The sequence below is a fragment of the Trichomycterus rosablanca genome, chromosome 18 (genome assembly GCF_030014385.1).
Source record: "Trichomycterus rosablanca isolate fTriRos1 chromosome 18, fTriRos1.hap1, whole genome shotgun sequence".
NCBI lineage: Eukaryota > Metazoa > Chordata > Actinopteri > Siluriformes > Trichomycteridae > Trichomycterus > Trichomycterus rosablanca.
In genome coordinates this window covers 16,776,350-16,838,121 of record NC_086005.1, presented here as the reverse complement: position 1 = coordinate 16,838,121, position 61,772 = coordinate 16,776,350, and the positions used below count along the sequence as shown (strand labels likewise).

The window sequence follows — 61,772 nt, the reverse complement described above, 5'->3', positions numbered from 1 at the left end:
TTTATATGCATTAACTGCTTTATCCTAATGAGGGTTACGGAGAGGTCTGGCATTACCAAGAATCAGAATTTCTGCAATTTTCTTCGGGATCAATAAAGTCTTATCTTATCACTGGGGACAGGGTGAGAATTTTCTGCTAGACAAGGCAACAGTTAATCACAGAGCAATGCACATTCCCTGGGGCAATTTAGAGTTGTCAATCCTGTATGTATTTAGGAGGTAGGAGAAAAAGTTCTTGAGATGATGAGAGAACCTATAAAACTTATTACAGACAGTGACATGGAATCATGTTCATCTGTGGTACTTTACCAGCAGTGCCACCTGGTTCCTGTTGCAGCAATAGGGAGGTAATTCCCCATCTGGCTTTTCCTCTTTTGTATGCGGCCAACTGTGATGTAGAGCACCCGACCAGGAAGGTGGCACCACTGATGATGCTGTCTGACTACAGCCCTCTTAACATATACAGTAAATGTGGTACATTAACTCAAAAGGATTTACCTTTACCTCAATAACCTAGAAATACACACACACTGAAACATGACCTGTGGTTAATTACCACATAAGAACAAAATGCTGCACTACTGAAAACAGGCAGCATCACATATCGAACACCTCTGCTGTTAACTCTACAACAAACATAAAGTATTACAGTACTAACACATGATTTAATACACAGCCAGTCTCGTTCATTTGTCTTTGAGGGGGGTATGACTGAACAGATTAGCCACTGGGAAGTGCTTGTCCGAAGCCCATAAAAATAAAGATTGCATCAGGATTGGCATCCGGCGTAAAACTGCCATTTACAGTATGACCAAACTTATCCACTGTGGTGACTATGGTAATATGGAAGCAGCTGAAAGAAGTACGAATGCAAAATTCATCAGTGTCCTTTACCCCATCCATCAATGAAAAACACCACCAGAGGACCTGAAATTATATAGAAGGTTAAAACATGCACTGATAAATGCACCTCTTAATAGCTAGACTCTTTGAACCAAGACAACCAAGACTTGTGGCTTGAATGGTATGGTGTACAGAACAGGGTTTGATAAGTGCTTTAAGGTTGGTCAGGGCTGGTCTGACGCACACTCTCACTTCTAAGAAAAGTCAGTTTTTAATCTATAAGACAAGCAATTGTTCAGGCCCCAGTCAATGGATGATATAGTGAGAATGTTATCTACAAATAATGTATGTGTAGTGTTTGTTAAATACTAATTGCACTAATTATCATTGCAAGTATCACTAACATGTATCACTCTTTTTATAGCTGTTTATTTGACATATTCGAATTTCCCTGGATTAAAATTAGAACAAGCATGGTAATAGCATCATATGAATAAATAAAGCAATTTATGTTGGGCAGTGGGTCTTAAAAGCAAGCTAAAATTCAGTAGTGTCTGGGCTGGTGTATTTTTAGGCCTCAGTTAAAAAGGATTACATGTTTTTTGCCCATTCATACAGACAACAGTACACAGAGTAAATTAGCTTTGTTCGTTTACATTAGGACATCTGTCTCTCGTAGTACAGCAAAAGCTAAATGGCAATTACGAAAATCTTCGTTCCTTTTTTGCACCATTTCATAAACATGATGGGACTCGACAAAGAGAATGCGCCTGCGATGACATTGAAGAAGTGCGATGGAAAACAAAAACTCAGCCCCCCTTGCCTTTTTCTGGTTGCCATGGAGACAGTGTCTTCACATGCCTTTGAACTGCTGCATAATGGACAGGAGGTGCTCGCTGCGTTTTTGGATATTGCACTGCTCTTCCTTGAGCTTCTTCTGCTCATGAAGCACTTCCTCCTGTGCAGAAGGACATGATGTTATGGCAGCATGCCAAACTAAATTATTCAGCTATATAATACAAATAAGGCCTAAAGAATCTATCGTACAACCATCGTTCAAACTAGTACACTATATGGGCCACAGCATGTTAACACATGACCATGAGCTTGATGGACATTTCATTCCAAACCCAAAGGTATTAATATAGACTTGGCGCTCCACTTTGCGAGTTCAACAGCTTTCACTGGGAGATTTTTCACAAGGTTTTAAAGCATGTCATTGGGAATTTGTTCCAATTTGGTCCTAAAATATTTGTTCAGCTGCCACTGAAATTCCTCCAAACCAAATTTTATTTCATGTCAAGTCAATTCATGCCTTTTTGGAACTTACTTATATGTTGGAACAAACTGTTGCCACAAAGTTGTACAAGAAAATAAAATCTTGACCACATCAAGGATGGTAACCTTTAAGCCCATGGTAAGGTAAAAATTGCCTGTGGACAGACCTGTGTTTTTGTTTTCTTTGAGCATAATGTTAAAGTTTGACCAGCTTTTGGTTTATGTAGGTTTACATCGTTCTTAAGTCTTCTTGTCCCCACACTATTTCACCAACACCAACATAAATAGTTGACACAAGACAGGTTGGGTCCAAGAATTCATTCTGTGTATGACAAATTCTGATCAGCTGTAGCCTACTGGTTAAGGTACTGGACCAGTAATCAGAAGGTTGCCGGTTCAAGCCCCAAGTTGCCGGTTCACTGCCAGACTGTGGGCAAGGCCCTTAACCCTAAATTGCTTAGATTGTATATGTTCACAACTAAGTCTCTTTGGATAAATGTGTCTGCAAAATGCAGAAAATGTAAATATATCTTCATATTAAAGCAGAAATTGAGTTTTCCTAATGCTTAGCTTTCCAGTTTGGGTGCCCAATAAAACTACATGTTCTTGGTTGACAGGAGTGATGTGGTTGCTTGCCTTTGTAGCTCACCCACCTGAAGGTTGGAGTTGGAGAAGGTGATCTAAGACATTGTTAATTTAAGATTGTCTGTTTCCTGCTAGCTCATAACGGTTTGGAAAATTTTTTGACCCTTATCAACAGTGAGGCTGCTTACTGGATGTTTTTGCATTACTCATTGTAAAATTCTATGAAATTAGCAGTTTCTGACATATGCAAACCTGCCACAATCAATCAGATCATTTACATTTTCAGCATTTAGCAGACACCTTTACCCAAAGTGACTTACAACTGAGAGTATACGTTGCAAGCAATTTAGGGTTAATGACTTTGCCAGCAACCTTCTGATTACTAGTCCTGTAACTTAACCGCTGAGCTACCCCTGCCCACATTTCTCTCTTTATTCTGATGTTTAATGTGGAACTTTAATGTGAAACCTTGTATGGGATAATGCATTTTGCTGCTGAAACATGAGTAAAAATAGGTTAGTAAGTGTATATAGATATGATAATAAAAACGGACTTAAATAGGACTGATGAGGTTTTAATACAGTTTACACGACTCACTATGGTTTAAACAGTTTTCTTGCTAGTCGGATCTTAGAATTATATAAATAGTAAACCTTCTGTGAAACATGGCCAGTGTGTATGCGATGACTGTTTGTGGTCACACACCCTGAATTTGCACAGCTCTTTCCTCTCCTTGTCATTTTCTTCAGCCCGAGCTCGTAGCCAAGCTTCATTTTGAACCCTGTGCCTCTCTAGCATTTCCTGAAGTTCCTGTTCCACCAGAACCAAAAACACAACTTCCATCAACCATTGTTATTAAAACCATGACCTGACCAAATACAGTATATTTTGAATGATAACATTTACAAATGTAAACAATTCACAGTAATGCAAATCATTAACTCAAATGCTCTGTATTGGGACATCCCTTCTAATAATTTAATTAATGTGCTCTAGCCACAACAGGTGTAACAGGTGTAATAAAACAATTATTGAAAGGCAGTAATATGCTTCCAGCTTTGCAGCAGCAGTTAGAGGAAGGTCCTTTCCTGTTCTAGCATAACTGTGCCCCTGTGCACATAGCAAGAGCTATAAAGACACTAAGTAAACTCCAGTGGCCTGCATCGAACAGCTTTGGAATGAACTGAAACTACAATTAAGGCTTTTGTGTGCCCAGCCATGCAAATGCTATTTTGACTGAATGGGCACAAATTCCCACATACTTTAAAGTTTTAAGAAGGAAGAGTGGCTGTTGGTATAGCTGAAACAATAAAATAGATGTTACTCTATTTTAATACCGTTTGTTTTTAAATTGGGATATCCAAAAAGCTCATAGTCAGGTGCCTAAATACTTTTGGCCATATAGTGTAGGCCTCATTTGTCTATCTGTGCTCATACGTCAAACATGGAGCCAAAAATAAATGCTACACACCTGGCTCTGCCGTTGATGATATCCATTGTGGGCCTCTTTCTCACACTGCAGGGCCTCCACTGCTTGAGAAAGTTCAGTCTTTTCTCTGGTTCCAGAAAAAGAAGCAACAGTTTATTTATTTGCTGCAAATAACCTGCTGCAACAGAATGTGTATATTATTTAATAATTGGTGGGGCAGACAGACAAAGCCAATTTTTGAATACAATTGCCACATGCACAACACCCTCACTGGCTGAAGAAGGCTGCAGACAAGTAGATATTAGCCACCACCAAAAGCTGGCATTAGACTGTGTGATAATTGGCCAGATTTTGCAGTTGCTGACAAAATACAGTAGACAGTATAAAGGTATAATGAAATATTTGCAGAAATGTGAGGGGTGTACTCACTTTTGTGATACACTGTATATATATATATATAACCGAACCGAACAAATTTCAGATTACGAACCGAAATTCACGTCACGAACAAGTTGACTTCGACCGTCTCTCTATATATAAAGAGAGAGAGAGAGAGAGACGGTCGAAGTCAACTTGTTCGTGACGTGAATTTCGGTTCGTAATCTGAAATTTGTTCGTACGTTGAGTTGTAAAAGATCGTTCGTAAGGTAAACCGTTCGTAACTCAAGGGTCTAGTGTAGCTCTTTGTACAATATTTTGGTCATGAGCAACTATCAGTGGTATTGAAACATAAACTGTAACATGCTCACCCCACACCACAATTTAGTGCTGCTGAATCTTGGGGATTTTGAATTAAAATCTCACAGTGTGACTTGTTTAAAATTCACCAATAGAAAGACAGCAGAGAAAAATGCTAAACAAATGTCTGGATCACAACGACTTTCTTATTCCAAATATTGTAGGAGGGTTTTTCAAAAAGTTTTCGCACTTTTTTAAACTCATTACAATTTTCAAAAACAAATTACATCACTTTTCTACATAGTCACCTTCCAATGCATTTTTCCCAGCTTTGTACCAACTTTTTAATGCCATCAGCAAAAATGTTTTTGGTTGAGTGCATAGCCACTGCTGCACCACTGCTTTCACATCATCATCACATTCAAATCTTCTTCCCATTAAAGCTTCTTTGAGCGGTCCAAAAAGGTGGAAATCAGATGGCGCTGATATCGGACTATACGCTCTATAAGCTCAGTCTCTCAGACATGATCAATCACACCCTCATCATGTGCTTTTATTCATAGGAACCTGTACAAGGGCATAACAGCAACCACGGATGCTAATAAATGGGAAAATATAACATTCTGTTATTACTTCAATTTGAAAAATGTGCATTCCATGTTGTCCTTGTTTACTTCACCCCAAACAGCTTCAACTGTCCCCTTTGTTTTTTTATAGACTTTTTTTTACATAGATGTAACATTGCTACCATTGTGTTTTTGTAATCAATGATGTGACACACAGAAGAATCATTATTGTGAATTTTTGTGTAATCTGAAGTTGAGTATAGAAGTTGACATATATAATTCACAAGATATTTTTTAATTAGTTCACATAATGTGACAAATAACAATCAAATAAGAGTAATGGAATATGGAACAGTAAAAACCTGGCTTAACATGTACAGAGGAACATACTACACCCTCTCTTTTCCTCCACCACTTGTACCAGACAGGAGAAGTTGCAGTTGCAGCAGTAAGAAGGTGACTCTTCATACAGCCTTCCCTTCATTTAAAAAAGCCATTTGTGTCTGTTTAGCATCTGACTGGGCCAACGGCACCGCATAGCCTTGAACTCGAGTCTTGGTGGTGCTAGGTTAGTGCATTGATCCCCAACCACTGGGCCACAGACCTGTACTGGTCCGTGGGTCATTTATTAATGGGCCACACAAAAAGAATAAATAATTTATTGTTTTCTGTTTTATTGACAATCACACTCTGAAAGATGTTTTATTTTGAAAAAAATGAATCCTCTTTTAATAACATCCATCTGTTTCTCTTGACACTTTTGACACGTACCTATTTTAGTCATGTAATACCAAAAAATTAAGCCCACAAGCTAGCTAAAATGAGTAAAAAACAAATGTCTTTGGAGCGTCTCGTTGCAGGGAAATAAGCCCAGGGTTCCCACTGATTTTCCATCATTGGTGAGTAGTATTGTTATGCAGTTTGTATTTTTTATTAAGCTTGTCATATAATTTTATTTTAAATTCTCCCACCCCAGCCAGTCCTTGAAAATATATCTTATATGAAACCGGTCCGTGGTGCAAAAAAGGTTGGGGACCGCTGGGTTAGTGCATTGGACTGATAAAACTATTAACAAAATTAGCAATTTTGCAAACGTTACTAATACTGTCTGTTCAATAATGGTCTTTATGATGAATGGTGTGAATGGCTTTCTCTACTGTGCTCTAAAGTCACCTGTATAACCAGACAGCTGAGTGCAATAATGTTGCAGATAAGAAACAGCAGTTGGCACAGAATGGAGGTTTCAAAGTCCAACACCCAAAGTGATATGATCAGAGCAGTATAAAGAGAGTATTGGTTCCTTGTTCTTCTTCAGCTTTTCCACTGCTGTAAGAACCCACAATTGTGCAATAAATTCTCCAATCCAGTTAACTGTAATCTTTTCATTTATCATCTCACCTTATTATTCCATTACATAACTTATATTCCTAATGTTCTGTTAGTATTTATATTCTTCTTTTTTTCTGTAGTGCTTGAGTTTCACTTTAAAGGTTAGACATTTCTGTGTTCTATTGGTTAAATCTTAAAACGCTCCCTTCAACATCATGACTACTCTTAATGGATTAGGTCAGAATGTCATTATACAAAGAACTAGAATAAGAAAAAGGTAGGCGCTGTTCTTTCATACCTTTCTATGGTGTTTTAAATGAGATATCATCAGTGTGAGAGATGTGGCATGCAAGCTTACATAGCTGAACAGGTACCGCATTGCAAAATGGATCCTAAGGTCTTGTGTTTGATCTAGAGGATGTTCAGCTTCTTCCTACCACCTAAATACATGCAGAGGGTGAATTGCCTGCACTAAATGTAAGGATTTAGTCTATATCTTTTATTAATAATAAAGTATAATAAAGTATTAATTTAAAAATAGTTATTGTTTTTACGTGAATAATCAGGGTCATGGTAGGTTTGGTGCCACTTGAAAACTGTGCAAAACGTCTGATTGTTTTTTGAAGGTGAGAGAAAACTGGAGTACCCAAAGGAAACCCACACAGAGATGTAGAGATAAGTTCTAACAGACAATGAAGAAAGATAAGGCAGGTTCTCAGGACCCAACCAGCTGCACCACCTTCCTGTCCCTCATAACTGCCATGCACTTACATTCTGTGAGGTATTTTGAATAAAGGAATAAAGCATCCAGAAGTTGTGGCATTACCCTTTAATGTTTTTGTACAGTGCTGTCATTGTGTAACACTTTCAGCCAGTGTGTTTGTCATTACCTGTCTAGTTTTCGGAACTGCTCATCTAAAATTGAAAAAGCTTTATGGATCAGATTCATTGCCTCATCTCGGACTGTGATGAAATCCTGATGAGCTTTGGGCTAGAAGAAAACAACACTAGTTTTGAAAAACATAGACAAAGTCTTCTTAAATTAAGCACACTCTTTTGCAACACTTGATAACAAGTGCATCCTTGTTTCCCATGAGATTTATAAATAGGGTTTTTAAGAAGAGCTGTAATCAATCCTAAAATCATGATATGCAATGCCAGAAGTAAGTTGGAGTCGTATACAGCATACCATCGCTAAAACCTTGAGCAGATAAACATGTTTTCTGAACTGATTAATCATATTTTACCTTTTGGAGGTCTGATTAATGAATATGGGTTTGGTGGGACAAAACATCCCAATAGCATGTTACCATTCTGTGTCATTTAAAACGTTTGTGAAATAATGCTATGGGGCTTTTGAAATGGTTTGGAATGGGCCTATAATCATACATACATACATACACGGAAATTGCAGGAAAGTTGCAGGAATTATTATAACATTTACATAGTTTGTAATTTTATATATATATATTTTTTTTTTCCCAATTTGGTAATATCTAAGTCAGAGGGGACATGTGTCAAGCCACCAACTGCTTCTTTTCCACCGACTAGTGGTGGAACATGCTTTTTTAGCAACATTAGCTATGTGTATGTAATACAATGTTAGCAACATTAGCTACGTATATGTAATGCAATGTTAGCAACATTAGCTATGTATATGTAATGCAATGTTAGCAACATTAGCTATGTATATGTAATGAAATGTGAGCAACATTAGCTACAGTATATATACGTAATGCAATGTTAGCAACATTACACCCTATGTGGGGTTGCCTAAGATGTACAGTGTATCACAAAAGTGAGTACACCCCTCACATTTCTGCAGATATTTAAGTATATCTTTTCCTGGGACAACACTGACAAAATGACACTTTGACACAATGAAAAGTAGTCTGTGTGCAGCTTATATAACAGTGTAAATTTATTCTTCCCTCAAAATAACTCAATATACAGCCATTAATGTCTAAACCACCGGCAACAAAAGTGAGTACACCCCTAAGAGACTACACCCCTAAATGTCCAAATTGAGCACTGCTTCTCATTTTCCCTCCAAAATGTCATGTGATTTGTTAGTGTTACTAGGTCTCAGGTGTGCATAGGGAGCAGGTGTGTTCAATTTAGTAGTACAGCTCTCACACTCTCTCATACTGGTCACTGAAAGTTCCAACATGGTACCTCATGGCAAAGAACTCTCTGAGGATCTTAAAAGACGAATTGTTGCACTACATGAAGATGGCCAAGGCTACAAGAAGATTGCCAACACCCTGAAACTGAGCTGCAGCACAGTGGCCAAGATCATCCAGCGTTTTAAAAGAGCAGGGTCCACTCAGAAAAGACCTCGTGTTGGTCGTCCAAAGAAGCTGAGTGCACGTGCTCAGCGTCACATCCAACTGCTGTCTTTGAAAGATAGGCGCAGGAGTGCTGTCAGCATTGCTGCAGAGATTGAAAAGGTGGGGGGTCAGCCTGTCAGTGCTCAGACCATACGCCGCACACTACATCAAATTGGTCTGCATGGCTGTTACCCCAGAAGGAAGCCTCTTCTGAAGTCTCTACACAAGAAAGCCCGCAAACAGTTTGCTGAAGACATGTCAACAAAGGACATGGATTACTGAAACCATGTCCTATGGTCTGATGAGACCAAGATTAATTTGTTTGGTTCAGATGGTCTCAAGCATGTGTGGCGGCAATCAGGTGAGGAGTACAAAGATAAGTGTGTCATGCCTACAGTCAAGCATGGTGGTGGGAATGCCATGGTCTGGGGCTGCATGAGTGCAGCAGGTGTTGGGGAGTTACATTTCATTGAGGGACACATGAACTCCAATATGTACTGTGAAATACTGAAGCAGAGCATGATCCCCTCCCTCTGGAAACTGGGTCGCAGGGCAGTGTTCCAGCATGATAATGACCCCAAACACACCTCTAAGACGACCACTGCTTTATTGAAGAGGCTGAGGGTAAAGGTGATGAACTGGCCAAGCATGTCTCCAGACCTAAACCCAATAGAACATCTTTGGGGCATCCTCAAGCGGAAGGTGGAGGAGCGCAAAGTCTCGAATATCCGCCAGCTCCGTGATGTCGTCATGGAGGAGTGGAAAAGCATTCCAGTGGCAACCTGTGAAGCTCTGGTAAACTCCATGCCCAGGAGAGTTAAGGCAGTTCTGGGAAATAATGGTGGCCACACAAAATATTGACACTTTAGGAACTTTCACTAAGGGGTGTACTCACTTTTGTTGCCGGTGGTTTAGACATTAATGGCTGTATATTGAGTTATTTTGAGGGAAGAATAAATTTACACTGTTATATAAGCTGCACACAGACTACTTTTCATTGTGTCAAAGTGTCATTTTGTCAGTGTTGTCCCATGAAAAGATATACTTAAATATCTGCAGAAATGTGAGGGGTGTACTCACTTTTGTGATACACTGTAGATGAAGTTGCAAAATCACACAAGCAAAAAGGTTTAACCAGAAATATTTATGAATTCTGAACATTTTAAACATGCCATCATTTAATAGCTGGGGCTTTTTATTTAATTTGATGTTGCTCTAACTTTAGCTAAAATCACCTGTGCTGACTCAGTTGTCTTGATCTTCAAAGTTAACGGCATGTCACTCAGCTCATACCTCACGTTGGGAACCTTCGTTGGCACAAAGCTGAACGAATGTACACATGAACTTGATTTAAATAACAGGAAGGAGATTCCACATGAAACTGAGACGGAAACTAAGCATTTTGTTAAAATTTGCATAAACAAGGATTATATGTTCACTTTCAAAGAGTGACATCATGCTACTTTAAACAGATGTCTTTATAGCAATGGCACACTGACTGTGAGTAAAGTAAGAACTGAGAGGGAACTCACCTATTGCTGACCCCTTGAAGTCCAAACTCAGATAAAATCTCCTTCATTACTGTGTAATAATGGTGTAGATTGCAAAAAAAATAATATTAAAAGATTACATTTCAGTCATGGGCACTAGGACATACTTCAGAATTGTATTACCTGGCTGTCTCTCTGATGGGTTGATTAATTTCATTATCTTTAAGTCATTGAAATCCTGTTCTTCATTTTTGCCTCCAAACACATACAGCTAAAAAGAGAAATATTTACCAACAGTTAAAACATTATCAGTCTTATGACTTTAAGGTTTTCTACAATTATTTTATGTGACTGTGAGATTATAACATACATAAAAAGTCCACATACTTGAGTTCTTTTATTAGTTTACTGTGAAAGTATGACACAATCTGCAGGGTCAAAAATCTACAATCAACGAATTAAATGATTAATTGTGTGATGTAAAGGTCCCACAATGTCATTTAACTTGGCCATTAAGCTTTTGTTGAAAAAAATATTAATACAGATGGCAACTCCTTAAATACACCATATAAATAGGACTAGTTTGACTGTGCCTGCTAGCCTGAGCCTCAAGCATTACAATGTGTCTAAAGTCCAAAATGCTCTCCCCTGACCTCAGAAAGCAGATTATAGGTTTTTACAAGACAGAGGTGTTACCTGGAGCCATTAATAAGAAACTTTAGGTCCTAAGATTGTTCAAATAAACCACACTGAAGCATAGAGGTAATTTATCCAAAATATTTATAAGGATACAAAAGTCACGAGATATACTCTTAATAACAAGCAATAAGGATGCCATGCCAAAAAGTTAAATGACATTATGGAACTTTGCATACCACCAATGTAATAATCCAAATTGATGTAGGTATATATTAGGGTCTGCATATTTAAAGATTTTCAGAAAACCTCTCAATGAAGAACAGTGAAGAATGTATTCCAATCATTTAGTCACAGAAAAATAAAACATTGCACGCATGGTTTGAACTACAGATGGGGTCTGACCCTCCTAATTAATACTTGTTTAATAATTAATATTTGAACTTGGACAACAGTTGGGGGGGCTATATATAAAGTTGTCACTGTATAATTCACATTCTTGATTGCAAGACTACCATGACATAACAATTCCTATAAAAATGTAACCTTTGGACTTTAGCTGCAAATATTCCCGAATATAGCCTTTGTAGTCAGTATTGACATTATATGGTAGAGGTTTAGTGGTATACATGAAATAAAAAATACAGGTTTAAATAGTGTATATTTAAAAAGATTACACACTTACATGACTATGAATAATAAAAACTGAGTGACCATGACGTCTAGCTGGGGGAATCCCCACATAAAGAGGTACCTTCCATTTAATCTTTGCTGATGAAACAGACAGAACAAATGTTATTTGTGTGCTCGGAGGAAATTAGCAGAACACTGTTTTAATCTTTTTAAAAATCCACAATTCTAATATTAATCTTGTGGTAAATGTTTACAATGGCTGCAGTTACTGTATGAAAAACATAAAGCCAATGTATATATATATATATATACATATATATATAGGCATCTACAGTCTTGATTCTAAAAAAGTTAGAACAGTATGGTATATGCTAATAACAACAGGAGGAAGTGATTTGCTTATTCTCTTTAAACTGTATTAAAATTATAACACTTCAAATACTATATTTAGTTTTGTACCCTTTGACTTTTTTTTTTTTGGAAATATATGTTTATCTCAGAGTGCCTGGGTGGCTCAGTGGTAAATTAGGCTAGCCTGCTACCACTTGGATCCAGGGCTTGATTCCCAAGAGGTGCTGTTTGCCGGTCGGGCATTTACATACAGACATGATTGGCTGTGTCTGTGGTGGAGGTGGTCGAGACTTACCCTGTGCTGGAGCTGCTGTAACAATCGAATTTCCCCCATGGGGATCAATGAAGGAATCTTATCTTGTCTGAAACTAGACCTGCTGCGAACTTGTGTTGCAGGCGTTATACATTTAAAATTTGCAACACTGTTTAAAACAATTGGGGCTACCTTTTTTACCAGCACTTACTAATTGTTTGGGGATGAAGACACTAACTAATTCAACTTAAAAATGTCTTCAAATGAAAAAAAAGTCCCCTAATTTGATTTAAAACTTCTATTTATACACATATAACAAACATTGTTCCTACAAATCAGTGACCACACATTTAGGCAAATATTTACATATCTCACCAATGCTTAGCTTGTAAATTTCATTGGTTGATAAAATCGTTCCCTCCAGGCTTTGCACTACACCTCCAAACAAGTAAATATCCTGTGTTGAACAAAAAGCATGTATCTTATCAGGGCAGAGTAGAACAAACATCCACACTATAAATAGGCAAAAAAGCATGGCTCGCGATCAACATTCCAGTTCTTCAGAAAGGTGTTGAACTTAATGAAGATGAGGTCAGGGCTCTGTTCAGGCCACAGGAGTTATACCAGTTTAGCATGCTAGTACAGAAAAGGGCCATATCCAAGCTGTTGCCACAAAGCTAGAAACATAAAGTCAATTTCATATAACTGATTTTACACAAGGCACTCGAGTGGCACAGCGGTAATTGTTGCTAGCCCAATACCGCTGGGATCCAGGGTTCGAATCCCCAGTGGCACTACTGACTGGTTGGATGTCTGCATACTAACATGATTGGCTATGTCTAGGGGGAATTGCAGAGGCTCTGCAATACGTTGGCGTCCTGTCTAGGGTGCAGTACTAAACTGTGCCCAGTGATTTAGGGAAGCCAGACCAACCGTAACACTGACAAGAATAAAGCAGTGGTAAAACATGAAAATGAAATGATTTTATACACCTGTTAGCAAAGGATATGGCTGAAACTACTGAGTAATTAGGACTGGTGTCCACATACTTTGATCCAAATAGTGTATCTTTCCTTTAGTCATCAACCTGGAATCTGGCCCCTAGTTGTTTGAATTTGACTCAAGTGAAATGGATCTTGCTGCTGACCTTGTCATGGTGAGCTGTAAAGGTCTGACCAGCGCAGGAGAGAGGTGACTCCCCTTTCACCTCACTTTTCTCCCATGTCAGGGTCTCTAAAAATGGTGCAAAATGAGAGGGTTTATATATCACATGTAAAAAAAAATTACAGATCTGTAAATAATTTTAACAGGATAATATGTGATATACAAAATGCATTCTGAAAATGTACAACCTATACAACACCAGTTAAAATCTTGCAACATTTTTCTTTCATCTTATTACAGGTCAGATGAGCACCGACCAAATAGCCAGTTAATAAACTTAGTTTGAACTTAAATTTGTTTTCTTTTTTAATTTGATTAATTCTTCATTGAGCTTTTCCCGACTTTTATCCCAATCCAGTCTTGGCCATTTGGAGATGATCTCTCTCTCGTCAAGGACAGCTGCTCCCCCTCCAACACGCATAAAGCCACTGATTGCTTCTTTTTACCTGCCAGGGGCAGGGTCTCACAGACTGCAGTATCACGTGTGGAGAGCCAAACACAATGGAGAGCCATTTGCGATCAGGCACCTCGACTGGTCAGCAGACAAGGAACCCTATTTCAGCTGTTGTCCATTCCCTACAGACACACAGCCAATCATGTGTCTATGTAGGAACCTGGCCGGCTGATAGCAGAGCAGAGATCTGAACAGCCTGAGATTTTAACCACTATCGGTGGGCTATTGTGTTACTGCTGTGCCAACAGAGCGCCGAAATTAAATAATAATAATAATATTTATTATTATGTATAATAGTAATAGTAACTCATAGAATAATTAGTAATAATTTCTTCAAAATAATAATAATAATAAATAATATATAAGAATAATTATTCATTCAAAATAATAATTTGAAGTAACTTAACTTCCCAGTACAATCATGACATGCAGGACTTATATGTCACTTTACTGTAATTTTGCATGTTTTATTTGATAAAAATTGATAGCAATTTCTGGCTTTTGGTTCATATTGTATATAAAAAAGATAAAAGTTTACCTGTATTCAGGGTGTGAATGTCTTTGTAATAGGACCCTTCCAGTCCACAACCACCAAACAGAAAGATTTGCTCATTCACTACAGCACATGTGTGGTTATACCTATACAAGAAACGTTAATCGCACAGATGAATGAAAGAAAAACAGCAGAAAGTGCACTCTGAAATGGGGCTAAGAACCTGAGCTAAACACAGACAAAAAGGCCTGATTGAAAATAGCCAGTGCTTGGTTTCTGTTTTCACATGAGGCCACTAAGAAAATGATACTCAGTGCTGAGGCACCATGGCAACGGCCTGCACACACTGTACCAGTAAAGCATTTACAGAGTCAGGTCAACATAAGACTTAAATGGCAAGACAAACCGTCCACACTATCACTGCCTACTTTAGTCCTAATCCTATATGATCAATTTGGCCAAAAAAATGACACAATGTTCCCGTATTAGTTTTGTACTGTAGCTTATAAAGAACTAATATTGCTAACAGATAACTAACTATTTGGTAACTATTAGTAGTAACTATTAGTAGTTAGTAGTAGGGCAGAGGAATGATGAGTTTACAGGAAAGCAATATACTAACATCAATTTTTTTTTGTCATTTTAAATTACCCATTGCCATTCATCACACTGGCTGAGGCTCAGACTCAGACTAGCACACATACCCTTCTGCTTTTAGATTCGCACCATGGACCCAATCGCACATGGACCCAATCGTGCCGCATCTCAACCAGACAGTAAGGCTTGCATTTGCAGAGGCAATGAGGTAATCTCCTATCTTTTTCCTTCCAGATGTATCTATTGACCGCCTGACCACGTTGGTGGCGCCACTAACACTCAAATCTTCTAGTTGTGGGCTAGTGCATTAAACTTCTGCACTGCCCAACCCCCCTTAAATGCAATTTTGGCGAATAAAAAACGTTATTGTGAATGCAGAATAAATCATCACACGCTCTCTTAAACAAACAAGACAAACAAGGATTAAAATTACTTTTCTCGATGTAACACTATCAACTTTGATCCACACATCCTTTCTATATATTTATAATATATGTTAAGGGTTATATATTGTTATTTCAGATTATCAATTGATGCGCTGATGACAAAAGTGATTGTTGCTTCAAGATAGAAACAATCTTACTTATTCAGTTTTCACATAACCTCAAATATTTGAAATACTGTGACAATTGTAGCAGTTGTGTAAGGATTCAGCACACAGCACAATGCTAAATTGGCATAAAAAAACTATACTTAGATAAAACTATACTTAGATAAAATTGTTAGATAAAAAACTATTCTTAGATAAAACTAGTTGACTTCATTTAAACACAGAGGGATAAAGTAAAATTGTCTCTGCTAGTTGACTTCATTTAAACACAGAAGGATATTTTGAAATTTTGGCCAAACTGTTCTTTTAAAAGTTTGCGGTTGGCATAAGCGTTAGCATGACTGTTCTAACAAATTTAACAATTTAACAATATGAATTCCTGTTGTGCTAAGGAATGTGGGAAAATGTTGAATTTTACCTTGCAGATGGTGGAATCCCACTTGTTTTAATTGGTGTCCAAATCATTGATACTAAAAACAGTTTTAATATAAATTAATAAAATTATTTAGTAAATTATGTTGCATACAATTACAAAAATACTGAAAAAAAAGTAAGAGTCATATTGTGGGGGACAGGGGTAGCCTAGAGGGTAGAGCTTTGGGCTATCAGTCAGAAGATTGTCGGTTCAAATCCACGCTCTGCTATGCAGCCACTGTTGGTCCCTTGAGCAAGGCCCCTAACCTTGTCTGCTCAGGGGCACCAAACAAAGGCTGAACCTGCACTGTGCACCCAAGCTTCCAAACAAGCTGAGAAATGCGGAAAAATAATTTCATTATACTGTACACGTGTATATGGTAACTCAGCAGTGGTAGCTCAGTGGTTAAGGTACTAGACTAGTATTCAGAATGTTGTTGGTTCAAGCACCACCACCACCACCACCACCAAGTTGCCACTGTTGGGCCACTGAGCAACCCTCAATTGCTTGAATTAAATTAAGTAAGTCACTTTGTAAGTCGCTTTGGATAAAAGCATCTGCTAAATGCTGTAAATGTATATATGAAATTGTAGTTTTATAATAAATTATGGGCATATCTTTTCACTACCCAATGGCAAAGCTGTACCACACATAGAGGAACACATTAGATAGAAGTATTCTTTTTACTACTCATATTAGCGCTTTGACCAGACAGAAAGTGTTGCTGTTGCAGCAGCAATGATGCAATACCCCATCTGCCCTTCCCTTCAATTGATTTTACGCTTTCAACTTTGTAGCAACAATCTAAGAAAGAAAAGGTCCTTTCCTGTTTCAGCATGACCTTGCCTCTCTGATGTCCATGAGGACATGGTTTGATAAGTTGGGTTTGAAGGAGCCCTAACAGAAGAGTAAAGGCTGTTTTAGCTGCAAACAACCAATTCACATTAATGTCTATGATTTGGAATTAAATCACCTACATACATCTGACCATGAGTTATATTGATTCCTTCGAATTCCCTGCAGCGATCCTTAAATTTGAAAAACCACTGTCATATATTGTGGTTAACATAGAGCTAAATATTTTAAATTTTACAAATTAAAAGCTAATTGTCCATTGTAAAACAGTGCCTTACTAACCTGTATTGAACATCATGAGGTCATCTGTAGGTGTTTCATGTAGAATTCCTCCAAATACATATATATTGTCTCCTAACACTGCTGAGCTGTGTCTAAGAGTCCTCAGAGTTACACCTCCAGTGTCCAGCTTCTGCCACTTCAATGTTACTGAGAAAGACATAGCACAATGTGCTGCATTAAATATTGTATGCCAAATACAATTTTACAACTTTCATGCATTTTAAGATATATTTTGCAATGCAATGTGCTTTTCTGGGACAGTGGTAGCCTAGTGGGTAAAGCTTTGGGCTATCAATTGGAAGATTGTCAGTTCAAATGCAGCCACTGTTGGGTCCTTGAGCAACCCTGTCTGCACCACGCCTGACCCTGCGCTCTGACCACAGCTTCCGAACAAGCTGGGATATGCATAAAAATAATTTCATTGTACTGTAGATCTGTATAAAGGCATTCAAATAATATTTGTACATTACATTATTAATTTTATTAAACCTCTAATATACACTTCATAACCAAAAGGATGTGGACACCTAACCATAAACTCACTGTTCTAAAAAGGCTTACCACAAGATTTTGGGGTGTCTCTGTGACAAATTGTGTCCTTTCAATAAAAGTGCTTTTGTGTGGTAAGGCTCTGATGAGGGATGAGACTCACAAGTAACATTCTAATTAATTTCAAAGTTGTCCACTAGGGGTTAAGGTTTATTTATTTATTAGAATTTTAACATCATGTTTTACACACTTTAATTACATTCATGACAGGACAGGTAATTACACAAAGTTCATCAGTTCAAGTCTTTTTAATGTCAAACACAGTCATGGACAATTTTATATCTCATCTCAATTCACCTCACTTGCATGTCTTCGGACTGTGGGAGGAAACCAGACCTCCTGAAGGAAACCCACGCAGACACGGGGAAAACATGCACACTCCACCCATAAAGGACCCGGACTGCTCCACCTGAGAATTGAACCCAGGATCTTGCTGTGACAGTGGTGACAGTGTCACAGTGTCTCACCAAGCGACAGAGGCGACAGTGCTACCCACCAAGCCACCGTGCTGCCATACTAGGGGTAAAAGTCAGGGCTCTGTGCAGACCACAAATGTTTTTTCCACCCTTACTCCCCATTACTCTATATCTTTATTGACCTTGCTTTGTGTAGGCGAACCCAGTCATGCTGGAACAGGAAAGGACCTGACTGGACCTGCATACCACAAGGTACTTGAGGTACAAATTATAAAGGATTTTCACATACTTTTGGGCATATTGTGTACAAAACAAAGTTGAACAGCAGACACCTGTGCACAGATTGCTCCAGTGGATTGGTCTAGTGGAGTCTTCAAATATAAAGAAACGCTTACGCTACAACAGCATACACAACATAAAGTGCAAGGAAAATGGGGACACTTACTTAACAATAATTTTAAATAATTGTTTGTAAATAATTCTTGTAATCAGGTGGGGGGTAAAATATGAATAGAATACTCTGTTGGTCAGGGTAGGCAAGCAATTTTTATTCATAAGGGCTACAGTTCAAAGCTACAGGAATTTTCTCCAGAATGATGAATAATAAATAAAAAATATTTCAGCACTCTTACCAATGTCATAGCAATAGACCCCTGGAAGACATTCTTTTGCTTGAGGATCGCAGGAACCGCCAAATAAATACAGTTTTCCTTTGACTACGCTGTAAAGAAGAGGCATTGAGCTTTAGGCTAAAACTTGAAGGTAACATGCTAAAAACAGGAACAAGGAAAAACAAATAAAAAAACGAGTACACTGGTGCCCATAGACATTTGGGTGGTTATTACCCAATTTAGTCAATGCCAAATTTCATATTACAATTTCCTTTTAAGCACCTGACCAGGCCAGCAGCAACAACATCAGGTAGGCGCAGGAATTTGGATGATCACTGATTTACAAACCAATAACCAAGTCATGCTGAAAAGCCTTTGTGCCACTTCCCTTTTTGCCCTCGCTTTCCCAGAGAGTTCCCTCTCTAATCTACTTTTTCTGGCATTTTCCAATAATTTTTGTTACATAATTATTGTCAATTTTCCTTTTGGAATTCTTTTGTCACTTGTTCATCCCTGCACTTGCTGAGGAGAGCTGAGAATGCGCCTAGTTGGCGGCCACATCTTTTCATCTGTGGTGAAGACTCACAGAGTCTCACTTTGTATTGCATTGAACTCTGTGAATGCCCATCCACTAGCACAGGTGCCTCGTTTAAGACAGCAGAGGTCTATATTGTACAGTGGCAATGAAGCCATGTCAACCTTACTCCCTCAGGCACAGCCCATTGAGTCTGTTTTATGACACTGGCTGAGCTTACTCAATTTTAGCATGTTACCATGTAGCACAATTTCTTTTCTTAGGTTTTGGACACCAAACTCCTCACATTTACTGCTGGGGAACAAATGACTAAAGGGTTGGTAATCAAGGCACAGGTGCACCACATAAGCTAAATATTTCTTTATTGCTTATTTGCATTTGTGGTAAAGGGAAAACATGTATTTATATTGTTTTGTTTACCAAAATGCATGCCCCTCCCTTGCACAGGGTACAGCTCCATTCTGAGGCATCATCTCCCACGCTACACAACTGGGGGAAACTTTCAAAAAAAGAGAAAATAAATAACTAAAAGTTACAAGATAAATAACGTTTAATGCTTAATACTTTATTTAGAAATAATAGAGCTGATCATTTCATTTTCTAATTAGTCTGCAAGGAGCTTCAAATGTACACTAAATTGCCAAAAGTACATGGACACCCTTCCTAATTAATGATGTCAAGTGCTTTACATTACATTTACAAGTGCTTTAGCCAAATTCCTTGCTAATAATATTGTTTGCCTACCATATTGTTTAGTATCAGTGGTTAGGTATCCACATTGTTTTGGCCATATTATGAATTACAAACCCTTATTTTCAAAAAATTTGGAACATTGTGTAAATTCAGTGATTTGTTAATTTTCTTGAATCTTTTTTGATAAAAGTGGAAAGAAAAGATTTCCATTGTTTTCACTGATCAGCTTTATTGTATTTTGTAAATATAAACACATTTAGAATTTGATGAACATACTTCAAAACAGTTGGGACAGAGGCAAGATAAGAGTGAAAGTTTATAGAATATTCAATTTCCATAATAAGCAGGTGAATTGGTAACAGGTGAGGGAATCATGATTGGGTATAAAAGCAGGATCCACCAAAGAACCAGTCTATATAACCAATGATGGGTTGTGGCTCACAACTCTGTGCCAAACCTCAAGAGATAATTGCAAATCAGTTAAAAATAATTCTCAATACAAGATTGTAAATAATTTAGTCTTTCACCATCTACTGTTTATAATGTTGTAGAAAGATTCAGAGAATCTGAAAAGAGACCTCAGTCCTTGTAGGGCAAGGCCAGAAATAACTGTTGAACACATGCATAACCTTTGAGCTGTCAGACGGCACTGCATGAGAAACCATCATGCTACTGTTATAGCCACATGGGCTTGTGAGTATAAAGCAAAGAGAAAGCAGTTCTCTGGGTCCAAGCTCATCTGAGATGGTCTGAACGGCAGTGGAAACATGTTCTGTGGTCAGATGAGTCAGCTTGTTCTCTGTGCCAAAGATGAAAAGAACCATCCAGACTGTTTTCAGTGAAAGGTGCAAAAGCCAACATCTGTCATTGTATAGTGCTTATGGCATAAATAACTTGCATATGTGTAACGATCCTATTGACACCAATGCGTATATAAGGACTTAAAAGTGACATGATGCCATCAAGGTGACGTGTTTTCCCGGGTAATTTTTTGAGCAAAATGATGTCAAGCCTTATTCTATACCAGCTACAACAGAGTGGCCTTGTAGACACAAAATGTGTTTGCTTGACTGGCCTGCCTGCAGTCCAAATCTGTCTTCTATTGAAAATGTATGGTTCAGCCTAAAGAGGAGAATTAGACGACAGCAATCACAGACTTTTGAGCAGCTGAAGTTTCATATCAAGCAAGAAAGGACAGAACTTCCATGTGCAAAATTGCAACAATTAGTGTCCTCAGTTCCTCTTAAATTATTAAAAAGTCTCATTAATTAGAAAGATGATGGAATACTGTGGAAAACATGTCAACCATTTTTTGTAGTGTGTTATAGGCATCAAATTCTAAAATGTGTACATATTTACAAAATACAATAAAATTGATCAGCGAAGACATTGACAATCTTTTCTTTCTTCTTTTATCATTTAAATAAAGATTTAACAGAATGAATAAACCACACTACTTATTATTGTGTTTTGCAAAACTTTCTGGAAATGGGGTTTTTACTCAATACAATAATCAATTAAATGTGCTTACCTGTTATCATATAAAAATCATTCAGGTATAATGGCTGCGCATCCTACAAAGAATAAAATATACATTGTTGTTGATGTGCACAACCCATTTATTATAGCATCTACTAAACTTTTGTGCTGCTGACCTTAAAGTTAATTGCTGAGACTCCTCCATATAAGAAAGCGATATTTCCTGCCACAGCAGTTGCATGACCAGCTCTGTAAATAACCGTGTGGTTCCATTTGTGGTTGTATGTATTGCTCATAGCCTATTCAAAAGTGCCCAAGAGCAAATGTTGATGTTTAAATGAATCACTCACCTAGGGCTGGGTGGCATTCCTTCAATCGCCTTTTCAATCCAATGTCCACTTGCTAGAGCCATTTTGTGCAAAAATTTTTTAACTTTATTTCAACTTTCTTTTCTTTTAATGCTTAATATTCTTTTTAAATAGTGGAATTTGTGGAATCATGAAAGCATCCCTGTTTACAAAGTTCTGCTGACTTATAGGAACATATCCATCCTGGTGTAAGATGAGAGGACACCTGTCGCCTAGTGATGTGGGTAAACAAACTTGTCAGCCTAACTCATGGGCAGGTGTTAACTGAGCAGAGAATTTAAAACTGCAGTGGTAGGATTGAAATAAACCAGCGGGACAGTGCAGCATAATTGGAATTAAACTAATAATCTCTATGGCATGAGAAATCTGACCATGAGCCTATAGGACTTGTAGATTGGTAAAGGCTTTTGTTGTTCCTGCTAATAACCTCTCTGGTTTTACATCTTTCCTTACATTTTTTAAGATGTTGCAGATCTTGTCCCCAGTAATGACAGTAGTGCAGGTATAATTTCCATTTGCAAAGGAGCTCAAGTTTTGGGTAAAAATTTAAGATTTTCTACAATCCAGTGAAACTTTTCTAATATCTTTTCTAAATTGCTGTATGTACATTTTTGAACCAGAAGATTTTTTGCAATATACATATAAAAGAGTTTAGGAGAGTCTTTGCTGCATGAAGAATGTGTTTGAATCATTTTGTCATAAAAAGGAATAGCAAAAAATGCCCCAAAATGCCATGAGATACACTACATGGACAAAAGTATTTGGACATTTGACTATGAGCTTGTTAGACATCTCATCTCATCAAAAACAAATGGTATTAAAATAGAGTGATCTCTATGTGATCTTTTTTTAGCTATGACAACAGCTACTCTTCCAAGAAGGCTTCTCACAAGACTTTGAAGTCTTGAATTTGATGTCTATTGGGAATTAGTGTCTATTCAAAAAAGCCCATTCACCTTTCTAATAAAAAAGCCTCAATTGATATTCCAGTTCATTCCAAAGCTGTTCAGTGGGGCTGAGGTCAGGGCTCTGTGCAGGCCACTGGAGTTTTGGAATGTCATTAGAGACCTTCATAAATTTTTGCTGCAAAGTTGGAAGCATATAATTTTCTTTATATAACTGATTGAACATCTGTTAGCAACTATTGAGGCTGAAACACAGAAATGTAAAAATTCAGAAGGAGTGTCCCAATAGTCCCAATTTTGTGTATATAATGTAAATGGCACAACAAAAGTATTATAAAAAAAAAAAAAAAAAAAAAATTTATGTGACAGGTGACACAGTGTAGCAGCTGGTAGTTTGGTTCTGTCCTTGTCTCTTCAGTACATAGAAGGTGTACTGTTGATCCTTAATTGTCCCTAGGTGGGTAAATGTGTGAGTAATGCTGTGAGACGGATGAGCATCCTGTCCAGGGTGTGTTCATAGACACAACCTAGTGTTTCTGTCTGGTGCTGGACCTACTGTCGTGCTTACCAGATTTTGCTGTTTTAATGACTTGAAGTCTCCAAAAATGTTTTCTCAAAACCTATGTTTTGCCAAACCTATGTACTGTATTTACACATCGCCGAGGAACAGTTCATCCTACTGTGATCTACACTACCACCCAGTGGTAAAACTTAGACATCTGACGTTGGTTTGGACCACTCACCACTCTTTTAGGAAGCATTTTGAGACATGACAGCGGGGAGTCTCTTCCATTCAGTCACAAGAGTAAAGGTAAAGTTGAACTCTGACAATCAGGCCTGGCATGCAAACAGCATCCAATTCAGGTTTTAAATGGGGTTAAGCTGCAGTCCCATATAACCTGAGATAATAAAAAACTGAAAAAACTGATTTAAAGATTTAAAAGTACAGGTCCTTCTCAAAAAATTAGCATATTGTGATAAAGTTCATTATTTTCCATAATGTAATGATAAAAATTAAACTTTCATATATTTTAGATTCATTGCACACCAACTGAAATATTTCAGGTCTTTTATTGTTTTAATACTGATGATTTTGGCATACAGCTCATGAAAACCCAAAATTCCTATCTCAAAAAATTAGCATATTTCATCCGACCAATAAAAGAAAAGTGTTTTTAATACAAAAAAAGTCAACCTTCAAATAATTATGTTCAGTTATGCACTCAATACTTGGTCGGGAATCCTTTTGCAGAAATGACTGCTTCAATGCGGCGTGGCATGGAGGCAATCAGCCTGTGGCACTGCTGAGGTGTTATGGAGGCCCAGGATGCTTCGATAGCGGCCTTAAGCTCATCCAGAGTGTTGGGTCTTGTGTCTCTCAAATTTCTCTTCACAATATCCCACAGATTGTCTATGGGGTTCAGGTCAGGAGAGTTGGCAGGCCAATTGAGCACAGTAATACCATGGTCAGTAAACCATTCACCAGTGGTTTTGGCACTGTGAGCAGGTGCCAGGTCGTGCTGAAAAATGAAATCTTCATCTCCATAAAGCTTTTCAGCAGATGGAAGCATGAAGTGCTCCAAAATCTCCTGATAGCTAGCTGCATTGACCCTGCCCTTGATAAAACACAGTGGACCAACACCAGCAGCTGACATGGCACCCCAGACCATCACTGACTGTGGGTACTTGACACTGGACTTCAGGCATTTTGGCATTTCCTTCTCCCCAGTCTTCCTCCAGACTCTGGCACCTTGATTTCCGAAAACAGTACTTTGGACCACTGAGCAACAGTCCAGTGCTGCTTCTCTGTAGCCCAGGTCAGGCGCTTCTGCCGCTGTTTCTGGTTCAAAAGTGGCTTGACCTGGGGAATGCGGCACCTGTAGCCCATTTCCTGCACACGCCTGTGCACGGTGGCTCTGGATGTTTCTACTCCAGACTCAGTCCACTGCTTCCGCAGGTCCCCCAAGGTCTGGAATCGGCCCTTCTCCACAATCTTCCTCAGGGTCCGGTCACCTCTTCTCGTTGTGCAGCGTTTTCTGCCACACTTTTTCCTTCCCACAGACTTCCCACTGAGGTGCCTTGATACAGTACTCTGGGAACAGCCTATTCGTTCAGAAATTTCTTTCTGTGTCTTACCCTCTTGCTTGAGGGTGTCAATGATGGCCTTCTGGACAGCAGTCAGGTCGGCAGTCTTACCCATGATTGCAGTTTTGAGTAATGAACCAGGCTGGGAGTTTTTAAAAGCCTCAGGAATCTTTTGCAGGTGTTTAGAGTTAATTCGTTGATTCAGATGATTAGGTTAATAGCTCGTTTAGAGAACCTTTTCATGATATGCTAATTTTTTAAGATAGGAATTTTGGGTTTTCATGAGCTGTATGCCAAAATCATCAGTATTAAAACAATAAAAGACCTGAAATATTTCAGTTGGTGTGCAATGAATCTAAAATATATGAAAGTTTAATTTTTATCATTACATTATGGAAAATAATGAACTTTATCACAATATGCTAATTTTTTGAGAAGGACCTGTATAAGAAGTGCATTTCAGATTCTATGTAATGTTTCAGCATGAAACTCAATGTATCACGCTGCACACAAAGCATTCTGTATACTAATTAGTGATGTCGCTAATTTAAGCAGTGAGTGTTTGATATTCTAATCAAGTTATGGTATCCATAACAAAAATACATTGCATAATTGTACCTTAACAATAACTGCTGCTACATGCATAAATAAATAAATAAATAAATAAAACACTGCATAATTGCACCTTACTATGACTGCTACTACTAAACTTAAACAGTTTAGCTTTTTAGATGTGAAGCACATCATGTGGAACTTCTGTAACCCATATTGAGAACCCATAGTATAGGGGGTTTAATAACTGGGTGTAAAATCAAGGCTTTTGCCTTTTCCTAGTAAGGACCAGATTTTACGTAAAAAAGCGAAAACCAAGCAAAACCAAGCAAAAATTGGTTACTTGAGATGAAAATAGCTCACTAAAGTACAATTTATGACGGACTCAGATTAGCTAAATTAATTATTTTCATTAAACTACTCCCTACTTACTGAACTATGACTGATTTGGGAACAGCTAAAGTATTAACTGTTACCACAGGGGGGCGCGGTTTCGCAAAATATATTTTATTTAGTATTCCCACTGAAGATAATCCGGATTAAACACCACCCGCAGCTAGTTTCTATGTGAAAGGCTCCGTTTGAAGAAAATACCTACTCGGGTAAAAGTATTATAGATATTAGCCAGGAGAGGCTAAAAAGGAAGGCAATCCTGGAAGGAGCTGGAGGACAGAAGATATGTACACATCATGGTTTTTATGTAACCAGTGTGAGATGTGAGGAGATGGCTCAGGCGGGGAAAGAACCGAAACCGACGAACCGCGTCGTGCTAGTCAAAAGAATCATAATGAAAGATGACAGCAATCCGGTAAGACAAAATAACAACTATTGAAGTGTGTATGTTATTAATGTTACATAATAAACATCTAAATAAGCTGTTAAATGCTGGCTTGTCTGATAGCAGCCTAGTTCCATCGTTAGTGTACGGATAATTTCCCCACCCGTTTTCAGGTAGTGCCCTCCTACATGGCTGTGTCGTAGAGCACTGATGGATCACTCAACTGTCCAATCAGCGAAAGTTTTAAAGGTTCCGTCATTCGATCGCAGAATACGGAATTTTTGGAATATGGGTGCGAAAAACAAAGGGGGATGCATTTACACATACTATACTAGATAGTACGTAAAAGCAGTATGGTGGTGTTTTTATTTTGAGATAATATTCAATGCGTAATATGCTATTTGAGAAAAAACATTAGGATTAGCTGCTTCTTTTAGTGAACTGACAAAGCGTTTGTTAATGAATACGTTGTTAGTATTTTTCTCCTGATGATGTGGGGGTTACCTGCTAGTTCTCTCCAGTCACCATTTTGAAAGTTCGTTCAGAATGACAGCAAAACGCTATTGACGTAGTATGTATCAGAGAGGGTCATTGATAAACCATAGTTTTTCAGACATTTCAAGGATATAAATAACCAAAATATATTGTAGTCATCACTTTCGCAATAATACAACGCACAGACGTTTGATATTACATAACACATATTTGAGTCGTTTTTTTGAACCGGTTCGTTTTTATGAATCAGATTACAGGTTCAGTTGAATTGATTTTATGCAGCGCCTCAACGCATTGTTTACAAAATAATAATTCTTTTTACAATTGATCTCCCTGCGTGGGTTTCCTCCTGGAGCTCCGGTTTTCTCCCACAGTCCAAAGACATGCTAGTGAAGTGAACTGGAGAAAATTGTCCTTGACTGTGTTTGACATTTAAGACTTGATTTGATTCGTTGTATTAAATCAGTCGAACCGGTTTATAGGTCCAGTTGAATCAAACTGTTTGTAGCCAATTAATGCTCTTTGGTGTTAGTATGGTGTTCCTTAATAAATTGTCCAGGTTTGTGTATGTGTAGCCTAGTGGTTGAGGTATTTGACTAGTAATTAAAAGGTTGCTGGTTCAAGCCCCACCACGGCCAGGTTGTCACTGATTATAAACTAAGCCTACTATACAGATTAACTTCATGGGTATACAATTACTGACTGTATCCCAGCTCTAAATACTTTGCCACTGTCTGTATCACATTTAGCAATCGAATAGGACCCCTATAATACCCCAGGTGACCAGACGATGATTAAGCGATCGACCATTCTCAGCACTCCATTGATACTGACATGGTAATGACATGGTTAGGTGTGCAGCAGTTTAAACTTACTGTTCTCTTTAATAGGAACAACTTCCCTGTTAGCTGTTGTTGTATGTGTACAGTTACAGACTAAAGCTTTCAAGCTGTTATACTGTTAAGCTGTTTTCCTGCAGTCTTTATCTGTGCTTTTGGCTCCTATTTTTGGTTAGAGCACTGTTCTTCTCATTGACATTGAGGTGTTTAAAATCCCAACAACATTGCTGCACCTACTACTCTAACACAACTGATACACACATCACCATGTCGATACCATGTTCCTACCATGTTAGTGTCATTGCAGTTCTGAGAATGGTCCAGTTACCAAAGTAACTATATTAAAACTAAAATAAAATAAAATAATTGTATGTAGGGGCTTCTTTGGGAGTCCCTTTTAATTGATAAATGGAGTGCAGACAGTGACAAAGTGTACAGAGCAACAGATGGGCTATAGTTAGTAATTGTATACCCTCAAAGTTCATCTGTATGGTAGGTGTGGCTTATAAAATAATCAATGCGTGTACATGCCAGTTAGGTGTACCTAATAATGTCCTTGTGAACTGAATATATACACACTCTGCTAAACCCACTCTCTGCTGACTCCCACCTAGGGCTGTCGCGCTAACCGCAATTTTGAAATATCGCGGTATAGACCAGCCAACCGCAGGGCATGCCAAGCAACCGCAACATCGCGATATTCACGTTTTTTCTTTCTTTCTTTTTTCTCTTTTTTTTTGTTGCAGGGTCCATCTTGTTTTACGTTTACATTCGGGCGTAATAAATGTTAAATAAATTCATAATGAAAATGAGCTAAGAGCGTAATTTTCCTGCCAACTGTTCGCATCCGTTGCTGCTGTCAGGCTTTGTGTTTTAAAATGTAAACAATCGCAACATGAATTATAGGCAAGTTTATTAATGATTAAATTGAGTTCATACTCAATAAAATACTTGTAATTTAGACTATATTTAAACACCCTCTGCGTACTAAAACACTTAATGACGGTTAATATGGCATTGCAGCCTGCAAATATTCTCTTGCTGGCTTGCTGGGATGATTTAAATGAATTTTTTCGTTGAATAAAAATGTATTGAAACGAATAATAACTTAAAATGTAGTATATATTGTTATGTTAATTATAACTACTAAATAGATAGTTAATAGTGGCTCGATAACCAGGCTAGATTTGCTTTGCTCTGTAAAGTCGCATGCAGGATCAGTACACGTGTATTAGTGCAACATCGGTAACGTCGGGAACATCGCTACCCAACTCAGATCCTCTCTAAACCACATCAGATGAACATGTTGGTTCTTCTAGCGCGCATGATAACGCAGGTTTAAACTCTTACAGACTTTATTCTTTATTCTATTTTTTTTTTTTTACCATATTTTGATTAGATGAGCATTTAAAATATTTAGCCTAAACTCTTTTTTTTCGTTTCACAGTGTATATCTAGCCTAGGCTAGAAGCTTAATTTAAACCTTTTTTTAATAGAGAAAAGACGCGCATCCCTGCTCTGTTCTGTATTTAACATTAAACACGCGTTTCATTGGTCTTAAAGCTGTCTCATCTTTGTCATTATAAAGCAATAATATACCGAATCGTGGTCTAACAATAGAGCTTGTTTATATAGCTCTAAAATCCAGATAAATTAAGTAATTTTCAAAAACAAAAAACAAATGGCGATATCACCGCATACCGCGATATTAAGACAGGCTGAATATCGCAAGGGGAAATTCTCTCACCGCGACAGCCCTACTCCCACCCTAACCGAGGAGAGGCACAGACTATCACGTGCCTCCAATTACACTTGAGCAGTTGCTGACAGCTTCTTTCGCATGGGTCTTACAGAGAGCACCATCATATACGGAGAATCAGGCACTACTATCGTGCAGAAGCCTGGTCCAGCCAGCAGAGGCCGCAGTTGCAGCAGCAATGAGAAACTCATTTGATCATTCTTTCCCTCAAGACACAGCCAGTCATCTGTGTGGTTGCACGGCTGGTCGATAGTACAGTTGAGATTCAAACTCCAGAGCTTTGTGGTGGCGGGCTAGTGCATCAGCTCTTGTACAACCGTAATTTCTTTCTGTTAGTAGCTAATTTTAAATGCTTTGGGTGTCCGTATGATATTTGAGTGTCTGTATTTCAGATGCAGCAAGGAATCGGAAAGCCGAGTGTATACCATGCGGTGGTTGTCATATTCCTTGAGTTCTTTGCATGGGGGCTGCTCACAACACCAATGCTTACCGTAAGTCCTCTTACTTCAACGACTGTCTTACCATGTTTATTTATGTGTTTTCACCACACATTTCTGACAAGTTGCTATTTCGCTTTAGGTTCTACATGAAACCTTCCCACAGCACACGTTCCTCATGAACGGCCTAATTCAGGGAGTGAAGGTGAGAATCAAGGGAGAGAATTATTTTTGGCAGCCATCTCTTCAATGTCCCTGATAGCTAAAAGTGTGTGATTTATCTCATCAGGGTCTGCTGTCTTTCATGAGCGCTCCTTTAATCGGTGCTTTATCAGATGTGTGGGGCAGGAGATCTTTCCTCCTGGTGACAGTGTTTTTCACTTGTGCACCCATTCCTTTGATGAGACTCAGCCCATGGTATGTGCTTTACTGTCTCCTTCTCTTTAGTCTCTCTTAATACACAATATGGCCAATGTGGAAACCTCCTCCTTATTTTTTCAGATGTTTCAGACACGTCTTGCTAACAGGCATGTAAAATCAAAATATAAAATACACCAAGAGTTTCATAATAACACGTTTTCATGCTTTATTTAAAGAAAAACAGCATAACATAGTGAACATAGCAGTCATGAAAACTGACAGATGTGTTGGTTTGATGTAAATAGTGTAGACCAGGGTTTTTCAAACTTTTTTTAAGCGACCCATATTTTGTCCATGATTTTTACCGCAACCCAGGCAACACAAACAATGCACCAAAAAGAAATACAAAACAAAACTTCATGAATGAAAATGGTGGCAATCTGGTCCTACTGTGGTTTACAAGATATAATGTAAAGCTTCCACAAGGGGGTGTTCATGTACAAGTTCATTTAATGTTTATGTGCCTTTTAAAGTTTATTTAATCATTATTATTTTTCTCTGTGACCCATTTTTTTGGCAGGGTTTTAAAAACCCTGGTGTAGATGAATGCTGGCCATTCTTGGTTTCAAACATTTGTAGGGCCCCAGAAAATAATTGTAGTTTACCACCGCTTTATCATGGTCAGGGTTGTGGTGTGTCCGATTTCCTCAGAATCACTGGGTGCAATGTAGTAATACACTTTGGACTGGACTCTTATTTTATCATGGGGACTGGGCCAACTCCCTTTTTCAGACTTTCCCAGGCAGGTCTATATGTAGATGAATGGCCGGCTGATAGCACAGCTATGGATTCAAACACTGGATTCATAGCAGTAGTGGGCTAGCACAATTTACTGCTGCATCTCCCAAGTGCCACAGTTTTATTTATTTATTTTAATATACAGGTGCTGGTCATAAAATTAGAATATCATGAAAAAGTTGATTTATTTCAGTAATTCCATTCAAAAAGTGAAACTTGTATATTATATTCATTCATTACAAATAGACTGATATATTTCAAATGTTTATTTATTTTAATGTTGATGATTATAACTGACAACTAATGAAAACCCCAAATTCAGTATCTCAGAAAATTAGAATATTGTGACAAGGTACAATAACGAAGACACCTGGTGCCACACTCTAATCAGCTAATTAACTCAAAACACCTGCAAAGGCCTTTAAATGGTCTCTCAGTCTAGTTCTGTAGGCAACACAATCATGGGGAAGACTGCTGACTTGACAGTTGTCCAAAAGACGACCATTGACACCTTGCACAAGGAGGGCAAGACACAAAAGGTCATTGCTAAAGAGGCTGGCTGTTCACAGAGCTCTGTGTCCAAGCACATTAATAGAGAGGCGAAGGGAAGGAAAAGATGTGGTAGAAAAAAGTGTACAAGCAATAGGGATAACCACACCCTGGAGAGGATTGTGAAACAAAACCCATTCAAAAATGTGGGGTAGATTCACAAAGAGTGGACTGCAGCTGGAGTCAGTGCTTCAAGAACCACCACGCACAGACGTATGCAAGACATGGGTTTCAGCTAACGCATTCCTTGTGTCAAGCCACTCTTGAACAAGAGACAACGTCAGAAGCGTCTCGCCTGGGCTAAAGACAAAAAGGCTGCTGAGTGGTCCAAAGTTATGTTCTCTGATGAAAGTAAATTTTGCATTACCTTTGGAAATCAAGGTCCCAGAGTCTGGAGGAAGAGAGGAGAGGCACAGAATCCACGTTGCTTGAGGTCCAGTGTAAAGTTTCCACAGTCAGTGATGGTTTGGAGTGCCATGTCATCTGCTGGTGTTGGTCCACTGTGTTTTCTGAGGTCCAAGGTCAACGCAGCCGTCTACCAGGAAGTTTTAGAGCACTTCATGCTTCCTGCTGCTGACTAACTTTATGGAGATGCAGATTTCATTTTCCAACAGGACTTGGCACCTGCACACAGTGCCAAAGTTACCAGTACCTGGTTTAAGGACCATGGTATCCCTGTTCTTAATTGGCCAGCAAACTCGCCTGACCTTAACCCCATAGAAAATCTATGGGGTATTGGGAAGAGGAAGATGCGATACGCCAGACCCAACAATTCAGAAGAGCTGAAGGCCACTATCAGAGCAACCTGGGCTCTCATAACACCTGAGCAGTGCCACAGACTGATGGACTCCATGCCACGCCGCATTGCTGCAGTAATCCAGGCAAAAGGAGCCCCAACTAAGTATTGAGTGCTGTACATGCTCATACTTTTCATGCTCATACTTTTCAGTTGGCCAACATTTCTAAAAATCCTTTTTTTGTATTGGTCTTAAGTAATATTCTAATTTTCTGAGATACTGAATTTGGGGTTTTCATTAGTTGTCAGTTATAATCATCAACATTAAAAGAAATAAACATTTGAAATATATCAGTCTGTGTGTAATGAATGAATATAATATACAAGTTTCACTTTTTGAATGGAATTACTGAAATAAATCAACTTTTTCATGATATTCTAATTGTAAGACCAGCACCTGTATTTTTAGTGCTTTAAGAGTGTTTGGGTGGTGCAGCAGCAATGAACACCGATCAGCCATAACATTAAGACCACCTCATTGTTTCTACACACATTGTCCATTTTATCGGCTTCACTTACCATATAGAGGCACTTTGTAGTTCTACAATTACTGACTGTAGTCCACCTGTTTCTCTGCATGCTTTGTTAGCCCCCTTTCATACTGTTCTTCAATGGTCAGGACCCCCACAGGACCACTACAGAGTTGGTATTATTTGGGTGTTGGGTCATTCTCAGCACTGCAGTGACACTGACATGGTGGTGGTGTGTTAGTGTGTGTTGTGATGGTATGAGTGGATAAGACACAGCAGCGCTGATGGAGTTTTTAAACACCTCATTGTCACTACTGGACTAAGAATAGTCCACCAACCAAAAATATCCAGCCAACAGCACCCTGTAGGCAGCATCCTGTGACCACTGATGAAGGTCCAGAAGATGACCAACTCAAACAGCAGCAATGGATGAGTTGATCGTCTCTGACTTTACATCTACAAGGTAAACCAACTAGGTAGGTGTGTCTAATAGAGTGGACAGTGAGTGGACATGGTATTTAAATACTCCAGCAGCATTGCTGTGTCTGATCCACTCATACCAGCACAACCCACACTAACACACCACCACCATGTCAGTGTCACTGCAGTGCTGAGAATCAAGTCAAGTCAAGTCAAGTCAACTTTATTTATATAGCGCTTTTTACAATATACATTGTCTCAAAGCAACTTTACAAAATCCAGGACCAACAGATACAAAAACCCCTGTTGAGCAAGCCGAGGGCGACTGTGGCAAGGAAAAACTCCCTGAAAATTACAGGAAGAAACCTTGAGAGGAACCAGACTCAGCAGGGCCCATCCTTCTTGGGTGGCCTGGAGGATACTTTTTAATTTTTTTTATTTATTTTTTTTTATTTTTATTTTATTATATTTTTTTTATTACCCCTTTTTCTCCCCTTTTTAGCGCATCCAATTGTTCAATTAGCATCGTGCTTCCTCTCTGTCTATGCCGAACCCTGCCCTGACGGAGGTGATTGAAGCTAACCCGTATCCCCTCCGAAACACGAGCAGCAGCCAGATGCATCTTTGCCAACCACACATTGACGAGTTTTTGGCGCCACCTAGCGTTGCATGCGGAGAGACACACCCTAAGGGCACCCTCATCCCATCTCTGTGTAAGCGCCTCAAATCAGCCGGCAGAGAACGCAATCGCATTCTGACAGAGAGAGACCCACATCCGGTTCTTTGTCCCACCCCCCACATGAGCAACCGGCCAATCGTTGCTTATATAGCCACTCAGCTTCGAACCGGTAAAGCAAGGCTGGATTCGATACCACGCTTCTCAGAATCCAGCCCTGGTTGCAGCGCGTTTCTTTTTACCGCTGCGCCACCTGAGCGGCGAGGATACTTTAAATAAATACACGATTTACACAAATCATACAAACACAGAATTAAATGATCTAAAAGTCATAACTGGTAATAAATAGATAAATAAACAATTAAATAATAATAGAGTTGTTATCTGCTCTAGTCTTCAATAAAGTCTGTAGTGATTTCTTGTCGTTGCAATTACTCCAGACCCGTCACATCTGACAGGAGCAGCATCGTTGTCCCGGCAGTCTCGACTTTAATCCTTAACCTCGGTGGGTAAACAGGTTTCCATCAGAATGCCCTCGGGGTAAAACAACAGAGAATGTAGTTAATAATGTACAATGCTAGTTGACAAACAGTTTTACAGAGAGTTTTAGACTCCGGCAGCCCTAATTATTACAGCATAACTAAAAGGGAGAGCAAGCAGGTAACAAGGTCATGAAGGCTTTCACAGGACATCAGCGCCCATCTCCCCACCGTCATCAAACCTGAGTGATCGGACAAGAGAGGCAGGACGACAGCAACCCAACATCCCTGATCACCACAAGTTTCTATGACAAAGAACCCCCAAGCTCTGCGCCTTTGTCTATACTAATCAAAAGCCTGAGAAAATAAATATGTTTTCAGTCTAGACTTAAACATTGAGACTGTGTCCGAATCCTGAACAGAGGCAGGAAGATTATTCCAAAGTTGTGGAGCTTTGTAAGAAAACGCTCTTCCACCAGCCGTGATCTTTTTAATTCTAGGAACTATAAGTAACCCTGCATCTTGTGAACGAAGTGGACGTGCTGGGTTGTAGTAATTAATAAACTCACTCAGATACTGTGGAGCCAGACCATGTAGCGCTTTATAAGTTAGTAAAAGTATTTTGTAATCAATGCGAAATTTAACTGGCAGCCAGTGTAGAGACGATAGAACAGGAGTAATATGGTCAAATTTTTTAGTTCTAGTTAGCACTCGAGCTGCTGCATTTTGAACTAACTGGAGTTTGTTTAAGGATCTACCAGAGCATCCAGTTAGAAGAGCATTACAATAATCTAACCGAGAAGTTATAAACGCATGGATCAGTTTTTCGGCGTCATTAACAGATAGTATATTTCTTATTTTAGAAATGTTACGCAAATGATAGAAAGCAACTCTAGCAATATTATTAACGTGTGTATTAAATGAGAGATCTGAATCTATTGTGACACCTAAGTTTTTTACATCTGGGCTGGGAGTAACAGAGAACGTGTTTAAGTTTAGCACCAGGTTAGACAACTTGTCTCTTGCAGCTTTAGAGCCAACAAGTAAAACCTCAGTTTTATCTGATCCACCACCCAAATAATACCTGCTCTGTGGTGGTCCTGATCATTGAAGAACAGGGTGAAAGCAGGCTAAAAAATGCAGAGAAACAAATGGACTGCAGTCAGTAATTGTAGAACTACAAAGTGCTTCTATATGGTAAGTGGAGCTGATAAAATGGACAGTGAGTGTAGAAACAAGGAGGTGGTTTTAATGTTATGGCTGATCAGTGTACATTAGCCCACTACTTCTGAGATCAATGGTTCTAATCTCTGCAGGGCTACAGACATCACATACTATTTCCGAAGGTGGTGGGTGGCTCAACAGCCTAGCCATTGGCAGGTGCATTTGTCAGTGCACTCTCAGTGCTGGTCCCAAGCTTGGACAAAAATAGGAGGGTTGCGTCAGAAAGGGCATTTGGCATAAAATTGTGCCAGGTCAGGTTTCGACCAGGATGATCCACATGACCAAGATGTTGCTTTTTATTTTTTAGGTGGTACTTTGCAATGATTTCCGTGTCCGGCGCTTTCTCTGTCACCTTTTCTGTCATCTTTGCGTATGTAGCGGACGTTACTGAGGAACGAGAAAGAAGCACTGCATATGGACTTGTGAGTGAATCCCTTAAATGTTTTTATGGTGGAACAATATTTATGTATGAAGATGATTGCTGATGCTAAGTATGCTGCAGGTGTGTTATAAACACCAGTAAAGTGGAAAATAGAAGCAGTTTATTGTGGCAAAGCTATGTATGAATGCTGGTGCTTTTTGAAGTAAAGGGCATGGTTATATGTAGAGCAGATGCACAAAAAGTGGTCATGTGACCACTTGGAAATGGTTGTTTCCTAGTCATTTAATTTCACATAAATATATCTTGAAGCCTACATCTAGCTGCATTGTTTTACCCCCTTGTTCTAGGTGTCAGCCACATTTGCAGCCAGTCTAGTGACCAGCCCCGCAATTGGTGCCTACCTCTCAACAAACTACGGGGATAATTTGGTGGTCCTAGTGGCCACGCTCATCGCCCTGGCTGATATCTGCTTTATTCTGCTGGCTGTGCCTGAGTCACTGCCTGATAAGATGAGACTGAACACCTGGGGAGCGCCAATCTCCTGGGAACAAGCTGACCCATTTGCTGTAAGTTTGTGTAATGGGGTGGGTGAGGCCCGCATCTGCGAGGTTGTGATATATGAACCCAATAGTGAGATATTTAACCAATGTAGAGCAATACTGTGATGTATGTATGATTCCCCTCCAAGTGTCAATCACAGTAGTAGTAATAGACATTTCTGACTGTCTAATATTTTCAAATTATTTTGCAGTCATTGAGGAAAGTGGGGAAGGACACAACTGTGATGCTAATCTGCATAACAGTTTTCCTGTCATACTTGCCAGAAGCGGGACAGTACTCCAGCTTTTTCCTTTATTTACGTCAGGTGAGCTCATTTAGGCTTTTTTGTTGTCTACTTGCTTAGACTAGGTTGCCAACAATTGTCAAAAAACAGTCAGGACTGGTTCAATAAAAGTGGTAAAATAAATATATTATTATAAATTTTGTGTATGTAATAATAGTGCTCTAATACAGTCACCACATTAAGCACCAAACACAACACCATTTATGTGTTATCTGGGGAATGGTCTTTTCTAGTGTTGCCACAATACTAAATCCATCCTTTTAAATTGACACCTGGATAAATGTCTTAGTACCACGTTATGGCTGTTGCCACGGCAAGTAGCTGACTCGCAGTCCAACTGCTCAGTTATACGGGGAGTCAGCTCCTTGCCGCTGCAACTGTGGCGCTGCTAACATTCCAACCAGTACGCAGGCATTTACCCTATCATGTTCAGGTTTTATGTATAAAACTCAGGAAGCAAGTAGCTTATTGGTTCTGGAAATGTTGGGAAGATGCCTTGTCTGTCTTCCCTATCAGTCATACAGTGCTAGCCACTCTTGACCTATGTGAGCATTAGGTATGTTGATTTACCCCATTACTTCATAACCAACCCGGAAGGAGGTGGTGCTTGTCTTGAGTGTCTGGGAGAAAAAAGGCATGTGCCTGTGCCAATGAAATATAATGAAACGTAATTGGGATGGTGGGTTATTATTTGTAAAAGGTAAAAAAAAATTCCAAAAAAGTTGATTTGGTTCTCTCCTGATGAACAGTGCTTTTTCTCTTTCACTCACAGGTCATTAACTTCTCACCTACAACAATTGCTGTGTTTATTGGAGTGGTGGGCATCCTCTCCATTGTGGCCCAGGTATTTCACTGATTGAATTATTCTGCTACAGCTTTCTACTATGTGCTTGTGTGAAGGATTTAGTGCAGCTTCATTGGGTTGGAAAGTCACGTTTACTGGCGATAGGGTGTGTGGTGTCACAAGGTAAACTTAAACTCAACAGGCAAACAAAAAAAAGCATTGACATATCAGAGCTAAGTAAAAGGAGTGCTGTTAAAATCTGGTGGTGCTGTCTGTGAAAAAAAATGACAGACTTGTGTCATAGAAGTTGTGCTGAATAATCTGTGCACCTACTTTCTTTGACAGTTTGTACTTTTTTGGCTGCATAATGCAGCACATTCAAGTACATCTTGGGATTTTTAAGCATGGCTTGGCACAGCAGAACATTAAATCTATAGAATACATCGGGATTTTCTGAGGCATCTGTGTTGTGCCATCCTTGCATCAAATGTTTTGGTCCACAATCTGCATCACACATCCATATGTTTTTAAAAGCTTTTAGAATGGGTCTGAGTTTCATCCTGGCTTTAAGGATGCCTTGCTTAACTTGCCACTGCATAACCTTTTTTTAAAAAAATTATATTTCTGCAATTTTCCCTTTTTGTCCCAATCTAGTCATATCCAATTATCCTGGTTTTATCTTTTCTCTGCTGCTGCAGATCGATCGCTTCTTTTTTACGTGCATTAGGCAGGTTTACAGGGATCAAAACCGCAGACGAAGAGTCCTGCACTGCTTTTCATTATTCCCTGTCTCTGTGCAGGCGCCATCAACCAGCCAGCAGAGGCCATAATTGCAGCAGTGATTAGGGAATGCCTCTGGCCTTGTTAGACTAAGACATTCAAAGGATTGTTTTTTTGTATCTTGGGAAATTCTTGCTGTTCTGAGAGCAAACGGGCGATGACGTGGTCAAGAATTATAGTGTACACTGTACATGGCAAAAGTATGGCAACACCTGACCACAAATGTCTTGGACATCCTATTTTAAGATGTGGGTTTTAATAAGGAGGATTTACACATTCCCACTTGAAAAGAGAAGAAGAAGCTATACTATGTGACATCTGCCAAGTGCCTGTCTCCATCAGGCATATTCTAATTGCCTGTCTCAGGTATTTACAAGAGCGGCAAAGACTTGCTTTTCCCAAACCATGAGAGAAATTTTCACTGATCCTGCCATGAATGTAACCAGTGTGTTGACATGGCGTTAAACCAATAAATAAGTAAATAAACAAACAAACAAATAATATGGAGGATTTATATAATACAGTAGAAACTTGATTTAATTGACTAAAAGTAGGGAGCACTGGTCTGTAAAATGCAATTGTCAGTAACAACAAGGTTTTTTTCCAAGGGGTGTGAAATTATATGAAAACACAGCACTGAGGTTCACAAAAGTACTGAACATGCTCACATGATCAACAGTAAAATGAGCAAATATGTAATGTAAAACCTTTAAATAAATATTAAAATTGGTGTACTGTACTACTGGGGAAGTTTTTATTTACCTTGTGTGATGGAGGATATGTTTTTTGCTGTGATCGTGTAGTGGGGACTCTATTAGTGGGAAGTATTTTTTTATTCTGAGTCTGAAGCACTGCTGGTAGCTTCTGGAGCTGTGCTGATGCATAACTAAGAACACCAAGACAAAGGCGAGTACAAAGCAAGCCTCCTGACAAAATAAAGCCTATCACCCATGTAAACAGAGATGTAAACCGAATTTTGTCAGTTAAACCCAAAATCTATTAAGTCAAGGTTCCACTGTACTTTGATGGGAAGAAATTTCTGAGCCTGGAACTTCCAGATAATGTCTTTTATTTATCATAAAAATGACAAGAAGGTTATCACCTGTGAGGTTTTTACAGTACAATAATAATGGTGTATTTTTTATGACCTGGCAGACACTATTCCTCACGCTGCTAATGCGGACCATTGGGAACAAGAACACGGTCCTTCTGGGGCTTGGGTTCCAGATTCTCCAACTGGCCTGGTACGGTTTCGGGTCTGAACCATGGTAAGTCACTCTCTTTTTTTGGGCTATCAGATTGCTGTTTCTTTATAATACATATATTTCTTAGTAACCCATGTATTCAAATAATTTGCCATTCACTTTATTAAGAGCTGTATATAGCCAGGCAATGGCAATATGTAAAAAATACTGTGCATTCTGACAGTTGCCAAAATGTTTCTGCTAACACTAAATCCCTTCCAAATTATTTCTGGCAGATGCACTGTAGTGCCTTGTTTCATTAGTTGTTCAACTTGCAATGCAAAAAATGGCAAGGTGGAAGCAAAGACTGATTTGATGATTTTTTTAGGATGATGTGGGCAGCTGGAGCCGTAGCTGCTATGTCCAGCATTACCTTCCCTGCAGTGAGTGCACTTGTCTCGCGTAGTGCTGACCCAGATCAACAAGGTAAGCCAACATTCCCTTAACTTGGTGTATTTAGAGTCGTTAGGGTCTCATATGAAGAGGATTACATTCTGCCATCTTTGGTTTATAGACACAGTTATCCCTCTTAAGTTTAGGACAGTGACCCAGGTTTACATGACATGTGACTCATTTTCATGAACCACTTTATCCTGGTCAGGGTCGCTGCTGGTCACCGGAAAACACTAGTTACAAGGAAAAAATTCCCTGGACAGGGTGCCAATTCATTACAATGCTTTGTCAGTTCTGTAGATCAGAATGGTCAGAGTGGTTTAAGCTGACATGATGGCTATGGTAACCCAAATAACCACTCTTAAATGGCACAGCACAATGAACCTTGAGGCAGATGGGCTATGACACACATCTGGATCCATTGTTGTCAGCTAAGAAAAGGACTCAGGCTGCAGTGGCTTACCCAAACTGAACAGTTTAAGATTGGAGGAATGTTGCTTGGACTAATGAAACTTAATTTCTACTTCATTGGCAGGGTCAAAATTTTGTGTAAACAGCCAATGCACCCTGTCTGCCTTGTTGTTTTATTGGCGTCTCACTGGCCTTCTCAGTCACCAGATCTGAATCCAATAGAGCACCTTTAGAATTTGCTAGAATGAGACATTTGCAGCATATAGAATCACATTTAATGATATTGGTGATGAGGGGAATGTGTCACAGCACACAGTGCATCGAACCCTGCTGTGTATGATGCTGCATAGTCACAGGCCAGTCACAGTGCCTATGCTAACTCCTGTCCACTGTTAAAAGCACCTGCAGTGGGAAGGCAGGCATAGAAACTAGCCATCAGAACATCGGAAGAAGGTCAACTTGTCTGACTAATGCTGTTTACCTTAAGATCATGGCATGTGTGCATTGTTTACCCGCAGAAGAGATGGCACCAGGATGCACTGTAGGATGATCTACCTAATAACATTCAGAAATCGAATGACCTGCTAGTAATGTCCTAGTATGTGATACATGCTAACTGGCTTTTTTGCATATTTTTAGGGCTAGTGCAAGGAATGATAACAGGCATTCGAGGCCTCTGTAATGGACTGGGCCCTGCGCTGTACGGCTTTATCTTTTTTCTATTTGATGTTGAACTAAATGGGATTGCACCGATGCAGGCTGACTACAATAGTCCTCTTCAGACTCCTACTGAGGTTAGTGCTTACATATACATTTTAAATGGACACCTGATCCTGATTGCTGACATGGAGACCAAGGACCAACTCAGTAATGCTAATTGGCAGTGTTGCATGTTGCATGAATGACAAGTGCCAACTTGGATTCATTCTGCAATACACAGTGGAGTCAGAAAGTGTTCAGGCTTCTTGAATTGTATCCTTAAAAATGTTTCTAGAACTCAATTGGAGTCCACCTGTTGCAATTTGAATTGATTGGACATGGTTTGGAAAGACACACAGCTGGGACCATTAGATAGATAGACAGATAGATTAGATACACTATATTGCCAAAAGTATTCACTCTCTGTCCTGGCGTTAATCCCGCAGTGCAGGGTCCGCTCTTGTGCACAGTCTTCTCCATTTGGCGCGATCTAAGATGTCTTCTGGCGCTGCGTTGACAAAAGTATTCACTCACCCATCCAAATCATTGAATTCAGGTGTTCCAATCATTTCCATGGCCACAGGTGTATAAAACCAAGCACCTCGGCATGCAGACTGCTTCTACAAACAATTATGAAAAAATGGGTCGCTCTCAGCTCAGTGAATTCCAGCGTGGTACCGTGATAGGATGCCACCTGTGCAACAAGTCCAGTTGTGAAATTTCCTCGCTACTAAATATTCCACAATCAACTGTCAGTGGTATTATAACAGAGTGGAAGCGAACCAAGAGATTTTGGACAATTTCATGCTCCCAGCTTTGTGGAAACAGTTTGGGGATGGCCCCTTCCTGTTCCAACATGACTGTTATAGCTGCAAAGGGTGGGCTGAGATCATATTAAACCCTATGGATTAAGAATGGGATGTCACTCAAGTTCATATGCGTGTGAAGGCAGACGAGCAAATACTTTTGGCAATATAGTGTAGATGGGTGTATGGATGGATAGGAAAATTGTGTGTAATTAAGTAAATAATTAAGTAAAAAAATAAGGGCTTACAATTTACACTGCATTGTCAGGAAATGCAGAGCCAAAATCCAAGCCATGAAGTCCAAGAAACTGTCTGGACTTCCCTGACATCTCTAATCAAATTTCTCTCCCCTAATATTTTAGTTGTTTTAGTACAACAAGCCACGTTAAGCTTCATTTTTCATGTTAAGTGTTGTTTGTACTGTTCGACTGTGTGTAAATCAGGTGAACTTTAAAAGATTGAAGTGCAGTGCAACAGTGCCAAAGCGGTTTTGCTGCTTCTCATGTGAAAGTACCCAAACCTCTATAACTTGACACGCCCACAGATGATGCCATGGTTCGCGCTGAAAAAACTAGTATTCTGTGGTGCCAGCCGCAAACGCTAGTTCGCTGTTTGGAACCTCATTTTTTTGGTGGAAACATGCTTTTCCACGTCGGTGGAAAAGGGGTATCTGAGTTGTCCGTCTGGTTAAATTAGTCATCAAAACAAGAAGTGCTTTGGTCATGGTGGAAAGAAATAATTCAGTGTATAGATTGGAGCTACTGGAATGGACAACTATGTCCGTGACACTCCATAAATCACTTTTTATGGCAGAGTAGCAAGAGTGGCCACTGTTAAGTACATACCATTTGACATTAAGAGCTCCAGAACTTATTCAGAGGAACAAAACTTTAGAAAAACAGCAGGTGTCACATACACACTTTGTAACCACTTCTGGCTATAAACTCGTCTGTCTTTCTGTTTTCTAGCGGGTAGCAGTGCCAGGCCCTCCTTTCCTGTTGGGCGCATGCACAGTGTTGGCAGCATTCATCGTTGCACTGTTCATCCCAGAACATCCTGAGACAAGCACCAAATTGTGCCAGGAGCTGAAGAGAAGCAGCAGCCTGACTGGGGCCCATGTCAACACACCTCTACCTGGCAGCGACGAGGACTTTGAGCCTTTGCTTGAGGACAGCACTGTGTGACAGCCAGCTTTCCATCCTGTCATAACGTCATCCACTTCTCAGAACGAGTGAGCAGTGCTGCTCCGCCTCAAACGCTATCATTAGGGGTTTTTTTTGTTTGTTGTTGTTTTAATATCAGTATGTTTAATCTTAAATTTTAAACCAAAGTTTTCCATCAACTTTTTTTTACTCTGTTTTGCCGCAGCATATCTATATGAAAGGATTTAAGGGCTTGAAGACAAGTCCAGTTGGACCTGCTGTAGCTAAAGTGGAGTGAAAATGTGCAATCGGGCTTGTGGAAAAGTTTGAGCAGCTATAATGGACTATTTTGTGTCTGTACATGCATCAGGTTAAATGGGCAAAGTGCAGTAAAGTTAATAGCTTCAAGTATAGTAGATTTCACCTGTACCATGTATGGAAATTCATAGGCGAGTTTTAGCCAGAGAGCTACCTGTGTAGACGTTTAAATGTACATTTATTATATTTTGGACAAAGCCATGAGATGACCATGAACGGTAAGAGGTTGTGACGAATGAGCTTTTGTTAACAAGCCTTAATGCTTCATGTGTAGTGAAATATGACTGTAGGCATTTATTTATAATTTCTTAATTCAGATAAGTTTGTGATCATCACCGTAGCCTGCCCTTAACATTAGGGCTGCATTTACATGGACATTTGGAATGGGAGGGTTCAACAGAAGCCCTGTAGGTTCGGAAGAGAAAGAACCCAATTGCAAGACACTTAACCAAGATAGAAAAACATTGTGGCTTATCCCTTTAATCCAGTGGTCCCCAACCTTTTTTTGCACCACGGACCGGTTACATAAAAGATATAATTAAACGGACCAGCTGGGGCAGGAGGATTTAAGATAAAACTATATGATGAACATAATAAAAACACAGAGCATAACAATACTACTCACCAATGATGGAAAATCAGTGGAAACACTGAGTTTTTTTTCGCTGCTACGAGACGCTCCCACCTAGGGGTGATAGGAGACAATAACAAGTCCCGAAGTGTGTTCCTTATGTCCAGTCTATTCCGTAACTTTGTTTTGGTTGCCGTCACTGCAGAAAGTCTTAGAAATGAAAGCAGTGTTTTCATTGCTTTTGCAGTAATCTCTAATGATTTATTTTTGCTGAGCGGCCCAGTAATAAATGGCCCGGTGGTTGGGGACCACTGCTTTAATGGTCTCACCAAGAAAATAATGTTTAAAAATTTTTTTCTTTGCATTTGTTAGTTTTTGGGACTATACCAACCATCTATTTTTTTTTTACTTATGCACACAGTATTTTTAATGAGCCTCTACCAAACAGTTGAGATGATCACAAAAATGATGCAACATTTCATAGATGATTTTTTAGCTGCCAGCTTTAAATTGAAATATAGGTTAGAAAGTCTGTTTTCTGAAAACCAGTGTCATCTACCAATATTTTTTAGTTTAACATGCAAAGAAGACAAGGAGTAAATATGACCCAGAGAAGATTATTTAAATACAGCTTATTTAGACTCAAACTAAGCTCAACCAAATGATTAAGCAGACCATTAAAGGATTAAGAGTCTCAAAGAAAAGGGGAGAAAATACTGAAGGCTGAGAAGAATAAATGCAAAAGCTTAGTTAATACCTGTACCAGCTGCTCAGTCCACTGGCAATGAAAACTCAGGCTCCCAAGGAAAAAGACCAAGGGCAGAGAACTGCATAAAACCGGCCAGTTTGAACAGCCAAATCTTTAAATTGGGCAGTGGCGGACTCTTAAAGAAAAACAGCACACTGCTTTTCCCCATTATGCATTATTCCACCTCCTGTGCTGACATCTTGACCAGACAAAAGCAGTCACTGTTGCAGCAGTAAGGAGGGTACCTAACAATCTGAGCACCAACAGAGCATTTTTGATGAATCCCAAGAATGTTCATGGAAATGCAGCTTTTTCAATGTTATTTTAATTTTACATGTCGGAATGATGGTGCTAATGGAGTTACTGATAGTAACATAGTTACTGTAAGTGGCAGGTTAGTATTTTTAATATTTTATTTTAAATTATCATTGTGTGTTTAGTTAAACATGCTATGCAGGTAACTGTAACCGGTTTCATTTTTTTCCCCATTCAGTGCTTTTATATGATTGCTTGAAATAGGATTTTTAAAGAACTTTTTTTATTCTGCAGGAAAGTGATAACTGGAGTTTGAAGTTGATAGGAAATGTGCACAATTTAAAATAATTTATTTGAAAATCTATATTTTAGCTTCTTTTAAATCATTCGTTTGTTGGGAACATTTGGACCATTGGGTCAAAGATTGTTTTGCACATCCACCACAAAATATCCAAGGAAGTAAATCACCAGCTACCTCTTTTTTTAGAGGGTCTGAGTTTGACATTCCATGATAGCCATATTTAATTCTCCTTTCCACAGTTGAATCTCTAAAATAAAACACAACAACAAACCCCTTTTCTCTAAGGGCCCTTGTGAATGCATTCCATTTCTACACAGATAGAAGTGCTTTCTTTGCTATTAGGGTGCCTGCAATCCTTTAGTTCTATGTTGTGCTGTCTATATGGATGTAGGAGTAGGACGTTTCACTAACACCCTGCATTCATATTCATATATATATATATATATATATATATATATATATATATATATATATTGTATATTGTTATAAATACCCTGTTTCTAGCATTGCAGCACAAAATGACACACCTGTTTTCATTTTACATCCATGGTTTGAAAGATGCAGGATGGTGGAGTAGGTCTGCCACCTTCCATTGATGTTTTAACACACCCTTGTTGAAATCCCTGTCACACCTCACCATCTGTTCTGAAACATTATGTTTACATAAGTTAAGATGTTTATAGACATTGGGAGCAGATTGCAGTGTGGACCAAATTTAAGGAGAAACACTCACTACAGTCGTTTATATGGTTCATCCACATTCTAGTATAAGCATAATAACTTCAAAGGGCCATTCAAAACAATGCTTATAAAAACAAGCGGTTTATAGATGCTTGACATTCTTTGCATTAATATTTATGTATATGGAAAAATTTTGGTGACTTTACCTTACATTTATCACATTTTGTTGTATACTAAGTGTGTGTACTAAGCTAATTATATTTGTTATATATTCTGACTGTTGACTGCCGATCTGTATACGTAAGCTCATGAAAGCATTGCCAATTGTTCGGAGATGTGTTTTTAAATAGCGGTTACTTATGGCCTAAACAAAAAGGGAGGAAACCCTTCAGAATTTAAACCGTGGAAGGCACTATTAAACAGACGCAACCCTCCTTATTTTACTGCTACGACATTCAAAGGGGTGAATATAGTGTTTATGAACGTAAGCAAAGCAATAATTTCAGAAACATAACATTTGATTTGCTAGCGATAGCTATTAATTGTTTACTAGTTACTTATGTCAGGGTTTTTCAAACTTTTTTTAAAGACCCATATTTTGTCCATGATTTTTTTATGCAACCCATGCATCTTACTTTCTCTGCGCTGTACAATTTGGTCCCACTGTGGTTTACAAGATGTAACATGAAGTCTCCACAAGGAGGCGTTCACGTACAAGTTAACTTTATTATTATTTAATTTTTCTGCGACCCATTTTTTTGGCTTGCGACCCACCTAAGGCTCGCTACCCAGGGTTTGAAAAACCCTGACTTATGTAATCACCTCATCGAGGTGTATAGATTTTGGTACAGTGTGGATTCATGACAGCTGTCACTTGTCTACCTCATAGAACTAATGAAGAATTAGAGAGGATAGTTTAGTAGTTTTGGCTACTAAAATGTGCTAGGTCAATGCTTTAAGTACGAGTGCTTGGTTATGTCATTTATTTCAATTACTGCCTTGTTTTTACCTGATTAAAATAATTTGTGAAATGTACATTTTTACACTTTTACAGATGTATCAGACTATCTCAGTATTAACTACCTGATTTCTTGTTTCAAATTACTTGAAATAGCCATTACTAATTTGCTAACTACTACAAACATTCGATAAAATTCGATAAAAAAGCTAGTTAGCAAGCCAGCATGATGGTGTCTAGTTAAACCTAAACAGATAGACGGTACAAATAGTCTAGAATATTTTTCACCTACTGTCAAGCAAGGGTTTTTTCTATTTTATAATCCTATGCAGGTTGCACACTCGCAACTAGCACTGCAAGTAGCCACTTGTGTACCAGATCAAACACAAGTTTGAAATTGTGAGGGAAGTAAACAAGGGTGTGTTGGAACGTACATATAGATCTTTGTAAAACCCTGAGTATTTTCTGAAAAGATGGCAAGACTGTCTTGTAATGGCATGTATATAGGATCTGTAGTGCACAGCCTGTACCGGTTATTATGACAATGTAAAGTGATGGAAATATTGTGTATTTTAAGATTGTAAAGTATTGTACCTGTACTGAATAGTGTTAAAATATATTGTTGCTAGAAACTCGCTATATTTTTTGAACAGTGTAGGAAACTAATAAAACGCTGGTCTCTGAAGAACTCCCAGGTGGCTCATTTTACCAGCTCTGGACTAATCCAGCTTTTATAGACTGCAATGACTATTATAGAGGGGCACCAGTGCCAGCTGTTTGAGTTTGTATGTATGTAAAATCTTCCAGACAGGATGCACTCATGTGCCTGAAATGAAAACCACGTCCAGTGTAAATATTGTGTACTGCTTTGATTGCTGACATGTACAGCAAATTCTTTTTAGCTGATATTTCAGTTCTTGGTGGAATCTGTTCAGTAATTGTTAAATAAAAAGGAGAAGGTATGTGTATGATGTTTGTTTTATTGTTGGTATACAGATAAAGCTGGGCTTCTATAATTGATTTTTTCCCTTCTATGATATATTTTTTTTGTTGCATTTTTCCCCACAATTTTCCACCCAAACTAATGGTATCCAGTTACCCGATTGCATTATGCTTCCTTTCTACTGATGACTAACGCATGCCCCTTCAGACACGTGTGCAGTTTTAATTTAAATTGTTTAATAAATTACTTTATTTATTGTGAAAAAACATTGTACATTGTATTTCATTTGAGAAAAATGCAAAATAGAATCATGGTCACTAGTGCTCTCAGAGTTTTGGACCTCACTGTATATACAGTGAGTTTTAAGCCACATACCTAAACAAATCATAAAGCCAGATACTCTTAAAATAAGTCTTGGACTGTTCTGGAGAAGAATCAATCAGGGTTTAGTTAGGAATCAATATTTTAAAGTTTGAACAACCCTCAGAGCATTATTAAATTTTTCTTATTTAAAAATGGAATGAATATGGCACAACTGTGACTCACTGTCCACGAAAACTCTTAGTTGGAGAAACAACCAAGAGGCTGAACGGAACTTTAATGATGCTAAAGAGTTGCACAGATCAGAGGAGAGAAGCAGTTCATGGGCATTCATAGCACAAGGCTGGGCTTTATCGAAGAGTTTTGAGTTTTGAAACTAATTAGGAGCCTGACAAGAGGCTTGTTAGAGATTCAGAAAATGAGACAGCACTGACATTTTTGGTTTTGTTGCAAATTACATTTGACAGAAAACCAATTACTGAACACCATTTCAAAGCATGGTGGTGGTTACATGATGTGGCCATGTTTGTCCATTAGTAAGGTTTCAAAATTGAAAACTCAAGAAGAACTCAAAATTGAAAAATCAAGGCTACAGATGAGATGTAGCTTAACTTTTGTGTCACAGTAAAAAAAGGGTGCATATTTGAAGTATTAGATGCACAATATGGCCAAGGAAACATGTTTTAGTCAGCAAAAGATGTAAAATTGGGTTGAAGTTCGCTCTTTAGCAGGACAGTTACCCTCAAAGGCTATCATGCTTTGAAGAAAGAAATGGACCAAGAGAAGAATGTTTTACTGAATGGTTTGCTTAAATGTGTGTATTTTGTAAGCAGTTTCAGTTAGTTTTATAACACTATTCCACAAGAATTCTATATTATATTATAATGACCATATTTAGTACTAATTATTAGAAATGAAAACTTTTAGTGGTTGTTGTCTTCTAATGTCATGTTACATCAACCCAATCATTTATTTGGCGCTGTTAATAAACGTGGTCTCAAATAATCAAGCTATAAACAAATGCAATGTCACTATTTGACCACACGATGGGAACCGAGCTCCACCCATGATGAAACATCAAGGCTCTGGAAAATTATTTGTGGATCCTCAAAATTCATCATATGGTCCAAAGTGTTTGGACAACTCACCCTAATGAGGTGTATAAACCACACCTATTACAGGTGTACAAATTATTATTTATTGTTACTTATTTTAAATAACCCATATGCTTTGGGAAATGCCATTTTCTGTTTCAGCATGCTCGTACCCTGCAGAAAACAAGTTTCATAAACATGGTTTGTTAAGTTCGGTGTGGAAAAACTTTAGTGGCCTGCATAAAGCTCTGACTTTAAACTTATGAAAGAAAAAAATCTTTGAAATGAAATCATTGCCTGACATCACACAATCTCTTTTGAATAAATGGGCACAAATTCCCACAGTGGGTGCTGGGTTATATATATAACCCAGCACCCACTGTGGGAATTTGTGCCCATTTATTCAAAAGAGATTGTGTGATGTCAGGCAATGATTTCATTATATATATATATATATATATATATATATATACAGTGCCTTGCAAAAGTATTCGGCCCCCTTGAACTTTTCAACCTTTTGCCACATTTCAGGCTTCAAACATAACGATATGAAATTGTAATTTTTTGTGAAGAATCAACAACAAGTGGGACACAATCGTGAAGTGGAACGAAATTTATTGGATATTTTAAACTTTTTTTAGAAATAAAAAACTGAAAAGTGGGGCGTGCAATATTATTCGGCCCCCTTGCGTTAATACTTTGTAGCGCCACCTTTTGCTGCGATTACAGCTGCAAGTCGCTTGGGGTATGTCTCTATCAGTTTTGCACATCGAGAGACAGAAATTTTTGCCCATTCTTCCTTGCAAAACAGCTCGAGCTCAGTGAGGTTGGATGGAGAGCGTTTGTGAACAGCAGTTTTCAGCTCTTTCCACAGATTCTCGATGGGATTCAGGTCTGGACTTTGACTTGGCCATTCTAACACCTGGATACGTTTATTTGTGAACCATTCCATTGTAGATTTTGCTTTATGTTTTGGATCATTGTCTTGTTGGAAGATAAATCTCCGTCCCAGTCTCAGGTCTTTTGCAGACTGCAACAGGTTTTCTTCCAGAATGGTCCTGTATTTGGCTCCATCCATCTTCCCATCAATTTTAACCATCTTCCCTGTCCCTGCTGAAGAAAATCAGGCCCAAACCATGATGCTGCCACCACCATGTTTGACAGTGGGGATGGTGTGTTCAGGGTGATGAGCTGTGTTGCTTTTACGCCAAACATAACGTTTTGCATTGTGGCCAAAAAGTTCGATTTTGGTTTCATCTGACCAGAGCACCTTCTTCCACATGTTTGGTGTGTCTCCCAGGTGACTTTTTATGGATATCTTTGAGAAATGGCTTTCTTCTTGCCACTCTTCCATAAAGGCCAGATTTGTGCAGTGTACGACTGATTGTGTCCTATGGACAGAGTCTCCCACCTCAGCTGTAGATCTCTGCAGTTCATTCAGAGTGATCATGGGCCTCTTGGCTGCATCTCTGATCAGTCTTCTCCTTGTTTGAGCTGAAAGTTTAGAGGGACGGCCGGGTCTTGGTAGATTTGCAGTGGTCTGATACTCCTTCCATTTCAATATGATCGCTTGCACAGTGCTCCTTGAGATGTTTAAAGCTTGGGAAATCTTTTTGTATCCAAATCCGGCTTTAAACTTCTCCACAACAGTATCTCGGACCTGCCTGGTGTGTTCCTTGGTCTTCATGATGCTCTCTGCGCTTTAAACAGAACTCTGAGACTGTCACAGAGCAGGTGCATTTATACGGAGACTTGATTACACACAGGTGGATTCTATTTATCACCATCAGTCATTTAGGTCAACATTGGATCATTCAGAGATCCTCACTGAACTTCTGGAGTGAGTTTGCTGCACTGAAAGTAAAGGGGCAGAATAATATTGCACGCCCCACTTTTTAGTTTTTTATTTCTAAAAAAAGTTTAAAATATCCAATAAATTTCGTTCCACTTCACGATTGTGTCCCACTTGTTGTTGATTCTTCACAAAAAATTACAATTTCATATCGTTATGTTTGAAGCCTGAAATGTGGCAAAAGGTTGAAAAGTTCAAGGGGGCCGAATACTTTTGCAAGGCACTGTATATATATATATATATATATATATATATATATATATATATATATATATATATATATATATATATATATATATATATACTGTATATATATACAGTATATATATATATATATATATATATATATATATATATATATATATATATATATATATATATACTATATATATATACTGTATATACATATATATATATATATACGTATATATAGTATATATACACGTTTTGGGTTGACTGCTCTAAATTGCCACCAGGTGTGAGTAAGAGAATGGGTGAGTTCTGAAGCCCTGCATGGATAGTGGATGGATGTGTTTCTGCCCTGTGCTCTTTTTTTTTTTTTAATAATTTGATATAACTGCCTATTCAGGATTTTCTAATTGTTTGTTCTGAAAGCGTAATGTTATAGGTTAGTTATCATTGACAACGTCTTTTATGTATTTAGTACAAAAGACATCGGTATGATGAACTTTTCAGTTGAATTGACTCAAAAGCTGTGTGAGGTCACAATGCAAAATATGTATAAAAATGATCGAATTTTTCTTGCTGTCTGCCATCAAGCAGTACATTCTGAAACCTTTAGACTAACCGATATCACTTAAAGGAAGCCTGTGGCAGTAGAAACACTTTACCTGGGCCTTTCACCTTTGCTAAGCCCAGACCGCTCCACCCGCACGAATCCAGGCCCTTGTTGCTGTGAGGCGACAGTACTACCCACTGAGCCACCCTGATTTTAATCTCACTAAGGAATTTAAAAAGCCTGTAAAGAGTAAGCACATAAGTAAGTCACTGAAATGCAAAGGCTTGAAGGACCTAAAACCAGTCGACTGTCCAGCCATGTTATGACCATCACTGAAGCAATATAATAATAATAATAATTTACTTACAGAAATATTCAAAACAGGGACATTACTTAGCTGTTTTTTCATGCAATTATTTGGTAGGAGTGTCAGATCAGTCCTTTTGAATGAATAAATAAATTACAGAATGAAATAAATGAGTTTGTTGTGTAAATGAGAAAGCAAGTTGGAGAAGGTTTGGCTAAATGTTCAGTTATAAAATTAAAGGTATTTGTAGGAAAATATTTGCCTTCAGAGATTACGATATTATTGTAAAGATTAATTTAATTATTGAGGATGTGAATCTTGCAGTTTTCAAACAATGTAGGTTTCAAGGGATCATTGTATGAGCTTGTGTGGCGTAATGGTAATGGGATTGAGTTTTGGAGTTTCAAATCCTGGGCTGGGCTCACAAATACACAAGACAATCAAACAAGTCAAGTCAAGTCAAGTCAACTTTATTTATATAGCGCTTTTTACAATATACATTGTCTCAAAGCAACTTTACAAAATCCAGGACCAACAGATACAAAAACCCCTGTTGAGCAAGCCGAGGGCGACTGTGGCAAGGAAAAACTCCCTGAAAATTACAGGAAGAAACCTTGAGAGGAACCAGACTCAACAGGGCCCATCCTTCTTGGGTGGTCTGGAGGATACTTTAAATAAATACACGATTTACACAAATCATACAAACACAGAATTGAATGATCTAAAAGTCATACAGTGGTAATAAATAGATAAATAAACAATTAAATAATAATAGAGTTGTTATCCGCTCTAGTCTTCAATAAAGTCTGTAGTGATTTCTTGTCGTTGCAATTACTCCAGACCCGTCACATCTGACAGGAGCAGCATCGTTGTCCCGGCAGTCTCGACTTTAATCCTTAACCTCGGCGGGTAAACAGGTTTCCATCAGAATGCCCTCGGGGTAAAACAACAGAGAATGTAGTTAATAATGTACAATGCTAGTTGACAAACAGTTTTACAGAGAGTTTTAGACTCCGGCAGCCTTAATTATTACAGCATAACTAAAAGGGAGAGCGAGCAGGTAACAAGGTCATGAAGGCTTTCACCGGACATCAGCGCCCACCTCTCCTACCCAAACCAGAGTGATTGGACAAGAGAGGCAGAACGACAGCGACCCAACATCCCTGATCACCACAAGTTTCTATGACCAAGAACCCCCAAGCTCTGCGCCTTTGTCTATATTAATCAAAAGCCTGAGAAAATAAATATGTTTTCAGTTTAGACTTAAACATTGAGACTGTGTCCGAATACCGAACAGAGGCAGGAAGATTATTCCAAAGTTGTGGAGCTTTGTAAGAAAATGCTCTTCCACCAGCTTTGGTCTTTTTAATTTTAGGAACTATAAGTAACCCTGCATCTTGTGAACGAAGTGGACGTGCTGGGTTGTAGTAATTAATAAGCTCACTCAGATACTGTGGAGCCAGACCATGTAGCGCTTTATAGGTTAGTAAAAGTATTTTGTAATCAATGCGAAATTTAACTGGCAGCCAGTGTAGAGACGATAGAACAGGAGTGATATGATCAAATTTTTTAGTTCTAGTTAGCACTCGAGCTGCTGCATTTTGAACTAACTGGAGTTTGTTTAAGGATCTACCAGAGCATCCAGTTAGAAGAGCATTACAATAATCTAACCGAGAAGTTATAAACGCATGGATCAGTTTTTCGGCGTCATTAACAGATAGTATATTTCTTATTTTAGAGATATTACGCAAATGATAGAAAGCAACTCTTGCAATATTATTAATGTGTGTATCAAAGGAGAGATCTGAATCTATTGTGACACCTAAGTTTTTTACATCTAGGCTGGGAGTAACAGAGAACGTGTTTAAGTTTAGCACCAGGTTAGACAACTTGTCTCTTGCAGCTTTAGAGCCAACAAGTAAAACCTCTGTTTTATCTGAATTAAGTAAAAGAAAATTACACGACATCCAGTTTTTTATGTCGTTTACACAATCTTCTATCTTACTGATTGTGTCAGTATCATTTGGTTTGGCTGATATATACAGCTGTGTGTCATCTGCATAGCAGTGAAAGTTTATGCCATGTTTATGAATAATTTCACCTAGTGGAAGCATATAGAGTGTAAATAATAGAGGTCCAAGTACCGACCCCTGTGGAACACCACACTTTACTTTTGTAGTTTCTGAGCATTTATTATTTACATAAACGAATTGAGAGCGGTCAGTCAAATATGATTGAAACCAAGAGAGTGCGAGTCCTTTAACACCTACTGTATTTTCTAGCCTCTCCAGTAAAATGTTATGATCGACCGTATCAAACGCTGCACTAAGATCTAATAGAACAAGAAAAGAGACACATCCATTATCAGAAGACATTAACAACTCGTTAACTACTCTAATTAATGCGGTTTCGGTACTATGGTTGGGTCTAAATCCTGATTGAAATTTTTCATGAATACAATTTTCATTCAAATAAGAACATAGCTGTTTGGAAACGACTTTTTCTAATATCTTTGAGACAAAAGGAAGGTTTGAAATTGGCCTATAATTAGATAAAACATGTGGATCAAGATTAGGTTTTTTAATCAGGGGTTTAATAACAGCACTTTTAAACAATTTAGGTACATACCCAAGGCTAAGGGATGCATTGATTAATGTAAGCAGGGGCTCTACAATAGCTGGGAGTAAATCTTTAAGTAAACGAGTTGGAACAGGATCGAGTATACACGATGATGACTTCGATGATTTAATCAACACAGTTAGTTCATTTTGGGAGATTGGATTAAAGGAATTTAGTTGGATTAACTCGTTACTATTATCACCAATGCTGCTCGGAGTGAGTCCATACTTAACATTGGCAAGTGACACACTCTGACTCTGAAGTCGTATTTTTTCTATCTTGTCATTAAAGAATTTTAAAAAATCATCGCTGGTACAGTCAGGCGGTATATTAGATTCAGTTTCATTGACGTTTTTAGTTAATTTGGACACTGTCTCAAAAAGGAATCTAGGATTGTTTTTATTTTTCTCTATTAGGGATGAATAATATACAGCTTTTATAAGTGCATGTTTATACTCAGTTAGAGCATCTTTCCAAGCAATCTTAGACACCTCCAGTGTAGTGTGACGCCACTTACGTTCTAATTTCCGTGCTGCTTGTTTAAGTGCGCATGTGTGGTCATTGTACCATGGAGCAAGTTTTTTCTCCCTAATCAGTTTAGTTTTGAGTGGGGCTACGTTATCTAAGGTTGTGCGCAGTACGGTCTCTAGGTTTTGAGTTGCCTGATCTAGTTCTTTAGGTTCTGATGCTGATATATTTGGTAATTCTGGTAGGCAGTTTATGAACGCTGCTGCAGTTGCAGATGTAATAGTGTGCTTACATTTAAAACGATTTGGTTGCTGTATATTATTGGACAGGGACACTTCATAAATTAGTAGGGAGTGATCAGAGATTAAGTCATTCTGTGGTATAATTTCCAGGTTGTCTATGTTTATACCATAAGTAAGTATTAAATCTAAGGTATGTTTACAGCGGTGAGTGGGTCCTGTTACATTTTGGGTGATGCCTAAGGATTCTAAAATAGAATCAAACGCAATTTTGAGTGGATTACACTTATCCTCATAATGAATATTAAAGTCACCAACAATTAGAGCTTTCTTAGTTGATAAGACTAATTTAGAAAGAAAATCGGCAAATTCGTTAAATTCTGAGTAAGGACCAGGGGGTCGATAAACAGTAACCAGTTTAAACATACTATTTTTATCAGATGAACATTTATTGGTTATGTCAGAGATAAGAACTTCAAACGAGTTTGTTATGGGAGTTGATTTTACAGTAAGACCTATGTCTTTATCATAAATTGCGGCTATTCCTCCACCACGACCGCTAAGACGTGGCTTATGTTCATAACTGTAACCCGGAGGAGATGCTTCATTTAAACCTAGATACTCATCAGGTCTAGCCCAGGTCTCGGTTAAACACAGGGCACTAAGACAATTATCTGTAATTATTTCATTTACAATTACTGTTTTGCATGCAAGTGACCTGATGTTTAGAAGTCCTAACTTTAGTTTAACTTTACTAGGGTTTTCATGATGCTCATTTAGATTAATTTTAATTAAGTTATTATGACATACTTTTTGATTTTGTTTTGGCTTACACCTGCCACGGTAAACAGACACAGTCTCAATGGTTTGTGACCTAAGGATTCCAGGTGACGTCCGATGGCGACTCGCAGACAGTCGGTTAGGCCTGTTAGTCTGCTGCCTGGTCTTGGCTCTGGATACAGTGGCGGTTCCTGCCAAATCTCTCAGGAGGGGCAATTGTTGCGATGATGGCCAAGGTGACCCGTTCAATGGGTAAATTAAAGCTTAAATAATTAACATCTTAAGTCATCTGTCAATTTGCCCTCACAAATAACTTTGAACATGGAGACCAGCTTTACCATTAATCATAAAATTAAGTAAAGCTCTCACCCTAACAATTTAATTCAGTCATCATCAGCATTTTATTTTAGGTGCTAGCTGCTCCAATTAGGGTTGTCAACTTTCAGAACTGGAAATAAGGAACACCCTGGGCTGACGGGCTGACGGAAGGCATAGGGTGAGGGGTGAGATGGTGGTTGTTTACCTGAGCGGGAGCGGGGGGTAGGCGGTTAGGGTTGCACCTATAAAAAATATAACGGGTCTTACACCGTCATGGGAACATTATCAAAATGTTTTATTTAGGCTGTTTAACATTTATTATTTTCATTCTTTATAATAATAAATCAGAACCATATTTTAGACAAAACAACATAAAGAACATCATGTAACATTTTTTCTCAATAGTGCAAACAACATTTTTACATAATCCATCCTCACATGCAGCCCCGGTTCTGGACTGCGTTGCTTAGGGGGGCAGTGAGAAAAGTGCCGGACCTGCTTGTGTTACTTTACTTTCGCCCTACACATGGCATTACTAAGACTAAAAGTGAATACTACTTAAAATAATAACCAAACGCTTTCTAATTCCCACGGTAGCAGCAGTTTCTTTCTGTTTCATACATAACACCCTGTCTCAGTCTAATCTGCAGCATTTATCTCTCATTGATAAAAATATGGAACATCACCTTTAGTTTCCAAATAAGGAACGATTACGTGTGACGCAGGCACGTAAGTGCGTGCCCCTCCGTAAGTCATTCAAAATGCATTACAGTGCCTGCAGTACGAAAAAAAGAGCTTTAACATGAGAGTCTATGAGAGCGATCTGGGGCGATTTTCAGTTAGACTGCAGTTGCCCCAAAAGGGGGCGGTACTGTACAGAACACAGCTCAACGCTGATTGGACTACGATATTCCGAGGCAAGACAGCCTCCAGAACAGTCACAGCTAGTTTAACACTGGTTGAATGTGATAGAAAAATTTCTTCCCTTTCGCCCTTTGGTGGTGTGTCGCCCAATCGCCCTAAGGAACGAGCCGCCTGTGCAATAAAATTATATTTAATTTGATTTTGCCAAATCAAATATAAGAACAAATAATCTTATGGAAGCAGCTAAAAAGAATAAAAAATATCATTGTAAAGCTGATTTACCTGGTTGGTGATAAGGACAATGTAGTTTTTGTGGTAGTATTGTTTGATTGACATTCCCCAGGAACAATCACTAAGAGAAACCCACCTAAAAGAGAATTTACGTAGGAATTTATTTGTATGTATTTAAGGCTTTATCTTTGCATGAAGAAATTTGAGTTTGCATTTCTTGGACTGTGTTAAGTGACAACAGTATTTCAAAGTGCCGTCTAATGGCTTGAAAGTCATGCACATTTAACAGTGGATTTTTACAGTAAGGAGGAGCACAAATAAAGGATATAAATACATGCAATATAAAAGATTTAAACTATATAAAAATAATTTATGAAGTTGCCTCCTTGCCACAGCAACTGAAACCTTTACTATCTGCTAATTTAGCTGAAGGTGAACTGAAGGAGTACAGAGGGCAAGAAAGTGATAATTTAAAATCCACACATGTTGGAAAAGGCATGTGCTAGCTTTTGGTTCTCCATGACCACCAAAGTTGTCATGCAAACAACAGGAATCAAAGAGTTCAAAGGGGACCTTTTTCTAGAAATCCTAATTTCCCAAATTATTATATATTTTTTTACCTTTAACATAAGGGCAAGCTCAGTCTTTTGTGGTGTATAGCAGATTGTGTGGTTGGTGGAGATGAGAAAATGGCCAGTTAGAGACCATGAATAATAGGGATCTCTGGGATAGAGTCCAGGTACGCCTTAAATCAACCCAGAGGCACTGGATATTAACAGTCTTCACTAATTGCTTTAAAACATTATAGTATCACAAGCAAAATGGGATTGGTACATCCCCATTATTATCTCTTCACTTACTTTGCAGGTAGCTAGGAGCAGTCTTGCCTCCAATGGCAAAACCTATTATCTACATTTTTTTTCAAAATTGAGTTTAGACCATATTTGTAGTTACTAGGTCTTTCCCCATCTATTTAACATGTAATAGTTGCATAATGTTCTCTTGAAGTGTCTATTTTACAAAGGAAATATACAGTAACTACATCCAACTACTCAGAAAAACAATAGAAAAACCTAGTAACTTTTTAGGCCTATCGGGGATCACCATTGAGTCATGTGACACAAGCTGGAGTGCAGAAAGCTGTTTATGAGAAACACTTTGATGATAAATATTAAGAGGAAATAGACTTCCTCAAACAAAGATTTGATGTGAAAACAATTCCTGCAAAACATCAACGCCCTCGAAAAAAATCCCACAAAAGAAAAAAGAGGGTATTCTTAGAGTAATGGACCATAAAAAGGAAGTTTTTCTTGGACATGAAAATAAATGACAGTGTTGAAGATCTTACTAAGAAATTATAAATGTTATTTTGACCAGTAATTTTATTAATGATGTTATGTTTTGTTTTTAATTTTAAATGTGGCCAGCTATTGTGTTTTGAGAGTAATTCACTGTAAATGGTGATGTTTATATTATGCAGAAATATTCAGAATGTGTATCTTTATTATCAAAAGGCTTGCAATTTTTATTTTGTGTATAGAGTTACTTATTTTTCTTGTATGGAACAAAATTTTAACACGTAGATAGTAAAACAATAAAGTTTGTGAAAACCTACTAGCTTTTTCTTTTGGTTTACAAATTGTCATAGAAAATAAAAGCAACGGAAAAACATAGTAACTATCACAAAAAAATATTTTCTGTGTATTCTTAAAAACACATTTCTCACCAACATTTGTATTTAAAACAATGATAGACACATGTATTAAATTTGGACGCCGGCAGTATCTGTGTACACTGTTCCAAACCTGTAAACAATCACTGGTTTCCAAAGTAATGCCAAAGCATTGAAAAGGCCAGGAATTGAAAAAAAGATACTCTCATAGTCTCAAAGAGACTTTCATTGTCAAGAATTTAAAGGAGGCATCATGAAGACCACCAACACCTGTGCCAGTGCAGAGAACAAAACCCTGTGGGAAAAATAAAGAGGCTCCATCACTTCACCTTGAATAAGTTATCATCAGGCATTTGTCAAGTCAAGTCAAGTCAACTTTATTTATATAGCGCTTTTTACAATATACATTGTCTCAAAGCAACTTTACAAAATCCAGGACCAACAGATACAAAAACCCCTGTTGAGCAAGCCGAGGGCGACTGTGGCAAGGAAAAACTCCCTGAAAATTACAGGAAGAAACCTTGAGAGGAACCAGACTCAGCAGGGCCCATCCTTCTTGGGTGGCCTGGAGGATACTTTAAATAAATACACGATTTACACAAATCATACAAACAGAATTAAATGATCTAAAAGTCATAACTGGTAATAAATAGATAAATAAACAATTAAATAATAATAGAGTTGTTATCCGCTCTAGTCTTCAATAAAGTCTGTAGTGATTTCTTGTCGTTGCAATTACTCCAGACCCGTCACATCTGACAGGAGCAGCATCGTTGTCCCGGCAGTCTCGACTTTAATCCTTAACCTCGGCGGGTAAACAGGTTTCCATCAGAATGCCCTCGGGGTAAAACAACAGAGAATGTCGTTAATAATGTACATTGCTAGTTGACAAACAGTTTTACAGAGAGTTTTAGACTTCGGCAGCCCTAATTATTACAGCATAACTAAAAGGGAGAGCAAGCAGGTAACAAGGTCATGAAGGCTTTCACAGGACATCAGCGCCCATCTCCCCACCGTCATCAAACCTGAGTGATCGGACAAGAGAGGCAGAACGACAGCAACCCAACATCCCTGATCACCACAAGTTTCTATGACCAAGAACCCCCAAGCTCTGCGCCTTTGTCTATACTAATCAAAAGCCTGAGAAAATAAATATGTTTTCAGTCTAGACTTAAACATTGAGACTGTGTCCGAATCCCGAATAGAGGCAGGAAGATTATTCCAGAGTTGTGGAGCTTTGTAAGAAAACGCTCTTCCACCAGCCGTGATCTTTTTAATTTTAGGAACTATAAGTAACCCTGCATCTTGTGAACGAAGTGGACGCGCTGGGCTGTAGTGATTAATAAGTTCACTCAGATACTGTGGAGCCAGACCATGTAGCGCTTTATAAGTTAGTAAAAGTATTTTGTAATCAATGCGAAATTTAACTGGCAGCCAGTGTAGAGATGATAGAACAGGAGTAATATGGTCAAATTTTTTAGTTCTAGTTAGCACTCGAGCTGCTGCATTTTGAACTAATTGGAGTTTGTTTAAGGATCTACCAGAGCATCCAGTTAGAAGAGCATTACAATAATCTAACCGAGAAGTTATAAACGCATGGATCAGTTTTTCGGCGTCATTAACAGATAGTATATTCCTTATTTTAGAAATGTTACGCAAATGATAGAAAGCAACTCTAGTAATATTATTAACGTGTGTATCAAATGAGAGATCTGAATCTATTGTGACACCTAAGTTTTTTACATCTGGGCTGGGAGTAACAGAGAACGTGTTTAAGTTTAGCACCAGGTTAGACAACTTGTCTCTTGCAGCTTTAGAGCCAACAAGTAAAACCTCAGTTTTATCTGAATTAAGTAAAAGAAAATTACACGACATCCAGTTTTTTATGTCGTTTACACAATCTTCTATCTTACTGATTGTGTCAGTATCATTTGGTTTGGCTGATATATACAGCTGTGTGTCATCTGCATAGCAGTGAAAGTTTATGCCATGTTTATGAATAATTTCACCTAGTGGAAGCATATAGAGTGTAAATAATAGCGGTCCCAGTACCGACCCCTGTGGAACACCATACTTTACTTTTGTAGTTTCCGAGCATTTATTATTTACATAAACGAATTGAGAGCGGTCAGTCAGATATGATTTAAACCAAGAGAGTGCGAGTCCTTTAACACCTACTGTATTTTCTAGCCTCTCCAGTAAAATGTTATGATCGACCGTATCAAACGCTGCGCTAAGATCTAATAGAACAAGAAAAGAGACACATCCATTATCAGAAGACATTAACAACTCGTTAACTACTCTAATTAATGCGGTTTCGGTACTATGGTTGGGTCTAAATCCTGACTTGAAATTTTTCATGAATACAATTTTCATTCAAATAAGAACATATCTGTTTGGAAACGACTTTTTCTAATATCTTTGAGACAAAAGGAAGGTTTGAAATTGGCCTATAATTAGCTAGTACATGTGGATCAAGATTAGGTTTTTTAATCAGGGGTTTAATAACAGCACAATTTAGGTA

General features: G+C 38.4%; 2 protein-coding genes across 2 annotated transcripts; one reads left to right on the top strand and one right to left on the bottom strand.

Moving 5' to 3' along the window:
• Positions 1 to 1,252: 1,252 nt before the first annotated feature.
• On the bottom strand, positions 1,253 to 23,528 carry zmp:0000001301 (rab9 effector protein with kelch motifs). The gene is made up of 19 exons (XM_063014753.1): positions 23,492 to 23,528; positions 21,845 to 21,926; positions 21,671 to 21,743; positions 21,547 to 21,589; positions 19,743 to 19,821; positions 18,809 to 18,897; positions 17,212 to 17,358; positions 16,078 to 16,129; positions 14,558 to 14,658; positions 13,549 to 13,634; positions 12,777 to 12,858; positions 11,850 to 11,935; positions 10,712 to 10,799; positions 10,571 to 10,619; positions 10,274 to 10,361; positions 7,599 to 7,699; positions 4,178 to 4,262; positions 3,412 to 3,516; positions 1,253 to 1,801 (listed from the first exon to the last, which is right to left on the bottom strand). Exons 1-19 carry the CDS (start codon positions 23,526 to 23,528, stop codon positions 1,697 to 1,699), a joined length of 1,578 nt encoding a protein of 525 aa, XP_062870823.1. The 3' UTR covers positions 1,253 to 1,696.
• A 2,415-nt stretch (positions 23,529 to 25,943) lies between these two features.
• Positions 25,944 to 43,091, top strand: mfsd14ba (major facilitator superfamily domain containing 14Ba). The gene is made up of 12 exons (XM_063013785.1): positions 25,944 to 26,212; positions 29,668 to 29,766; positions 29,855 to 29,917; positions 30,002 to 30,129; positions 35,792 to 35,906; positions 36,214 to 36,432; positions 36,618 to 36,731; positions 37,483 to 37,554; positions 39,430 to 39,542; positions 39,847 to 39,944; positions 40,962 to 41,116; positions 42,796 to 43,091. The coding sequence occupies exons 1-12, from the start codon at positions 26,129 to 26,131 to the stop codon at positions 43,009 to 43,011; spliced, it is 1,476 nt and encodes a 491-aa protein (XP_062869855.1). The 5' UTR covers positions 25,944 to 26,128; the 3' UTR covers positions 43,012 to 43,091.
• The last annotated feature ends 18,681 nt before the right edge of the window (positions 43,092 to 61,772 follow it).

Excerpts from the sequence above, each read along its gene's own strand:
- zmp:0000001301 (XM_063014753.1), bottom strand. The coding sequence starts at position 23,528 with ATGCTTCCTAAAAGAGTGGTGAGTGGTCCAAACCAAC. Across the intron at positions 16,130-17,211 it reads CCTCATGATGTTCAATACAG|TATCAATGATTTGGACACCA; the intron begins GTTAGTAAGGCA and ends AACTGTTTTTAG. Across the intron at positions 7,700-10,273 it reads AGACAACTGAGTCAGCACAG|CCCAAAGCTCATCAGGATTT; the intron begins GTGATTTTAGCT and ends GTTTTCTTCTAG.
- mfsd14ba (XM_063013785.1), top strand. The coding sequence starts at position 26,129 with ATGGCTCAGGCGGGGAAAGAACCGAAACCGACGAACCGCGTCGTGCTA. Across the intron at positions 29,767-29,854 it reads TCACAACACCAATGCTTACC|GTTCTACATGAAACCTTCCC; the intron begins GTAAGTCCTCTT and ends ATTTCGCTTTAG. Across the intron at positions 35,907-36,213 it reads GAAGCACTGCATATGGACTT|GTGTCAGCCACATTTGCAGC; the intron begins GTGAGTGAATCC and ends CCCTTGTTCTAG.